Source organism: Lactuca sativa, chromosome 9 (genome assembly GCF_002870075.4).
Source record: "Lactuca sativa cultivar Salinas chromosome 9, Lsat_Salinas_v11, whole genome shotgun sequence".
Classification (NCBI taxonomy): Eukaryota; Viridiplantae; Streptophyta; class Magnoliopsida; order Asterales; family Asteraceae; genus Lactuca; species Lactuca sativa.
This window is the reverse complement of record NC_056631.2, coordinates 14335548-14396495: the sequence shown is the minus strand read 5'-3', so window position 1 is coordinate 14396495 and position 60948 is coordinate 14335548. Positions and strand designations below refer to the sequence as shown.

The following is a 60948-nucleotide window of genomic DNA, read 5'->3' as shown; positions in this document are numbered from 1 at the left end:
TTATTTGTGTTTATGTAGAAATTACACAAGCTTTAAACAATCTAGATTTGGATGACAATGATATCAGAAATAAGCCAATGAAAGATTAGATTATGAGTTTATGAAGTTTGTTAGTTTGATTGATTTTAAAATTTAAAATATGATTTTTGGTGCTACGGTAATATTTTTGTATGTTTGTCTTAAGATTGTTAACTTTTGTTTGTGAACTTGATTTATATGTTAGTTGCTTTTATTTGGAAAATTAATTATGCAAGTGATAATATTATAGATCAAAGTAGATTAGTTATGCACAAAACGAATCGTAATCATTTTTACAAGTTGTATCGTATCAAACCCAAAAACATATTCATTTTTACAACTTTGAACGTATCAAACCCAACAACATATTCATTTTAACGAGTTGTATCAAACCCAAAAACTTATTTTAACGACTTGTACTCTATGCAAGTAAAGTTGTACCGATCCAACCGTGTCCAAAAACCGGACCTGGACCCAGTAAGTCTCATCCAGTTCGGTCCACGGTCCACAATATTCTCCAAAACCGGTCCGGTCCAAATGCTCACCCCTACATACTCTAGTGAATGGAACTATACGTGTTGGGGTTTTTTGTGGCCGTTTGCTTGGAGCGCTTTGGACATGGTTCGTAGTCTATTTGTGATCTCGGTAAATGAAGGGCGAACGGTGGGGTCGGCTGACCAACACTGCTCCATCAACTTTTTCCACTCGGGATCACACCGTTCTGGTATTGTAGGCCGAAGTGTATCCTTCACTATCCCTCCTGTAATCAAGATTTCACATAAAGTTGTTACGCATAACATGAGCAAAAATATGTTGTACTGTATTTGATGTGCATTGAGTGGTAAAGGAACAAAAATGAAAATTTGTAATTTTTGGTCCCACCAAAATAAAAAAATAGATTACCGATGATTGCTCCACAATGCATGTTTGCATAAGGTTCTTCGGCAGTTAGAATCTCCCACATTGTAATGCCAAAGGAGAAGACATCAACCTGTAAGAATCCAAAATTATGTTATTTGAACAAATAAATTAATTGTGGGGGATATGATGATGGAAGGGATTTTAACCTTTTCAGAGACTCTGGTGGTGCTACCGTTTAACAATTCTGGTGCCATCCATGGTAGAGTTCCTCTCACGCCACCTGAAACTAGAGTGTTGCGTTTGATCCTTGACAGCCCGAAATCTCCAACCTGCAACAAAGGGTCAAAGCATGATTGCTGTATTACAAGTCATTGTTTTAACAAAATTCTTTATATTGTATAGGTATAATTATAGAATTAATTATTTACAAAAACAATAAATGTAACATAATAAAACCTCATCAAAACCCAAATAAGATTTTTGTAAATAAATGTATAAGTTAACTAAAATCATGAAATTTAAAAAATAATAATAATAATAGAATGAAAATAGCAAAATGGAAAGGAATCAGATTCCTTCATGAGTGATCCATTCTATTCCATCAGACAAAAGAAAGAGCTATTTATTTTTCATTCGAATAGAATGAACCATACCATTCCTTCGGTAATTCCCTCATACCAAACACTACCTAAATGTGGGTGTCAAAGTAGGAATGAAATAAAATTTTGTATTATATCATTTATTGGTACATACAATGTATAATGTTACTTCTACTTTATACATTAATTAGTTATAATTAATGATTTCTTTTTATTTACAACAACATAACATTAAACATATTTAAAGCTCATTAAAACCCATATGATATTATAATAAAAATATATTTTCTAGTAAACTTTTACAAGATAAACTTGTAATTTAACTATAATAGAGAAATTATTCTAAAAAGATTTGTGTCATCAAAATTTACAAAAGTCAAAATGGGTTAAGTATTGCAATTACTTCCCCTATTCCATCATACCAAACAATACCTCATACCGACTTCTACTTACCTTGCAAATAGGTCTTTGTGGATCCCGCATATTAACAAGCAAGTTGTCACATTTTAGATCAAAGTGAACAATGTTTTTCATATGCAGATATTCCATGCCAAAAGCAGCATCCATGGCTATTATAAGCTTTCTACGACGATCAAGTGATCTGGATAAATATTTAAATTTCAAAATAACAATTAAAAACCTAAACAAGGTAAAAAAGATTGCACGAGGGTAGAAAAGTAAATTCACCTGTCCTTTTTTATCAACACATTCCGAAGTGATCCGTGTGTCATGAATTCGGTAACAGTAGCTAACGTTCCTCCAGCTCCATCTGGTACAACCCCATAAAATGCAACCACATTTGGATGATGAAGATTTGAAAGAATCCGAGCTTCTCTCCAGAAATCATTAGTCTGCATAGTTGGAAGTTAATAAGAATATATAACAGTTACAACTTACAATAATCATTTTGAGAAAGAAAAAAAAAAATACAAAAAACGGTGATAAACGAAATTACAAAAGGGACCCACCAAGCGTTCTTGCTCGGATGATCTCCCAGAAAAGCAGCTTTTCTTTATTCTTTTAATGGCGACATCTGACCCTCGCCATCTTCCATGATAGACAGTTCCATATGTCCCAGACCCTAACTCTTTTAATTCTTCAAGTTCAGCATTCTTTATTATCTGCATATGGAAATACAAGAGTATACTAGGGAAACAATAAAACCAAGTGGGAGCCAAAGTGACCAAAATGCCCCTTACTAAAGCTTTTTTCTTTTGTCGCATCAACTTTCCAAAAAAAATAAAATAAATAAATAAACATTATATGTAGAAATAGTAATGTACCTGGAGACCATACATATCAGCTTCCATTTCTGCTATTAATGCATTATTAAATGGGCCATCACTACCTCCATTTTCTATTACAGCATCCTGCATAATAAGGAAATACCTAAATTTAAGTTTATAAAATTACTGATGTCTCAACATTTTGTTTCATTTTTTTTTCTTAAGTGTCATACCTCAATGTCAGATTCTAAGTGAATGTCTTCAGCTTCTATTTCACTTGAAGGGAGAGCCTCAGTGCTAACTGCACCTAATAACTGTGAATGACTAATAGCAACATTCACATCTCCCAAAGGGTCATTCAACTCCAGTTGGATTTCTTCCTTGACCTTGGATGATGGGATTTCCTTTTGTATCTTATTTTGACTTTCGTCATTACCCAATTCAGCAGGTTTAAGTTCAGTGTAATTAAAGTTGTCATCAATGAGATTCACTTCTTTTGTAAATTTAGCACCTGTTGTTGGAATCTGATTCAAGGAAGAATCATGCAGTGTTGACTCCAGTGCGTCAATTAGGTTAGGATTTTGGCCATTTGATTCTTTTTGGTGTGAACTTGATTGTTGCACTAAACCATGAGATAGGTGAGAGAGTAGATCATTCAAGGATTTGTCAGCATCAGATAAATTGTTGTAATTGGGAGCCATCGTTGTAGTTCTTATATTACTTTCTGTTGATGCAGAGACAATATTTGGGAGTTGCAGCCCAACATTCTGACTTAAATCTTGTTTCACATCTTGGTGTGTCTCATGGCTGTGCATTGCATCCTCATGATTCAAATTTGGCATCTCAAACAAGATTTGTGGAGGAAAGTTATCATGTTGTTCAACCGAGTTCCCCTGAAAGAAGGATGATGTCAGCTGTGAAGGTAGTGGTGGTGGTGGAAAGGTCAGTGTAGAAGGAAAATTTGATCCATCTTGTGAGCCAAAAGCAGAGGTTGATCCATGTTCCTTGAGTTGTGGGTCAGAAAAAGCATGTGGTATACCCAGTTGAGACCCATTGGATCCCACCACACACAGATTCACTGGATCAGAAGGGGGTAAAATACGATTTTCTGAATGAAAAGCTCTACCCTTGAGTATTGGGATCTCAATACTATCAGATAATGGGTCATTGTACACTTGTGCATGGCTATCAATCAGATCATTTTGTGGCATTAGAACAGGTGAAACAAAAAGAGATGGATCAGGTTGTGCAACCAATATTCGGGGTTCAGAAATGTGTGAAGTGAATGTCGAGTTATTCAGACCATCATCAGCTATTCCATTCACAGCAGCTACATATTGGTAATCTGGACTATTCTGCAGATTAGCATTGGATTCAATGGAAACTGTACTTTCCAATTCAGTCAGAGGAATCAAGAATATCCTGAGTCGTGATGAACCATCACAAATTCCAACCCCGTTGTATTCCTCTATCATATTCTGAAGATCCTCATTAGAAGACACGGATATAAGAGCATCAAGATCCTCTCCTGGAAGCTGGTACTTGATTGTGTGAGGCTGATTGCAAAATTGACCAGTTCGATTCACAAGTTCATCAAATGATATATTCTTATGTATTGAAAAAATATGTGTCTCACCTCCCACATATCTTAGTTTCCCATCACTAGGTCGAGGCAAGATTTTACCACCAGAACTGCAGAGAAACTTTATCTTGCCTCTTTGAGAATCATTGACAGCACCCGACCCTGAAGCTCGGTGGGGCAGAGACATGACTGGTGCACTTGCCATAGAAAGAGGCCCTTTTGCAGAAATGTTATCAGTTGGAACTACAGGTTCCCTCCTTTGCAACCCAAGCATACCACTAATCTCATTGAAACCAAGATTACCACTGACATCACTTTTTGATCCAACCATTTTCTCATTTGTATCGTGTCCATTAGGGATTCTTCTTGTACCACGATCCTGAAGGAACTCCATGGAAAACTCTTCACCGGTTCTTAATGATATGTTGTTATTCGAACTCTTGACCACCACTACCCCATCTTTTAATATAGTAGAACCAGAATCTTGCTGAAGCCATTGACCAGAAGAGCTTGCCTCACTAGCCATTGCTACAGCTATATTATGGGATCAATTTTAATTGCATCAGAAAATCCTTTTACCTTCAGCATCCGATCATCACCCATTTATTGAGCATATACATCGAAAAACTACTTCATCGAGTGCAACCAATCAATCCAAACGTCTTCTTCACTCTTAATAATTAAAATTAAGCACACTTCTCCGGCTACCAACAGATATACTGACAGAGATATCAAACTACTACTATTATTGCAGCAATTCTGTTCAAAAATCACCCGCAAGCTCCTTCAGGAATCTAATGCGGTAACGGTTTATCTGGCACTAGCTCTTCCTCTAAATCAAACTGCTAAATCTATACAAACACAAAAAAAAAAAAAAAAAAAAAAAAAAAAAAAAAAAAAAAACAATAGAATTGAGACAAGCTAATGATCTCGCAGATGCCTCATTAAATTACATTAAATAATATACAAAACTTCAATATAAGTCAAGTAAATCCCTCAATTTTACGAAAATCGCGTTCGTAACTAGCAATCAATACCGATCAACGACCAATTTAAGCAGAGTAAACCAGATCATAAAAGCTAATGATAGTTCGTAATCGTTAGTTACCCTACCACAAGAAAACTTATCAACCAATCGAAAACGAAAAACAATCGGAAACTAAAATCGATACATAACAACGATACCTACTTGTAGAGATCAGAAGATGACCTAGTTTCTTCGTTATCTCTGTGATTCAAGTGATTTGCTTCAGTAGTACTTCACACGTTGACTAAACGAAAAAGCGGAATCGATCGAGATAAAAGATTCGGTTGATGAATTGGAATAGAACTGTAGGTTTCAATACTTGAATCGAATGAAAGATGTTTGGACACATGGGAGAGCGTGTGAGGGAGGGTGGGTTAATTAAGATTTGAATCATACTGGTGAAAGGACAATTGGCTATGGCGCTGGCGGATACAATTGGACGCCATTGAATAAAAAAAATAATCACTTTTTTTTTAATTTGAATCTTAATATTTCTTTAAAACATCAATATACGTCTACTTTAGGGCAGTTTATAGAAATACTGGTGTATTTTGTTTTTGTATTTTACTTTTACTATTTAATGGGAATTTATTTATAATTTTATTATAGTAACAGCTAGAAGGAATCTTAGTCGCATAGGGGTTGAGTTGAGCTCTTGTTTTGCCCCTTATGCTCGACCAGAAGAATTTCATCATTTGTTTTGGTTTTGTAAGGTCTCGGCTGCTCTTTGGAGAAAGGAGTTCATGTGGATTAATGTCATTTCTCTTGAAAAATAAATTTTTTGACGTGTCTGAATGGATTGATTAGTTTAATTTGAGATTAGATAAAAAGTTTGTTATAGAGGCTATCGTTGGTGTCGTTATTTGGGTGATCCGGAGGTTTCCGAATGAGATGGTCTTTAGAGATAAGCCTACTTTGTATATCGTTTTGTTTGATAGTATCGTAGATTATTTTTTATGTGGTATGTTAATAGAATCAATAAAGTGAAAGCGTTATGGACAAACACAATCCAAAACCCTTAGTAATTCTTTGTAATGTTTTGTGTTTTCTAACCCTTTGCTAGTCTTTAATGAAATTCGGTTGTTCAAAAAAAATCTAAAGAACTGATAACCATTTGCAAGTTATTATTTTTTTTACATATTTTTATACTAGGTTAGAACTTTGATCTATTATATTTTTACACCTGTGATCTCTTGTATTTTATGTATATGATCTTAACAAGACCATCAATGCTTGTTTATATATTACTTTTTATTAAAATAATCAAGTTTAAAATCATGGAGATACTAGTAAGCGCAAACTCTAGCACTGAAATCGTAAATGGAAAATTTAAGTGACAATGAATGATTACAAAGTGTTTATATGAGTTAAGATTGTAGAGATTATTAGGCTCTTGATATTGTCGATATTGCTCTTACTTCACTGCAAATCAAAGTCAACAACATTCAACATACAAACGGAATTACAAACTAAAATGCACACGCATAATCTGTTGGAATTAAAGCAGAGATTTCATACTTGTTAGTTTTGCGATGACAACAATTTCTCATGTGAAAATTCTTGAAGACGGATCAAAGAGACAAATCTTTTATATATGGAGAGAGAGAGAGAGAGAGAGAGAGAGAGATGTGGGGGTGGGGTAAGGGAAGGGAGGATTATTTTATTTATTTATTTATTTTAATTAAAACGTTTTAGTTATATAAAAAAGTAACGGAGAGAAATTAAAAAGGCTTTGATGTTGCCGAATGCTCAAGGTCCAATCATGTCAATTTTAAAAACCACAAGGATCATGTGTGTCAAAAGAAACTTGGTAAATTTCAAAGACCATTTATGTATTACTTTCTAATTTGTCTCTTAACTGAGAGGGAAATTTTAAGATGTGTTTAGTTGTAGAAAAATAGATCGTTTTTCGGAAATAAAAAATTTAAGAAAAATAAGAATTTTAAAAATGCATTTTGTTCGTCTATTTTTCTAAATTTTTCACGTAAAATGAAAATTTTATGTTTTTTAAAAGGGATAATGTCATAAAAAGTCTTAAGTTTGACAGAAACGGTTTTACCATTTGGAAGATTTTTGGTTCTTTTATATCGCAAACTTGTCACTTTTTTTGTCGGTTTTGCCCCTTTTACCTGTAATAACAAGTTTCCATGTTACCATGAATTATTTTTTGCAAAAAAAATTCTTAAGTTTACAAATATTTTGCAAAAAAACCCTTAAGATTATAAACATATAAAATATAAATATATATTCACGATTTGATAAAACTAAATAGTTTTTTTTAAATTAAATGTCAAAAGTTTATATCAAACTAATATAAGTATTATTGAACTTATATTATGAAACCAAAACTGAAACATATTTATAGCTTTATGTATGGTAATTTTATATTGGTTCGATATAAACTTTTTATATTTAAAATTTTAAAAAGTTACCTAGCTTTATCAAAATTTGAATATATTTCTTAATTAATACTTAAACTTTTCAAAGCAAAATTAAAAAAACGTCTGTTACTTAATAATTAATTATGCTAAAGTAGTGTAACCCCCCAATTCTGGTATGCTATTTAAATGCTTATATTTTTCGAGTTTCAAGAGGGACTCAACGAGTCCGTAGCCCGACTCGTCGAGTAGGGACGTGTTTTCGAGCACGTGTAAGTAGGCGACTCGACGAGTCAATATTTGGGACTCGGCGAGTCCGCTAGTCTGGAAGAAACCCTAGATCCACGGGTTTTGCACCTTATTTAAACCATGTTATGAGCCCCAAACTCGCCTCCTTCACCCTCAGAACGTTATTTAGCAAACCCTAGCCATTATTTGAGCATTTTGAGCATATCTTGTGTATCTTTTGAAGTTTGGAGAAAAGAAAGAAGGAAAGACTAAAGGGGAAGGTGAAGAGCAACGATCTAGAGTCCAATCCAGAGTTTATTGAGGTATAATCTGAATCTCTTCTGTTTCTATGTTGATCTTCCATTAGAAATCCCATTTAGGCCATTTTTATCCACTTCCTAGCTTGATTGTAGTGGAGAGATCATATTGAGTTGAATAGCCATTGGATCTAGTTAGGTTTGAGCTTCAAAAGCTCAAATCTACACCTTTATGAGCCTAATTCGTGTATATACCCTAGATCTACTCTTTTAGTCCTTGCTAGGCCTTTTAATTCCTTTTTATGCATATGTACACGTAAAGTTGGAAACTTTACGTGATAACCAAGCCTTAAGAACCCAAATCTATAAGTTGTATGCATTGGTTTTGAGCAGAATCAACTATATAGAAGTTGCATGCAACCGACTCGGCGGGTCGTTCTTCGGACTCGGCGAGTCGAGTCGCGAGTCCCCGATTTTCCCATTTCAAGTATTATGCCGAGTGGAACCAGTGAGTTATAGGTGGACTCAGTGAGTCGGAGATCAGACTCATTCATGGAGGGACTCGGCGAGTCCAAGGCAATCTTCATATCTCAAGAACAGACTCGGCGAGTTGTTCATACAACTCGGCGAGTCACAGTCAGAGTGTTCATATGTTGAAGGAGAACTCGACGAGTTGTTCATACAACTCGGCGAGTCGGATGCAGATTGACTAAGTGTTGTATCGAAGAGGAACTCGTCGAGTCTACGCCAAACTCGACGAGTAGTAGCGAGCAGAAACGAGAAATGAGAGTAGGGACTCAACGAGTTGGCGGCCCAACTCGGCGAGTCAGGTCAACTGTATGTTGACTTTGACCAAGAGGTTGACTTTGACCAGGGGTAAAATAGTTATTTTACCTCAGTATAGTTATCAGTATTTGATTGAGTGTACTTATGGAAATTGTAGCCGGGGAGATACCGAAGCAGCAACAGACAGTTTCCCAAGCAGTTCATTCAGCAGCCAGATTACGAGGTGAGTTTCCTTCTAGTAGGAACGGGTCTACGGCCACAATGCCGGCCCGTTTAGTTAGCAGTAGTTTTCGGACTTCGGTCCGATGCAGTAGTTAGTATGTCTGATGCCTTCGTGGCTCATACAGGATTTATGTGTTATGTGTTGCAGGCTACGGCCCGATGCAGTATGTAGTATATGTGTTTATGCTTGTTGATATGTTTATGCTATGCCATGTTCAGTTAGTTCCGGACTTCGGTCCGATGCAGGGGGCAAGGCCCCAGATAGTTCCGGACTTCGGTCCGATGCAGTTAGTTCCGTACTTCAGTCTGATGCAGAGGGAAAGACCGTGGTTAGTTCCGGACTTCGGTCCGATGCAGTTTCTGGACTTCGTTCTGATGCAGTGGGCAAGGCCCAGTATGTGCTTATTATGTTACTGTATGGTATGTGGTAGTTTGGGGGAGCTCACTAAGCTTCGTGCTTACAGTTTTCAGTTTTGGTTTCAGGTACTTCCGCAAGTAAAGGGAAGAGCTCGGGATGATGGCATCGCACACACCATAGTTTCAGTTTTATTCCTGGGAGTCTTTCTTAGTTATGACTTGATACAGTTTGTGATACGACATTTTATTATGGTTTGAGATATTTGATGTATGGTTTTATATTATAACATTCAATACATGATTTTAGTATTATAAAACAAAAATTTTTGGGTCGTATTTTTGAAGACGTTACAAGTTGGTATCAAAGCCTTGGTTTAAGGAATTCAGATACACTTTCGGATGTGTCTGAACCCAAACTAAGGAAATGGTAAAAGATTTTCAAAAGAAAAACATTTTTGAAAAAGAACTTAGAAAGAAAAAGAGTTTTGATAAAGAGAAAATGGTGTGGTGCATGCGATCAGCCGAGCTCAAGTAAGTACTCCCAAATTACCCATACAAGTTTATATTATGATTATATGTTTCAGTTTCAGTAGAACAACATGCTAGAATAGGACTAAGGATCTAGGAAGATGCCTTATGTGCCTGCTATATGTGCTTCAGCTTTATGAGAATTGCATGCTAGTATTGAGTGGACAGTAGTAGGATAGCTTGTTTAGGTTATGCCTGATAGTATGAGCTTAGCATTTTATGCTAGTACAGTTTCTCATTATAAGGATAGAATTGCTTTAGTAGTTTCTTGTGTCCGAATGTTGCTTGCTTTGTGCTTTGTGGGACTCCAAGTAATGGGAGTTAGCCATTAGGTGAATACATCACATCACATGTGATAAGGGTTGAATAATCTCAGAGTGTTGGATTTAGCCCTACTGCGCAACTCTTGTTTGAGTCCAACCGTTGTAGGGACGAGTCTTTTACTCGAAGGATTATCTAAGCCTCATCACATGTGATGGTATTCAGATAATGGCTAATTGGCATTACAAGGAGGCCTTCAGCAGCTGAGGACTGGTTGGGTTGAGTCAGAGATTTCCCTAGGGCAAGCCTAGGATGAGAGTAGCAGAGATCAGAAGCAGTGTTAGTGGCATGGTGGAGTCAAGGCGGTCCTTGAGGAAGGTATGGATAGATGTGGAAGGTAGTAGGGGCCCATACTACTGGAAGCAGAGGATCCGTACTTGAATCGAGGAAGGTTGAGATGAGACCGGAAGGCCTGTAGTAGTAGTGATCCCTTGAGATATATCAGTGTTTATGACGTTTATCGTAATGTGTTTTCAGAATGGTGGTTTAGCGCCCTAGACCAGCAAGCGGCAGTTCAGGTGCCGGAGAGGGATCAGGATCAGGCTTGGGAGCCGAGCATCTAGATGAGCAGACCATGGAGTTTCTCTCTTCAGAGATTACTCGTATCATACTTGAGCAGACTCCTATGATTTTCGGTTCGATCAAGGAGGGTATCCTAGAGCTGATGGATGAGAGGTTGGACACTTTCCGTGCCGAGGTGGCGGCCATGATGGGGTCGCGCACGCTTACGTTCAGGGAGTTCCGGGCATGTAGAGCTCCAGATTATCACGGGGCGTGGGACCCCATAGCGAGTACTAGATGGTTGGCGGATGTGGCCAACGCTTTCTGCATGAGCAGGTGTCCTGAGGGGGACAAGGTCAGATTGGCGTCCTATCTTCTGAAGGACAGGGTACGGGATTGGTGGGAGGAGGTCGGACATGTCATTGGAGATGACGCAGCGTTGGATGCCATGACCTGGGCTGACTTTACTGCCAGGTTCAGAGCTGAGTTCGCACCGGTTATTGAGGTGCAGCAGTTAGCCAGGGAGTTTCAGGACCTCACCCAGACTACAGAGACATTGGCGGAGATTACCGCCAAGTTCAGGGAGAGGGCACTTCTCGTTCCTCAGTACGCAGCTGATGAGGAAATGAAGAAGGCCCGTTATCATGAGATGTTGCAGAGTGATATCCGCCAGTTTGTGAGTCGGTCCAGCTGTAAAATGTTGGCTGACATGATTGCTAAGGCGAGAGAGAGAGAGAGAGAGAGAGAGAGATATTGACCTTGAGATGGAGAAGAAGAGGAAGCCGGAGGCGGCTTCGGGTACAGGGAGTCCGGGCAAAAAGGCCAAGGTTTCATATCACATATCCAGAAGTCAACAGAGCCACGGTCGGTGTGGCAAGTGTGGGAGATTGCACGATGAGACGTGCAAGGCAGGGAGTTCCGGCTATTATAAGTGCGGTCGGACTCGGCATATGAGCAGAGATTATACAGCCACTACTACCGCCATTGTGGCATCAGATCTGATTTGCTTCCAGTGCAATCAGAGGGGACATAAAAAGTCCCAGTGTCCGAGTTTGGCTATTGTAGGGAAGGTGTCAGCACCTGCCCCTGCTACTCTGAGGATATGAGTAGAGATTATACAGCCACTACTACCGCCATTGTGGCATCAGATCTGATTTGCTTCCAGTGCAATCAGAGGGGACATAAAAAGTCCCAGTGTCGGAGTTTGGCTATTGTAAGGAAGGTGTCAGCACCTGCCCCTGCTACTCTGAGGATTACAGATGGCCGTCAGGGCCGAGTTAAGACGCCGGTGGCGAAGAGTAGGGCTTTTCAGCTGACAACAGAGGAGACGCGAACGACTCCTGACGTGGTGACGGGTATGTATTTTCCCTTATCTCTGCATTTATTATTGATTGTTTCTTATGGTTATATGTTTGGTATAGGGTCGTTTTCAATGAACGGCATTTCAGCCACAATATTGTTTGATTCGGGGGCTACCCGATCATTCGTCTCTCTTGCGCTTAACAAGAGGTTTAGCAGAGCTCCAGGGGAGCTAGATTGTCCACTTGAGGTTGAGATAGCAACTGACATGACCGTTAGGGTTGCAAGAGTACAAAGAGGATGTTCCCTTCAATTATTCGATGAGCAGTTTCCGGTGGACTTGGTCCCTATTCCCCTGCGAGGGAATAAGGTCATAGTAGGTATGGATTGGCTGAGCCCCAATGGGGTGGTGATAGATTGTGAGGTGCAGTTAGTGAGGGTTCGCACTCCCAGTGGGGGAGAGTTAGTGATTCAGGGAGAGAAGCCACAGTGCGGACCAGTTCTGTGTTCAGCAGCGAGAGCGAGGCTCTATTTCCAGTAGAGTTGCACCAGTTATATTGCCTATGTTTTGGATGCCCGGGAGAAGGGCAAGACGAAAGTTGATGATGTTCCGGTAGTGTGAGACTACCCGGATGTATTTCCAGAGGATTTGCCTAGAATACCTCCCGAGAGACAGGTCGAGTTCAGGATTGACCTAATCCCTGGTGTGGCTCCGATAGCCAAGACACCGTATCGGTTGGCTCCCCCAGAGATGCAGGAGTTGTCTATGTAGTTGCAAGAGCTGATAGACAAGGGTTTTATCAGGCCGAGCAGTTCACCCTGGGGAGCACCGATTTTGTTCGTGAAGAAGGACGGGTCGCAACGTATGTGTATAGATTACCGGGAGTTGAATAAGGTAACGGTGAAGAACCGTTACCCACTTCCGAGGATAGATGATTTGTTTGATCAGCTGCAGGGAGCGTCTTGGTTTTCCAATATCGATTTACGCTCTGGGTATCATCAGATGCGAGTCAAAGATGAGGATGTGTAGAAGACTGCTTTCAGGACCCGATATGGTCATTATGAGTTTGTGGTGATGTCGTTTGGGTCACCAACGCTCCAGCCGCGTTCATGGATCTCATGAACCGCGTGTGTAGGTCGTTGTTGGATCGGTCGGTGATAGTATTTATTGATGACATCTTGGTTTATTCCAAGACTCAGGAGCAGCACGAGAAGCACCTGAGAGAGGTGATAGAGATTTTGAGGAGGGAGAGACTTTTTGCAAAGTTCTCCAAGTGCGAGTTCTGGTTGCGCGAGGTGCAGTTCCTTGGACACCTCGTCAACCAGAAGGGTATTTTGGTAGATCTGGCCAAGATAGAGGTTGTGATGCAGTGGGAGGCCCCAAGATCTCCATCTGAGATTCGGAGCTTCCTAGGTTTGGCAGGGTACTATAGGAGGTTCATTCAGAATTTCTCCAAGATAGCAGTACCGCTCACCCGAATGACTAAGAAGTCAGTGGTGTTTCGCTGGGGCCTGAGCGGCAGGTAGCATTTGAGACCCTCAGGCAGAGATTGTGTGAAGCACCGATCCTTACCCTGCCAGAGGGAGTAGAGGATTTTGTAGTCTACTGTGATGCGTCGATCACAGGTATAGGAGCAGTGTTGATGCAGCGAGGCTGTGTGATAGCTTACGCCTCGAGACAGTTGAAGCCTCACGAGGCTAACTATCCTACGCATGATTTAGAGTTGGGGGCAGTGGTGTTTGTCCTCAAGATTTGGAGACATTACCTCTATGGGGTCCATTGTACCATTTACACGGATCACAAGAGTTTGAGGTACCTCATGGATCAGCCGAATCTGAACATAAGGCAGAGGCGATGGTTAGATGTGTTGAAGGATTATGATTGTGAGATCCTTTATCACCCAGGGAAGGCCAACGTAGTGGCCGACGCCCTGAGCCGCAACGCGGCAGCGGCCCCGATCAGGGACATATGTTTGAGGATGACAGTAAATACTCCATTATTGGAGCAGATCAGAGAGGCTCAGGTCGAGGGCCTCAAGGAGGAGAGACAGAAGTGTGAGAGGATTGTGGGCCGAGTAGCTTCCTTTGACTATGACAGTCGAGGATTGTTGACCCTTCATGGGAGAATTTGGGTACCGTACTAGGGCGGAGTACGGCAAGTGTTGATGGACGAGCCTCATAAGTCTCGATTTTCCATCCATCCAGGGGCAACAAAGATGTATAGAGATCTTCGACCCGACTATTGGTGGCCCTGCATGAAGCGGGATGTTGTCTGGTATGTGGAGAGGTGCCTGACCTGCAGGAAGGTTAAGGCGGAGCACTAGAGGCCTCACAACAAGATGCAGCAGTTAGACATTCCGGTGTGGAAATAGGAGGATATCACTATGGATTTTATCACTAAGTTTCCCAGGGCCGCACGTGGAGCAGATTCGATTTGGGTTATAGTGGATCGGTTGACGAAGAGTGCTCATTTTATACCGATCCAGGAGAGCATATCGGCTGAGAAGCTAGCCGATATTTATATGCGAGAGGTTGTGGCACGGCATGGAGTACCTGTTTCAGTGGTCTCAGACTGAGATGTCCGTTTTACTTCTAGATTCTAGAAGCGGTTCCATGACGAGATGGGTACTCGTCTCCATTTCAGCACCGCTTTCTATCCTCAGACGGACGGGCAGAGCGAGAGGACGATTCAGACTCTTGAGGACATGCTCCGGGCATGTGTCCTAGATTTCGAGGGCAGTTGGGATACGTATCTTCCGTTAGTGGAATTTTCGTATGACAACAGTTATCATGCGAGTATTGACCGCCCTCCCTTCGAGATGCTCTATGGGAGGAAGTGCAGGGCCCCGATTTGTTGGGGTGAGGTCGGTCAGCGTGTCATTGGGAGCACCGAAGTGGTGCTCAAGACGACAGAGTTGATCCAACAGGTTCGTAGTAAACTGCAGACTGCGCAGATTCGGCAGAAGAGTTACGCCGACATGAGGCGTTCGGACTTGGAGTTTCAGGTGGTAGATATGGTTCTCCTGAAGGTGTCACCCTGGAAGGGTGTTATCAGATTCCAAAAGAGGGGAAAGCTGGGCCCCAGGTTCATCGGTCCTTTTAGGGTTTTGGCCTGGGTGGGTCGGGTCGCTTATCGGTTGGATCTTCCGACAGAGCTTAGCCAGATCCACAACACTTTCCATGTTTCTCAGTTGTGGAAGTGTTTGGTGGACGAGTCAGCAGTTGTACCGTTAGAGGACATTCAGATTGATAGTAGCCTGAACTATATTGAGAGACCGGTTGCGATCTTGGATTGAAAGACGAAGACCTTGAGGAACAGGGTCGTTCAGTTGCTGAAGGTGCAGTGGCAGCACCGGAAAGGGTCTAAGTGGACGTGGGAGGAAGAGGGGGAGATGAGGGAGCACTACCCAGAGTTATTTCTGATGGGTTTTTTGGTCATAAGAACATCCTATGTGCTCATACAAACCCTAATGCTTGGATCTAGGTTTCTCTATTGTACATGCAAGTTATCCAAGACTATAAACCCTAATTCTAGCATACAAGTAATCATATTAACATAAAAATGGGTTTAAGATATTACCTTGATTGTTATATAGTAATAACAATCCCAAATCCTTCTTCTATTGACTTTAGAAAGCTTAGAGTCACAAATGTCACTCCTCTAATGGTTCACAAACACCAAGAGCAAGAGGATGAAGAGGAGAGAGGATGGAGGCTTCCCTAAAACGTGTGAAACCCTGGAAGGATGCTTAGCCACGTTTTTAGGTCATAAGGGATCTATATATATATATATATATATATATATATATATATATATATATATATATATATATATATATATATAGGAGGCTATCAGGGTTATCTAACAAGGAAACCCTAAATTGGATGCTTAAGCCCTAAGCAACCCATGGATCCCTTTCCTTAAGGCCTTGGACGATTTCTTCTTGGGTTTCCCCATAGAATTCGTCCACTCCTTAATATAAGGCAATCCATGGCCCAAATTGCAATTATCTTATAATTACAATTCCAGTCCCTTAAGTTTAATTAATCTCTTTTAGTCGCAAAACTAATTACCAATTAATTATTGACTAATATTAATTAAACAATATGATTTCTCCTTTAATATATTATTCTCATAATATATTAATAAATCATATTTAATCCTTTCTCTCCATAATTCATCCTATCAAGTCACTTTGGTGAAGGCAACCCAAAAGGACCATGCACCTTCGGGTCAAGTACATACCAAAACAGTTATGGACTTAGACACTAATCCAACAGTCTTCCACTTGGATAAGTCTAATAACTATTATGCGTATGACTTCAGATCCTGATCTGCAATCGTAGCTTTCCAAAGCCGCTGTCAACTCTGATCCTATCAGATACGCGTGTCCTTTAGATAAGGGATCATATATTCCTCCATTCTAGATATCGTAAGACATGATTTCTAATCATTCTCTTTGTACTATTTCTCGACTTCCGATTTATGATGACTGACTAATTGAACAAATCAAATTAGCCCTAGCCCGGCCGAGCATTTACGTTTGTCATCACTAAATCATCGAGGGGCCCAAAGATATCGCTTTTATCCTACTTTGGATAAAAGGAACGGATAAACTTTGATTCAATGCTTGCTTGCACTCACTCACCGAATCACACACAACAACATGTTTTATAACACCAAGTTACTGGTGCATTTACATATTATCAATGTGCAACCGATTTACAAGATACAACTCACACATCTCGGTTTCAAGAATATAAGATATTATCGTCTCACCAATCACTCGGGATACAATTCATGGAGTGATCCAAGTGAGCGTGGGCTTAATCCAATGCTCAAATTCATATTCATAAGCACTCATGAACATTGCAGCAAACATTTGCTTATGTCTAATACTCTTTTAGACATTCCACACACCAATTCACGATAGTCTTCTTTCATATCTACTTCCAACATTTGAACGACTGTGTCCCGTTTGAATAATTTGACTGTTCTTAACCAATTAAATTATTTTGGAAGTCAAAACATGCAAAGTGAAACACAAGAATAATATTAATCCCATATGGCCTCAACCCTTTGAGCATAAATAAAACACCTTTTTTATTTATCACCATATCGATTACTCATTATTTGTCGTTTCGGGTAATCAACTTCTTACTTGAATTACAACACTTGTCCCATGCTCCTAGCATGCACACAATGTTTACCTATGGTTCTTTCTTTGTAAAATAGATCACATTGAACACATTTCCAATCATACTCATTTCATAACTCCAAATCCTTTTTCATAAGTGAAAGAATATCAAATTCTTGCCACTTATAGAATATGTTAGATTCTAACATTTTATGCAATGATCCTTTCGTAATGCCACTGCACCAAGGTCACAAAGACTACTGCCAATGAAATTACAAAGTCCTCTATCGGAAATTGTTACAATACAATTCCTTAGATATGATGTCTCTCACTCAAAGTACATTCCTTTGAACATCCTTTTGCATAAAAGTTTCTAATCTAGACATAGATTTTCAATATTCAATTCCCAATATGGAAAACTTTCCATACTTACCATATGACAACTCATTCTCAATAGAATCTTATCTATTCATAATAATGTTGATATGGTCCATCCAATACTATACTTCCAACTACTCAAAAGCGACCAATCCTAGGCGAACTTTGGATTGTCCTTTGATAGCTGTTTAATTATTTTAGTCAAAACCGATTCTAGTCCCTTTTCCCTCTAAATGCGCTAGACATTTGGAAAATTTTAGAATGGTCAAATATTAAAGCATTTGCAATCGATCCTATACCCGAAGCGTATGAGACACAATGCATAATGTCTTACATAAAGATTTGATACTTTATCAATCTTCCGTCATAATATTTCATTTGCTATGTTCTCAAAATTTGAATTGTGAAGAGGAATGCCGTAATCATAATCGAAATTTTAAGAACACACTATGTTTCTTTGACTAAGTTATTAACATTCCACAACCTAAGCCTTTAGATTTGAAATAAGCATAATATTATCTCCCTTAATTATAGCAAAACAACTTTACAACCCTTACGACTTTGCAAATAATGACTCTTGTTTTCTATAATTAATATTGCCAACTTGCAATACTTTCCTTAATAATCATACAATCATAACATTTATGCTCCCACTATCATGATGATTATTATAAACATAACACTTATGCTCCCACTAGCTTTGACATGTATTCAGAAACAGCCTAACTTTCAGAAAAACAATACTTATTGAATTTCTTAAGTTCATGTTTCTAATACTTAGTGCTTTGATAACCTTTTATCAAGGCTTCTTGAACTTATACACCTTTACCTTAGATAGCTTATATGTGTGTCTAAACAATTAAGACTAATTGCCAAAACTCACAATTCAAATCATGGAAAGGGATACCGTAACCATAATCGAATTCGAGAATGCAATTTTACAACCACTATCTTCTTAAAATATTTTTTAGTGAAAGCATTTCCTCACACTCATTTTCATGAAGGAGGAAATCTTATGACACTTAGATTTAAACAGTGTATTTTTTTATATCCATGTGAATTTGTCAAAACCAAAGTTTACGATAAATTCAAACTCATATGGATCGAACTTTCTTAATCTCGATTTCTTGCCTTATGGTAGCACAGCTGCCCACCATGTCTTCCAAGTAGTTAAGCAGCTCACCTTTTCTTATCAATGTACTTTCCATTGATCAAGGTCCTTGCCTTTTATGCATTCAAATGAGAACTCATAGGACTCACATGTATAATTAACTCGATTGGATTGGCACAGAAACAAAATAATGTCAACACGATAGGTTGTAAACCTCAACTTGTGTGCTAGTGATGATCGATAAGGTTTATTTGATTTGTTCTTGAAACCTTTCAAGACCATTAAGACTCCCACTTACTCCTTGACATATAAGATTCTCTTGTCAATAACCATTTCTTGACAAACAAATATTCAAGAGTTAGCGTAGTTTTTATCAAAACATTTCATAAATTGGTCCTAGTTGGTCTTTGTCTTATCCAAGACATCACAACTTTTCCATATTTGATGAATGCTATAAACCTTCTTAATACTTATCACTCAATGTCGCAATCTTAACTCTAAGACTTGTTTTGGAACGAAGTATGATTGACCTCTTGATTTAACCATTTATTCAATTCTTGATTCCTCTTCTTAGACATACAGTTGTACTAAGACTCACTTAGAGGATCAATTGAGATATGGTTCTTAATCATTAAGACCTATCACAAATGTCACTCCTCTAATGGTTCACAAACACCAAGAGCAAGAGGATGAAGAGGAGAGAGGATGGAGGCTGCCCTAAAACGTGTGAAACCCTAGAAGGATGCTTAGCCACGTTTTTAGGTCATAAGGGATCTATATATATAGGAGGCTATCAGGGTTATCTAACAAGGAAACCCTAAATTGGATGCTTAAGCCCTAAGCAACCCATGGATCCCTTTCCTTAAGGCCTTGGACGATTTCTTCTTGGGTTTCCCCATAGAATTCGTCCACTCCTTAATATAAGGCAATCCATGGCCCAAATTGCAATTATCTTATAATTACAATTCCAGTCCCTTAAGTTTAATTAATCTCTTTTAGTCACAAAACTAATTACCAATTAATTATTGACTAATATTAATTAAACAATACGATTTCTCCTTTAATATATTATTCTCATAATATATTAATAAATCATATTTAATCCTTTCTCTCCATAATTCATCCTATCAAGTCGCTTTGGTGAAGGCAACCCAAAAGGACCATGCACCATCGGGTCAAGTACATACCAAAATAGTTATGGACTTAGACACTAATCCAACAATTTCCAGATGCAGCAGCAACAGACTTCGAGGACAAAGTCCGAGACAAGTGGGGGAGAGTTGTAACGCCCTAATTTTGGTATGCAATTTAAATGTTTATATTTTTCGAGTTTCAAGAGGGACTCGACGAGTCAGTAGCCCGAATCATCGAGTAGGGACGGGTTTTCGAGCACGTGTAAGTAGGCGACTCGACGAGTCCATATTTGGGACTCGGCGAGTCCGCCAGTCTGGAAGAAACCCTAGATCCATGGGTTTTGCACCTTATTTAAACCATGTTATGAGCCCCAAACTCGCCTCCTTCACCCTCAGAACGTTATTTAGCAAACCCTAGCCATTATTTGAGCATTTTGAGCATATCTTGTGTATCTTTTAAAGTTTGGAGAAAAGAAAGAAGGAAGGACCAAAGGGGAAGGTGAAGAGCAAGGATCTAGAGTCCAATCCAAAGTTTATTGAGGCATAATCCGAATCTCTTCTGTTTCTATGTTTATCTTCCATTAGAAATCCCAATTTTGGCCATTTTTATCCACTTCCTAGCTTGATTGTAGTGGAGAGATCATATTGAGTTGAATAGCCATTGGATCTAGCTAGGTTTGAGCTTCAAAAGCTCAGATCTACCACCTTTATGAGCCGAATTCGTGTATAATCCCTAGATGTACTCTTTTAGTCCTTGCTAAGCCTTTTAATTCCTTTTTATGCATATGTACATGTAAAGTTGGAAACTTTACATGATAACCAAGCCTTAAGAACCCAGATCTATAAGTTGTATGCATTGGTTTTGAGCAGAATCAACTATATAGAAGTTGCATGTAACCGACTCGGCGAGTCGTTCTTCGGACTCGGTGAGTCGAGTCGCGAGTCCCCGATTTTCCCCTTTCATGTATTATGCCGAGTGGAACCAGTGAGTTATAGGTGGACTTAGTGAGTCGGAGATCAGACTCATTCATGGAGGGACTCGGCGAGTCAGTGCCCTGAATCGGCGAGTCCAAGGCAATCTTCATATCTCAAGAACAGACTCGGCGAGTTGTTCATACAACTCGGCGAGTCACAGTCAGAGTGTTCGTATGTTGAAGGAGAACTCGACGAGTTGTTCATACAACTCGGCGAGTCGGATGCAGATTGACTAAGTGTTGTATCGAAGAGGAACTCGTCGAGTCTATGCCAAACTCGACGAGTAGTAGCGAGCAGAAACGAGAAATGAGAGTAGGAACTCGACGAGTTGGCGGCCCAACTCGGTGAGTTAGGTCAACTATATGTTGACTTTGACCAAGAGGTTGACTTTGACCAGGGGTAAAATAGTCATTTTACCCTCAATATAGTTATCAGTATTTGATTGAGTGTACTTATGGAAATTGTAGCCGGGGAGATACCGGAGCAGCAACAGACAGTTTCCCGAGCAGTTCATTCAGCAGCCAGATTACGAGGTGAGAACGGGTCTAAGGCCACAATGCCGGCACATTTAGTTAGAAGTAGTTTCCGGACTTTGGTCCGATGCAGTAGTTAGTATGTCTGATGCCTTCGTGGCTCAGACAAGATTTATGTGTTACGTGTTCCGGGTTACGGTCCGATGCAGTATGCAGTATATGTGTTTATGCTAGGTGATATGTTTATGCTATGCCATGTTCATTTAGTTCCGAACTTCGGTCCGATGCAGTTTCCGGACTTCGGTCCGATGCAGGGGGCAAGGCCCCAGATAGTTCCGGACTTTCGGTCTGATGCAGTTAGTTCCGGACTTTGATCCGATGCAGTTTCCGGACTTCGGTCTGATGCAGTGGGCAAGGCCATGATTAGTTCCGGACTTCGGTCCGATGCAGTTTCTGGACTTCGTTCTGATGCAATGGGTAAGGCCCAGTATGTGCTTATTATGTTATTGTATGGTATGTGGTAGTTTGGGGGAGCTCACTAAGCTTCGTGCTTACAGTTTTTAGTTTTGGTTTCAGGTACTTCCGCAAGTAAAAGGAAGAGTTCAGGATGATGGCATCGCACACACCACAGTTTCAGTTTTATTCCTGGGAGTCTTTCTTAGTTATGACTTGATACAGTTTGTGATACGACATTTTATTATGGTTTGAGATATTTGATGTATGGTTTTATATTATGACATTCAGTACATGATTTTAGTATTATAAAACAAAAATTTTTGGGTCGTATTTTTGAAGACGTTACAAGTAGTTAAACATATGAATAATATTACATTAATTACATTCAGTAAATTTTTTTAAAAGGAAAATAAAAATATTTTATATGTTTAAAATGTTTGTATTTCAGAAATAATAACGTATCATATATTTTTTTTTTTATGTTTAAATAAATAATAATATTATCATACTTTTTTTTATAATATATCATAAACATTTTAAACGTCAAAAATAAACATAAACATTTTAAATATATAAAATATAAATATATTTGTCTAATTTATTATATAAATATATTTATTTTTATAAAAAAATATGATAGTTTATTATTTTTGAAATAAAAACCTTTTAAACTTATAAAATATTTTTATTTTCCTTTTAAAAAAACTATTTGAAAATAACTAATGTCATATTATATTCATATGTTTAACTATTTTAGCATAGTTAATTATTAACTAACATACGTTTTTTTTTTTTTTTTTTTTTTTTTTTTTTTTTTTTTAATTTTGATTTGAAAAGTTTAAGTATTAATTAAGAAACATTCAAATTTTGATAAAATTAGGTAACTTTTGTAAAACTTAAATATAAAAAGTTTATATCGAATCAATATAAAATTTACCGTACGTAAAGCTAAAAATATGTTTCAGTTTTGGTTTCATAATATAAGTTCAATAAAACTTATACTGGTTTGATATAAACTTTTGATATTTAATTTTTAAAAAACTATCTAGTTTTATCAAGTTTTTAATATATATTTATATTTTATATGGTTATAATCTTAAAGGTTTTTTTGCAAAGTATTTGTAAACTTAAGGGTTTTTTCGTAAAAAAAAAATCATGGTAACCTGAATACCTGCTATTACAGGTAAAAAGGGCAAAACCAACAAAAAAATGACAAGTTTGCGGTGTAAACGAACCACAAATTTGTCAAAGGTTAAAACCGACATTTTCTGCCAAACTTAAGGCTTTTTATGACATTATCCATTTTTAAAATTACAAAGACGTTGAAAATTTCTGAAAAACCGATAATAATTGTTTTTCACATTTTCTAAAATATAAACACACACACGTGTTACCTCATCTACCTCTACATACCCTCATCTTAACACCCTAACCCACCACATCCCTGCCTACCCACACTCACTCACTCCTAAGCCCGTCCCCAATACACATACTCACCCCCACCCCCACCATATACACACACAAATACACTTTCATCCCCACCTTCACAAATACGCACATACATACACCTCCTACCCCCACCCCCACCCACACACACACACACCCAACCCCCCCCCCCCCCCCCCCCCCCTTAACACAAACACAAACACATACAGACTCACCTACCTACCCAACACCACTACCACAATTATCGACCTACCATCGCCATCATCACCACCACTACCCTATCACTAGTACAACCTCCGCCGCCGCCACCATAATTGTCGTCGTCGCCGCCATCACCACTACCACCGCCCCCACCCCTACCCTACCATCACTACTGTTTTCTAAAAATAAAAAACAATAGAAAAATACACATATGAATAAGTTTTCTAATTTTTCTAAAACTGAAAATGAAAAATAAATAAGTTTTAAATAAACACGTTTTTTAATTTTCTAATGAAAATTGAAAAGGAAAAAATAAAAACCGAAAAGTAAAAACGAAAACTAAACACAATATTAGCCTTTTAGGGGGTGTTTGGATTAGCTTTTTAGCTTATTGTTTATAGGTTATTTGTGATGGGAACAAACAATAAACAATAACATAAGAAAATATGTTTATTAAAATTAGCTTATTTAACCTAATAAACTGGAATTTATTTATCCAACCACTCAAATTATCTTACTAACCATTCACTAGCAAGCAGCAAACAATTTCCACCCACCGCCCTCGCCTCCTAACACCAGCCTCCGTCGCCACCCTATTCTTTCCTTCCCCGTCACCGGGGCCACCGTCCTCTTTCCCCGCAGCTATCGTTGCCGTCCTCTTATTTCCCCACAGCCACCGGTTCCGTCCTCTTCTTTCCCCACATCAGCGATCAAGGTAATCGGGAATGGCTTGTAAGTGATTCTCTTTCCATCTTGGCAAACTTACCATATAATTTGCCTTTTTTTTATTTTTTTTTTCTGGATCAAAGGATGCCCTAAAAGACCATCCATACCCCTACATTATCATTCTTCGTTTTCCCCTTATGCTTCGTGTCTTCCATTGAGACTAAATGTTCCTAAAGTTACCAGGAGAAGTAACAATAGTTTGATTTTTGCACTGTGAAATAGTTGTATGCATTATTCTTTTGTTTCTTGCTTCTAGCTTTTCGGTGCTTTCTGGAGTTGTAAATTTTGTTAATGAAATCATATTTTCTAACAAGTTCTGCTGAGCTTTGGGCTCTGTATTTGGGTTGAATGAAAGGTCAAAGAGGCCATGATTGTTAAGTTTGGTGACGTTTGGACCTTTTGTGGGGAAAAGAAGTGACATGGTTGCTTTTGCTTGCTGTATACACAGTTGTACACGTGCTAGATCATTATGTACTTGGCATCCTTTTCTAGTGTCCCTAAACTTGTGCTTGCAATTAACTTCTGCAGTGATGAATGTTGTGCTTTTTTTTTTTTTGGTTTTGAACATGTTCCTAAAGTCAACATTATATGTGTAGTAGAATGAGATTGCATTGTGTTCAAGTCAATAAAGAGATTGCATATTAACTTCTTCTGCAACTCATTATGAACAAAAAGTTGATCTCTTAATAAAACAGTGAGTTTCTTTGGTCATAATTCATAATTTATATAATTTAGATACCTCAAGAATGGACATACTTGTCAAATATAAACATGTCATCAATATTGCAATGTTGTTTTGTATTATCTGCGACCCTCGAAAAAGTTGGTACTTTATTTTTAAGTTTCAACAGTATTCCTTTTATATGAAGATTTATTTATTTATTTATTTTTTTGTAAAAGGTGAGTTCTAGTGGATGTTAAGGCATGGCTAAGATCAGAGACCTAACTGAAGACTTCAAAGATGCTGTCAACATGGGAGCTTTATCTTTGGGATTTAAGGAGGTTTGTTCTCATTAATTGCTGTATTGACCATGTTTGACCAATCTTTTTCCTATTTCACCATTATTTCCTCTAATGATTTTCTGATGTGTAAGTGTAATTACTATCAACAGGCCAAAAGGGCAGCTCTAATGGCATCTTTCATCATGCACAAACCTCGTGAAAGATCACATTTTACCAAAACTGCATTAAAAACAGTAAACAAATCTTTACTACCATATACAAACATATTGTTTCTTGTATAATTATCCTAAATATTAAAAAATTCTTATTTTCCTTCATTTTTCAGCTACAAGGCATTGGGATTCTAGAACAGTTCTTGATAAAGCATAGAAAGGATTATGTAGATTCTCATCTTACCACTGAAGAGGAAAGAGACAGCATTGAACACGAAGTAAGGCTCTAAAAAATATCTTTGATCCAAGGGCACAATGGTCATTCTTAAAAGGTTAACAGCTAGTTTGTTAACTTAGACACACACGAACCAAAATCTTTAGGAAACTTCAAAATAAGGACCACTTTTGCAAAAGTGAGCTTTTTGGGACCAAAATTGAAAATTTCAGCTAAACCCAGGGACCAAAATGTAATTTACTCAAGTTTTAAAACACATAACTCTTTTACAGGTTAGTGTTTTTGTAAAAGCTTGTAAAGAACAGATTGACATTCTCAAAACCAGCATAACTGATGAAGAAGCAAATGCAAAAGGTTGGGCTGGAACTAGGGGTGATGATGCTAATGCTGATACTATCGCACACAAACATGGAGTTGTACGTATAAATTTTCTTGATTATTATGATTATTTATCTATTTGAATTACAGGTTTTGATTTTAAGTGAAAATCTACATTCATTGACATCACAATTTGATCAACTGAGAGGTGTACGCTTTCAAGAAGCTATTAATCAAGCTATGCCTAGAAGAAAACCAAAACCAAAGCGGGCCCCACCTGAAAAAACTGAACCAACAATTTCATCAGAGATGAGGGGCCCAGGTGAAATTACAACTGAACCCCCCATGAAAGTTCAACAGCAAGTTTTAGATGATGAAACGCGTGCTCTTCAGGTATTTTTGTAAACTACATATTTAGTCCCCATGCTTATCAAAATTACGGATTTGGTCCCTAACCTCAACTTTTTACCTTTTGTGTAACCATATTTGTGCGTATTGTTAAACTATGCAAAATGACCATACTACCCCAATAGGTGGAGTTATCAAGTTTTCTTGATGCTGCACGTGACACTGAAACAAAGATGGTAGAGATGTCAGCATTGAATCATCTAATGTCAACACATGTCTTGCAACAGGCTCAACAAATTGAGTATTTGTATGATCAGGTCAGAAATAGCATTGTACTTTACTCTTTGTACCAATATAGGCAATATTTATTTACAATAATATCAATGCACTTGCAATTCCTTAACTATAATAATGCCAACATAAAGTAGAATGCTATATTGGTAGTATCTGATTTATTTATTTATTTATAGGCGGTTGAAGCAACAAAGAATGTTGAGATGGGTAACAAGGAACTAACTCAAGCCATACAGAGGAACAAAAGTTGCCAAGTTTTTCTCTTGCTTTTCATAGCTGCTTTAATTATTGCTTTTCTTTTTGTTGACTTGTATAATGATTAATACTTAAATCAACCCATCATTTAACTTAGGGATCATGTTTTTCTTCTTCTTTTTTTTTGAAAGAGAGGCAAAATGTTTTTCTTCTTTTATAAAGGGTTATTTGTTTTTGCAATTTCAAAAGAGAAAAATGAGTTGCTTGGTTTTAGTTATGGATGTTCTGTTGGCATTTTATTCTGTTACAAGTTATATATTTCAGTGGCATTAATGAATCATGTAAATTATGTTTTAATGGGGAAGGAGGGCAAAAAGGGAAAGTGTTGTTACTCGCAACTATAATGTCCTATTGGTTTTATTATAATTATGTGTCTTACAAAATGCATAGTGTTAAACTCAAATAATCAAAAAACATTGGAGGAAAATAACATATTAGATCTTCTAATTTGTTCACTAACATGTTAATTGAAATGAAATATGCATATGTTGTATTGAGAATTTGAATTCACAACTGCTAGTTAAGTCGAATACTGTTTTAATGAACTAATCATTAAAATGACCAAAAAATGTAAGGATATAAGATCAAATTATCACTTTCAACTTCAACCATCTATAAAATAAAATAATGTATAAAATTGCTTTTTCAGTAGTCATCGACATCATATTTCAGTATTCAAAAGACATACGTGGGTTTATTTATACAACTTTATGATTTATTTATACACTTTTTTAGTTTCTTTGCGAAAATACCAATTTTCGAGATCTTTTTCGTGAGACAAAATATAGTACAACTTTTGTCTCATGTTAACACTGATATAGTCTCAGTCCATGAACGTCAAACACAGATCAAACAATTGTCTTGTTTAACAATCGGGTCGTCTTTAGAAAGAACATATTTACCTTGGCATCACGATGGATACATATTCCATACACTAAAATACACAAGAAATATGGCTTTGTTACAAGAGAAAACCATTAAAAGGAACTTGTAAAGCAAGCAAGCAAGTAGAATCGCCTAATTAATAGAATATGGTACTGTTGGGGTGTAGCTAGGATGCTTCAAAACCTAATATGAATCGTATTCACACAGTTGACCAGTTAAATCGGCACGCACAAATATGTATGGATCTGATTCACGTTCACCACGTGTGCCATGTCCATAGGGCCTCATCAATTAGGTTCCGTTTACTTAAATTACTAGCTTATACAGATCAAATGCGATGCCAGTGTTATTATATGGAAACTCGTTGTCCTCGATATTAGTTAGGAGCTGTGTGGACGATTTTGGAGTTCGGTGGGCCTTTGTCCTTGTTCCGACAGTTTTCTCATAAGATTGAAGATGGTAGGAACAAACTTGGTGGAAATCGACAGAATTCCTGTAAGCTGGAAATCGACAAGATTAAACAAAAGTAAAACCCATAAAATATTAATTGCAACTTCTTTTCTTAATTACCATACATACGTTAACATCACATATATAACACATGCTAGTACGTTTAGTTTGGCATGCAATAATAAACTACGAGATTGATGTGACGTGGGACAAAAATTGCATCTTTTGTCTCGTCCAAAAAGATACAACAAAATGGACATGAAAGGTCATCGAGTCTCTGGTTTCCACCTTTTTCGGAGGGACCAAGATTGCAATTTTTATCCCATTGAAATCCATGGCACGCACTATACATGAACAACCTATTCTTTATTAATCTTGGCATTAACACTTACAAAGCCATGTCGGAATTCAGCACCTATGTCTAGTTGAACCCACAAAGCTTTCAGAAGCAAATAGCTGATGAAAATCATTACTAGATACAACGGGTTCCTGGAAAATAAAATAGGAGAAAGGTTGGTACTGAGGTAATCAAAATGAACAGATATTGAGACTTTATAAAAAAATACAATACAAAAAAAGAACCTCAAAAGAGTGATGAATTCATTGAATCCCAGGACGAACAAAGCGGCAATAGCCCATGGAGGTGGTAACCAGTTGCTGCTTCGCTTGTTAGCTTCCTGAAAAACGAAAATCATAAAGATGCAATTGCTAAATAATCCCAGAGATAATATTAACATTAGGAAGATAATAACATGCCTGTGAAGAAATAGCTTGAGTTACAGTATACTCTGTCTCTCTCTGAAATTGACACCACAAAGATTTGCACTGAACAGGAGTAATCAACGTCCTCGATGCTGGGATCTAGGTGTAACACCAGATAAATCACCAAATTAAAATATCTAACAAAATAATCATATTAATTAATAATAGAATAAAAATACATTACTTTTTCCCATGTGCTTGAGGCCAATGGATCGTTTGTTGTGGAGCTTTTAACAGCAACTTTTGTTGGATCCAATAGAGTAAGGACTAGTATATCTGCAATTTTATCAGCATCTCCATCCAAACGAATTACAGCCAACACAGATAGCAACCTTAAAGACTGAAATAAGAACTATCACATGTTAAAATCTACAGCCATCAATTATTATTTTTTTAATATTAATTAAGATTCTTACAGAAGCACGAGCTGTTTTAGTAATTGCGCGAATATCTTCCTTTCCAGTCCAAACTCGAGGCATTTGATCGCTATCATGATTAAATATGCTTACAAACCTGTATAAGATAATTAATTATACGAACAGTAAAAATATATAGTTTCAAATAAAAAGTAGAAATGCACAGTGTCAGTACCTCTCTTTCATGAGAGATAAAACTCTGCCAGCTTCTTCTTTGGCTTTCTTTTCAACTATATCTCTACCATGATTTTCCAATTTTGAAAGGAATTCTTTTTTGGAGTCTTCTTTCATTTCATAGCCAGAAAGTGCAGCAGAACACTCGGTGACAGCTGTTTGAGTCTCACGTTTATAAAGTTTTCTTATTGCAGGCCAAGTGTCATCATTAGTTGCTTGTAGAAGAGCCTCCACTGGTCCATATAATGCTTCCTTTAGTTTTGACTGTACAAAAAAATACATATAATTAACTTGAGTATCTAATAAAAGAAAAGTATATATCAAAACTTTATTACCTCATATAGTGTAGAAAGATCAGTTAACTTTGTATTACGAACATCAGCAATCTGTGCATCGATTTCGTTTGAACACTTTTCCCTTACTTTAGATGTGTCCCAGTCAGCTTGTTTGATGATAGCACCTATACATTCAAGACAATATTTTTTTTATGTGCATATTGATAATTATTATTTATTACTATCATAATAGTTATATTATATGAAGATGTTATTATTACCTTCAGACTGATGATCAAATAGTTTCATGGTTGATGTTTTGCAATCACGGGCAGCCACTGCAAACCCTTGTCCTTCACTCAAAGCGCTTTCAAATGCTTTATTGAATTTTTCAAGTGTTTCAGATTTTATATGTCCCAAGGTTGAGTGGTAGGATGGTTGAACAAGCTAAAAAAGAAACAAGTAATGACTAATGAGGGGAATTAAGTTATATAAAGTATATTTTACCACAATCCCAATTGAATATAGCATAACATTACTTGCAACAACTTCTCTTCCATTTGCTTTCTCTTACAAGTCCTAACTCCTTCTTCAAAAAATGTAGTCTCATCGTCATATCTGCAAAAGGAATTTATACTAAAAATAAAAACATGATGCCAACAAATTTGCTTGAATTTGTAATGCAATATACAGTTAGTTATATGCACATGAATAACAAGAATAAGTACATATGTGCATATGCATGGACATATGCTAATTATTTATGCGCATACCCTGAAAAACAAGTTTGAAGCATTGCACTAAGCCTCTTCCCTAAGTCCGGCACCAATTCAGACTTCACAGTATTCTCTAATTCGCACCAGTCCTGTATGTAACATTTTAAAAACAGTTAGTTTAAATATCTCAAGGAAAACATCAACTAATGAAACATGAAAACAATGAACCTTGTTCGCAACAAAGGCAGCATATTTCTCATTAGCAATTTCTTCACAACGCACAGTAGCCACCATCACCTACAGAAGCATCAAAAGACATCACACACACACACAGTAAAAACACAGAATATGGTTAAAAAATAATCAAAAAGAGTGAATTTTGAAAACTACATTTACCTTGTGAGCAGGAAGGTCAAGGTCTCGGTTCTCCTTGATAACTTTCCATATCTGTTCTGCACTAAAGGAAAAACCTGAAGCAGGAACTACTCCCTGCCTATCACCAGCAAGCCCTCCAGGTGCAATAGAATGGTAGAATCTTTGCCTCAAATTGGCAACCTTGCATAATATATAAAAAGTAAATAATAATAATAATAATAATAATAATAATAATAATAATAATAATAATAATATGTTATTTAAGGTGTCCATGTGTCATGTGTCCCATGTAAGATATCATACATAAAACTTTTTCTTCTACCTGCTCTTTGAATTGTTCTTCCTTCTCTTCAAAACTAGAAAGAGCAACAACTTGAATCTGGTCAAGTCATCAGTAAGAAATACAATAATTAATATAATTAGACACTTGTGAGAAATAGTTTTTGTTAAAAGTAAACTAAGAGTAATATGTTCTGTATCTTACATTGAAAAATGTACTCAGTGGTGTTTCTTTGTGAGCTTCTGGCTTGGGAACAGAATCCCATATCTATCATCAAGAACATTTTAGACTTTTATTCTTTGGTAAAAGAGTATCAGTACAAATAAAAATAAGTTTAACAAAGTTTACCTTCTGGATATCTTCTCTTAAGACAGGCTCTAAATTTTCCAGAGGCGTCTAATGAAAACAAAAAGGAAAAAAGATCAAATAAGCATCAACAGCAGTGTGTAAGATAGATAGATAGATGGATAAACCACACTTACTCTTGTTTTATCACGTATAACAAAAATTAAAGTTGTTTTTCGGGGACTAAATAACCGCATCATGACCTGAAAAGGAGAAATAGGAAGTTAAATTGTTGTGTGTTAACAATGATGAGAACAGCTAAAGAAAAATCTATAAATGGCATACCTGGAATACAGTTTTCAGCAGAGGCTTATTTGCAGCATGCTCACGACCAATATCATGGCACCACCTAACATATATTTTTAAAGAGGAAGGCAATATAGATTATAAAACTTGTTAAATCCTTGTGAAATTGTATGTCAGAGAGATTGCAACATTTACATGTTTATAAGCACTATGTCTGAAACAGCAAGAGCAAAAAGTGCACTTTGTTTTTCAAACGCAGTATCATCCTGAAACATGCAAAAATTTACTAAGCTGCAAGCAATGAAAAAGGTACACTTCACCAAAGTGGAATCATAAAACAGTAAACTGCATTCAAAAGCTTAAAACTGTGAACAACTAAAAGGAACAATAAACCTGGAATCATAAAAAACCAGGATTCAGAAATCAGAATACAACCTCTCCTCTTTCCCTTCCATCAGTGCCCTCAAGATCCATTACAATAGTGCAAGGTTCAATGCCAGCACAGTGAGCCATCCAAATACCTTTGGTGGTTTGAGACCTGATAGGAGGACAATGCAGTCATTTTGCTAAACTGGTGCCAGAAAAAAAGAGAAGTAATGAACAAAACAGATACTTGCCTTCCCTTGAATGCATCCATTTCCCTGAAGTTGGTATGAAATAGATGGTTTAGAAGTGTACTCTTCCCTGTCCCAAACACATAAGCATCACTGAAATCATCAGATGGAACTTGCATCAACTGAAATGGATTTTCTAATGTAACTTTTACACTTGAAAAAAGGTATCTATACCGCTACTTTGTGGGCCCATGATAGAGACAACCGCATAAGAAAGACCACATTCACCAAGTTTTACTTCCTTCATGAACTTGTCAAGTCCTGTTGCATTAAAACTACCATCTCCATCAATGAGATGGGTGGAGCAACATGCTGCAGCATCCACTGAGAAGAACAAAATGTACAAATATAGCATGATAAGCATTTCGCTACTTTGGAATATCAGAATTTTCATATCATCTAAGATACCAAATGTGATTACAAACAATTCAACCGTTACCAGAGTTCTATATAATCAATGACAACATAACTCGAAACCTATCATACTTGATCAATATTTAATCATAGCGTAAATAAGTTTTGGTATTAATTATCAGATTTATACCAACTTTTAGGGAAGAATGATCTTTATTTATTTTACATATTCCTTAAATTCCGACTCTTATTGCTTACGATTATTACAAAGGAACAAACGGAACAAAACCTCCCATGGGACATAAATTAAAAAATTACCTAGTCCTGAAATGTGATCATTCCAGTCGATCAAATATCTAAACAGAAGTAAGACGCTTCTGTATTTCATCATTCAACGTTACATGCATGTTATGGCTTAAGAAGAAGACTTAACACAAGATCAATTTGTAATTACACGATGAAAAGAACACAATTGACATCGCTATAAGCATTCGAATTTCAAAATTGTCGACAATTAACAACATTCCGTTTTCTAATCATTATAACGCGCATCAAATTTTGAATAGTATATTTAAATAAGCTGAAAATTGAACGACATTACCCATCGGAGAGTCTCTGGTATTGAATCAGGCAATTGTAGGAGGATCAGAAATCGTTTTCGTTGAAACCGTGATTCGATGATGAGTGAGATTGAAAAAATGGGTATGAATTAGACATTAAGACCTTTTGGATTGAATTGTGCTCGTAAAAGCTTGGAGCGGGGAATGGATTGTCCCGACCATCGACTAGAATGTTTATAAATCAAAGGAGAAAAACTTTTTTAAATTTCAAAGGTCGGTAAGTATCTGAATTAATTTAATATAACTACCCTAGTGCGTTTGCATTTACTCTTCCTTTTTTATTTTTATTTTTAAAATTGTAATTTTTCTGTATACACCTCAAAAATGTCATATGGAACACTTCAGCATACAACATGTTCGTATTAAAAGAAAAATATCCAAGTTCTATCATACCTGTCATATTTTATGGAGATCCCACAAGATATAGCAGGACAAAAAAAAAGGAATTGCATAAAATTTTTAAGAGTTGCATTACTAGGAAAATACTCATTTACGACGGTAGTTTCTATTACAAAATCCGTCAATAAATGGTTTTACCGATGAAGTTACACTGAATTTACATTTATCAGACTTTGTGACGAATTTAATTTTTTTTACACTTCTAGTGCAAAATCGAATAGATGTATGTAGTGTGTATGTTCCTCGCCATATATTATTACATAATACATCTAAAGGTACAAAATAGGTCTTCAAAGATACTTCTTTCCCCTTACTGCTTGTACCTACACATTATATCTATTGTACTAATAAACTTTATAAGTAAGCTAATATCATCTTGCATGGGAACACATGACAATATAAACCAACAATACTTGAATCATAAGATAGGAATTACATGTTATAAATAATAATGAAACTGTTATTAAAAAGTTTTTAGCCCAACGATATTAGATGTTGTCATTTCACCATGGTCAAAGGTTTCAAGTTTCGTCCGTTGGATTTAGTAGTATAGAATTTTATTAGACTTGTCATATAAAAAAAGTAAAATTGTTTGACATATATTTTATACTTTTGGTTGTTAATTTATATTCATTTGTATAGTATAGAGACTCAACTGTAATATATTATTCTACTAGTTGTGAGACTTGTATATTATACAGGTTGGTTAAAACAAAACATTAGATAGAAAGGATTAAACATGAAGTTTTTTAGTATATGAAATTTGAAATAAATGAAAATTATGAGAAAATAAATTTAAAAAACATGCAAAAAATAAATAAATTAAAATTACGTATTTATTTGTCAAACTTGTGTACTATAATGGTTAATTATAATAAAATGTAAAATATAATGGTTTAAACTGTAATATATTAAAAAATGAAATTGAAATTTGAAATTTGAAATTTGAAACTTATAATTAATAAAGTCATTATGATATATTTAATTTATGGAAACTAAATTAATTATATATTGGAAAATTAAAAATGAAGTAAATGACAAGTGGAAAATAAATATTTCTAAATTACCATAAATTGTATAACACCCAAAAATTCAAGCCAATTTAAAACTTTTTAAAACATTTAAAACCATTAAGTTATTACAGTTTACTTTCAAAATAATTTAAACATCAGAGTATCCCCAGAATAAATCATGAAAATGTAAGGAGGTGCACGATAATGCCTTCGCCTTCCCGCGATCATCAGAATACCTGAAACAATAATCAATAAATGTAAGCTCGAAGGCTTAGTGAGTTACCCCCAAAATACCAATGTCATACAAACATAACCATATCATATAACCAATACAGAACAACATGCATAATGAGCCTTCAGCCTGACTGGATCGCCTCGCAGGCCTTCAGTCTATCTGGACCGCTCTCCGAGCCTTCGACACGTCTGGACCGCTTCGCAGGGCCTACAGCCTATTCGGACCACTCGTCGGGCCTTCGGCCTGACTGAATCCCTTTGCAGGGCCTTCAGTTTATCCGGACCGCCCTGGGCATGTTGGCCTACAACACAAACCGGGACCGCCTCAACCCAACCCCCAACCAAACAAACATGTGCACATAAATATCATATGCTAGCTCATTTCATATAACAATCAAACCGATCTAACAGATCACCAATCATAGAAACATCCCAATAACCAGGATACAGACCTAACTGGTCACTAACATACCATCATCCTATAACCAGGACAATCATGTACACATAGATATTATATAACACTAGCATGTATATATATAACAGTGAAACCGATCTAACAGATCACAAGGCATAGCAACAATCCTATAACCAGGATATCGACCTAACAGGTCACTAACATAGCATCTCACCATCCTAACTACCAGGATGTAAATCAATAAGCATAACATGCCACAATCCAAATACAATCCATAAAGGATCGGCTTTGGTGCCTTAGACCCTGCTGATATAGTGAGGATAACTCACCTAACACTGTTGAAGTCTCGCGGATGAAACTCTAGTTGCTGGTTGACAGCTTCCCGAATTGTCAACATCAAACAATACCCGATTAGTAATTGGGTTCTAATACCCAACTCCAAAAGCCCAAAAGTCAAGTAATGGCCAAAGCCCAATATATAGCCCAATATCACATAATCATAAAGGCTCAATTATGGCCCATCAATGGCCTAATTTTCCAAATTGGGCCCAAGACTCTGACGTGGGCCTTATCCTAAAACCCATATAATTATTTAATCCATTTGCTTATTCTTGGAAGTCCATTAATAGTCCAATCACCAAACCCAATGGAAAGGCCCAACTCAAGGCCCAAGTGAAATTAGGATTTCCAAATGAAATGACGATTAGGGTTTAGTGTTTCTTACTTAACCCATTAAGCCTTAATCCATTAAGTCATAAATCATATAGTGTAGTTGGGCTTAATACACAATCCAATCCCCCATGGCCTAAAAGTGGGTCCAAATAAGTCTAAGGCCCAAATACTCACAATTAGGGTTTTCTAAACCCTAATTAGGGTTTTCTAAACCCTAATTAGGGTTTTCACCAAAACATGGCCCAATAAGCCCAAAACTAATCCTTAAACCCATTAGAGTTTCATTAAGTCAATTAGGGTTTCTTGGTGGGGCACCACCCACTACCACCTCGGGTAGTGGTGGTCAATGGCGGCTTACGGCGGCGGCCACCACCTTACGGTGGTGGTTATTATTATTTTTCCATTATTCAATGCTAATTACAGTTACAAGGCTTTTAATCCAAAAATAAACACACACACTAACTACTCTATCACACACACACAACCACCCTAGTGGTGGCCGGCGGTGGCTCGTGGTGGCAGTGGCCTTTCTTGATTTTCCAGCTACATCATACACACACAAGCCCTATAATCAACACACACGACACTGATTTGTGAGATGCACCCCAGCCACCCACCTGGTGGCTCACGGCGGCGGCAGAAGGAGGTTGGATGTCGGCAAGCGGTCGCGATGATAGCCACCCCCGATGGTGCACAGTGACGGCATCAGGAGCACCATCGACGACAGCAGCGACTCTCACGGCAGCAGCAACAGCGGACGGCGGGACAGCGGGAAGAGTTTCGAAGCGGGTGGAAGTCACAAGCCTTCTCTGGCGGCAACAGATGACGCTCATGACGACGAACACATCAAGGACAAAATTGTGAGTCAAGGTGGTCTAACCGAGAGGTCCTGGCCTTTCTCGACCAGCTCTTCTTCATTCACAGCTCACCCTTCGTTCTCGGGGTTTTCTCCGGCCATACACGACATGACAGGTGGCATCAGGTGGTGGAATGGTGGCATTCGTCGATGAGGCAGTAGGCGGATATGAGAGTTGTCTCACTCGGTGATGCCATCGGTAGTTAAGGGGCTTTTATGGTTATGGCGGAGATCGGAGGTGAAGAAGGAGGGTGGGGGAAATGGCGACCGATGCCTAGGGGTTAGCGGTTGCAACACATGCCTTAGGATTAGGGTTTCACTAGCTATATACCCGACGCCTCCAAAGCTCATTCCCCATAATAACACAACTAGCCCCTCTTCCATAAAACCTTTTCAAAACAGTCCACATATTTACCTATTACACCTTTAATCTTAGAATTCTTTTCATATTAAATCCAACAGTTACTAAACAACCCCTCCCTTATAATTTATTTTCAAAAGAAGTCCATATATTACCATTAAGCCCTTAGCTCCCAAAATCTCTTCAAATTAAGTCCTAATCTTACCAAACATGCCTTGACTTTTAAAAATCTTTACGAAATAAATCCTGAATTTACACTTTAACCTTCGAAAGTCCAAATTATATCATTTGGCTCCCCGAAACCACTCTCCGCTAAATATTATTGGTTTTAGGGCCATTATAAGTTAATATCAATTATAAATTTACCTTTTGGGGTTCCGGTTTTATTATTTAATTACTCTATTTCAAACAAGATGTTATAAATTAACATTTGTCAAATTGAATGAGAGAATGACATATGGTAATAAGATTCTTATTTATTAGGGAGGATATATTGATATCTACACATGTAACCCTAATTAAGAGGTTTTCTACATAATCTATCATGATATCAAGTCTTGGGTTTCACAGTGCCTAAAACTTTTTCCTGTAATCCTAAAAAAATGATCACTTGTTTGTTGCTTTTGATCCCGGTCTATGATCTCCACCAAACCATCTCACCACCACAATCGCAACCCTTGCTGTTATTTGACAATGTCCTAGCATCACCGACATCCATCGTTCCTGACGTATGTTGTTTTCGTTGATCATTGCCTCTTCAAGATTGTTGTTGTTGTTTCTTCTAGATCATACTACATACGTATTACCTTCCATCTTCTCACTATTAGCTTCTTATTTATTATTTTTTGTCATACTTGCATTTATTTTTCGATTTTCATCGGGTCCAAATGACAACTATGTCATCTTGCAGCACCCATCATGACATCTACTTCTACTTCTACTTATTGGTTTTTGTTCTCACTAATGTCTATCCACAATTTAGCTTTAAATTACATGTGTATGGCTTCAAATACAAACTATGACGTAGTATTTTTCTTGATATGTGCAAGGGTGCTAAATGTCAAGGTCAAATATCGGTAAATCCTAACCTCAAGGCGATGATGATGAGGATTGGACTGTCATTGATTCTCAGATAAAATCATGGTTTTATTCCAACTGTGATGCTAATCTTTTATAGATCATATTTGTAACATCCTGTTTTGAGATAATTCTTATTTGAATGTTTGGGCTGTTTAGACCTTAAGGAATAAGGTTCTTGGGCTATGTGATAAGACTTTGTGCTTAAAGTGAAGTTGGGCTTATATTGGATTTTGGGCTTGCTGGTCCAGGTCTGCCATGACATGACAAGCTAGTGACCACTACGTGGTTGCTGTTGCAGCCCAAGCCCAAGTTTATAGGGTTTCTCCTATATTTAAAGGCATTAACTCCAAGATTAGGTCATTATCTTCAGCCTCCGTCCTCCCCAATCAAAACCCTAGTCTCTATACTTGGTTGTGAGATTGTTTGCTTAGTTTTAAGTTTCCTCTCATGGTTTGGTGAAGCTTAAGGAAGAAAGCATTCCATATTGGTGTAAGGAAAGAAGGATCTAGCTTAGATCCATCATCTTATTCAGATATCTGAGTCATTTGAGGCATAAAGTTTATACTTTGACCTTTGTTCTTTTAAATATAAGTTTGTGCTCACTATGGTTGGTTTTGGTCCCTTTTATGGATGCTCTTGGAGTTTGAGGAACTCCAGAGTTTGATATAACACTCTTTTGGTTATTAGACTTCTGCTAAGTGGGAAAAAGGTCCATGATTGGGTTCTATTGAGTCCATGCACAAATACGTAGCCTTTAGAGAGCTTAAAGGACTTAGGGTTTAAGATCATGCATTGTGGTGATCCAACTTTATCCATTAAGTTAATGAGAAGAGCCAGATCTTTAACATCCGGATCATCGAGGTACGAAATTTAAAAAGTAAATTGTGAATTTTGGTTGACCACGACGTGGTGGAGGTATCACCACAAAATGTGACCATCACATCTTGTATCAAATTATTCTAACTCCTTAATAGCAGCTCCAAATTCTGACCATCGATACATGTGACCAAAGTCTATTTCCCATGATCAGATTTAGTTCACTTCTCTCAAGCTTCCTTCCTTCTTTTAGATCCTGAAATGCCATCGAAATGTATTAAGATTTTAAGAATAGGAACTTATGGGGTTAGATTTTGGATGTACCTAAAGTAGATTCACACAAATTGACTTCCCAATCTTTAAGATCCTTCAAGTATTTTAAGCAGCTTCGCAACTAGTGTCCCTTCAATTGACAGTAGATACTAATGGACTCTTTGGGTTTAACACATGGAATGATCCCAAAATTGAACTTTTTCTTTACCATACGATCAAACAGTTTGATTTGGTAGGCCCCTTTCCATAGGGAAGAGAAATATTTTTTGTATCACCAATGTTACCATTGTCAATGTCCATTGAACTCTTGGAATTAGACCCCTTAAGCAACTCTGCTTCATATGCTTTCTTAAACATTTCTACTTCAACAACTATCAACATCTTGGTCAAATCATGCAACATCGTAAATTTTCAAATAAAATTTTCATTTAAAATCGCATAATTCTCATAACACATTTCACAAAAATCTCATTTATTTAATTTAAAAATCGTAACTCCATAATTGTTTGATTAAAATCCAGGATCTTCAAACATAACTCTTTCACTGGTGTGTACAATCAAACTGGTGCCTTCCCACGATCCTGAGAAAACCTGAAACACATAAGACATAACACGGTAAGCACGAAGCTTAATGAGTTCCTCAAAATACAACACACATAACTCATTAGCCACTTGAGGCTTTATCACTGTAAGACCCTCCGGTCTATGTGTCTCAGTGGAACCCTCCAGTTCCAAGGTTCGTTGGACCCTCTGGTCTGGTTTGTAAAGCTCTGCATAGCATAAATCACAAAGACATAATGCACAACATAAAAAATAAGGCAGGATAACATAATACTCAATGTAAGCACATAAGACCCTCCGGTCACACATAAGTACCACTCTAGGTAAAGTATAGTGAGAAAACTCACCTTGCTAGCAGCAAGCAATTATCCTCGAACTCGAATCTCGAACTAGCTAATGCCTAACACATAAGGTACACATTTATAATTAATACTCGATTCTTGACTCTAAGTAACCAAATGTTATTCTTCTCTCTCAACTCTTGAATTGGGTAAAAGACCATTTTACCCCTCCATGGTCTCCATTACTCATGTTGACCAAAACCTAAAGTCAACATAAGTCAAACTCAAGTCAACAGTCCATGTTTGACCCGAATCGTCGAGTGCACTATTGCGACTCATCGAGTCCCCTCATTTACTCAAAAGTCTCAAGAAAGTCCAGCTCAACTCGTCAAGTTGACCCCAACTTGCCGAGTTATCGCACAATCAAATTCATCGGGACAAACCCTCACCGACTCGTCAAGTCAGGCCATGGACTCGGCGAGTCCCTTTGATCAGACTCCTTATTCAGACGAATTAAGGTAGATCTATCACTCCAAACACTAGATCTACCACCATAAGGGTCGGATGTTACGTAAAGCTGCAAGCTTTACGTTCAAACATGGCATAAAAGGCTCAAAATGCCAATACATGCTCCAAAAAGGCACCAAAACACCATAACTCTTTAAGTGGCTGAATAAAGCTTGAGCCTTTGGACCCTCTGGACCTCACAAGGTCCAGATCTGAAGTCTAGACTTAGAAAGGGACTCCATGTACTCATATCTCAACAAAAAGGTGATAGAAAGACCTAATCATCAAAACATGAGATCTAATCACCACAAGGAGAAAGGTAGGAACTTTTTACCTTCTCCAGAAGCTCTTGGACGAAATAACACCGATCCACTGACCTCCTTCTTGTTCCTTGATGAATCCTTTTCTCCTCTTCAAAAGAAATTGTACCAAAAGACCCCAAAATTAGCTCCTTTCACACTCTCTAGCAAAAAGGACGTTAGGGTTTATTCTCAGTGAAGGTGAGCTGCAAATGAGGCTATAAGTTCCCTTATATAGGCCCCAACCCCCGGGAAATTAGGGTTTCTTTGACCAACAATCTCTGAATCGTCGAGTCCACTCATTAATTCCACACTGGCAACTTGGCCCTACTCGGTGAGTCGGACTCATGACTCGTCGAGTCACTCTATAAGTCTCAAGGTTAAACACACATTAATGCATCCGAAAAATCCGGATGTTACAAATCAATTAGGGCCACATCAAGATTCCTCGTATGAAAGTTCTTAATGAACTGACCATATGACTCGGGAAGAGAAAGAAGAACCAAATCAATGACTTGCTCATTTGGGAATATGACCCCCATCCTTTCCAATTTGTCATTGTTTGACTTCATTTTCAGAACGTGCGCACACATAACATTTTCATCTTCATGTTTACATGCCAGTAGGGATTAAGTAGTTTCATATCTTTCAACTCAAATTAAACATGACGTTGGGAGAGCCACATGAGGATGAGGTGGAAGAATTAAAGAAGCATGATGTCCAGTTCCATCATTCCCCGAAGAAGAGAATCCTTTTCACCTTTATTAGAATGTGGAAGATTATCTTCAGAAGAACGAGGAAGACCATCATTGTCTTGATTTGACATCTAAAATTTGGGAGAAGAGAGAATTCAAATTAGTTTATTTTAATCCTTAATTATTAACCCATAATTTAAATTAAGGCTATGCTCCATATTTTCAATCTGACCTTTGAAGAGGGATGTCGTAATCAAATTCGAATCTATTTTAGGTAGGTAGAGTCATCTCACCAATTTCAATCACATGAAACTCATAGATCTTTGAGATTCATTGAATCTTATCAATAACATATTTAATCTCGATTATGATCTTACTAACTATGACTGGGATGTCGAGGATCACAATTAAGATGTGAATAACCATGCAAACCCGCTCAAACACCCTCGATCGATTTATAATCTCTCGGTTAACCACATATGCTCTATCAACAATCATAAACACGAGCTGTTTCATCATTTCACCTTTATAATCCCAAATTAGTGTGTCGGTTAACCACACATGTTCCACTAACAACCCATAAGGAAACAATGTGCATTTTCATGGATTAGCATACAATTTCACATTTTTTCCAAAGTAACTAGAGTGAGATTTATAAAAGGTTTAGTTACTTTGTGGTACCATACTTTTATAGGTTATGTCCTATCAAACTCGTTCTGCTAACAACCCTTCACCATACATGGGAGCGGTGGGTGAGAGTGGACACTCATTCAACGGCTATCTTATAGGCCATCATCTTTATACCCTTCTTGGAGTATGGCTTCGTAAATGAGGTCTACTAATGATTTGACTGACTTGTCTTATACATATAATATATTAAACAGTTAATCATATATAGTATAAGGTGTATTTTAAATCTTTTCAAAATATAAGATATAAATATTAATTATCTAAATTAATCAATTTAAACTTATCATGGATTTATAATTATCTTTTAATTAATCTTATAATTAAATTGACTATTAAATTCATAATTGGTAATTCAATTTTAATTAGTCAAATAATTAAATAATTATCAAGTAAATATATCTCATACTCCCTCCGTCCCAAATTAATTATCCATTTTTGACTTTTGAAATCTTTTTTTTTAACTTTGATTTTAAATATTTTTATTTGTGTTATATATTACTTGATAAAACTTATAACAATGAAAAGACATTTAAAATACAATCCATTCATATATTTTGCATCGAATATTATCTATTAAAAACAAAAATATTCATGTCAAAGCTGAAGAATAAAGACTTCAAAAGTCAAACGTGGACAATTAATTTGGGATGAAGGTAGTCATATTTAGGGATTTTATTTAATCATCCAAAACATGAAAAATAGGATTCTAACTTATTTCTAAGCAGATAATTACCAAATAACAAACACAAATCAGATTAGGCAAGAAATCCTGAAATTCTGGATTTATACTGAGTTCACGACGTAACAGATAACTGTCACATCGTAAGATTAGTCTGACATAATTTTTTTTTGTTTAATTCAACTAATATGCAATCAATGTTTGATAAGCCTAAACTATGATACCACTGATGAGTTTTATGTAATACAAAATCATGTACAATACGGAAAACACTTAAAAATTAAGAGGGTAAATACATCCTATAAAGGGTCTATGTCATAACACTTTGAAGGAAGTATACTATGAACAACAAAACTAACATAAGCCCTAATATTATCGAAATCATGGGATTAGGGTTACATACCTTTGATTTGTTGTAGTAAATAAATCACTTCAATCTCCTTGGGGGTCCTATTTATAGTTTAGGTAACTTAAGGACAAAACAAGATATGAAGGATTAAATAATGGATTTATTCCAAATTCAAATATTTTCCTTATTTACCACCAAAAGGCTTCTGAAAACCGTTGGAATCCTCCTAATTTCGTTCACAACCTATATAGGTTTTAGAATTTTCATTCCTTGCTCAATCATTAAAAGTTACAATTCAACGCTTGGACATTTAATTAATTCCAATTAATCCAAAATGAATTCCAAATTAATTTTGATTAATAATTAATTAATTCTAATTCGTTTCACATTAATTTATTAATCATATAAAGTAACAAGCCAATTTTCTATTTCTAATTAATATATTAATCATATAATATATTAATAAATTATTTCCTCGAAATATCCAATTAGTTTATTAATCATATAATAATCTAATAAATCATCCTCTCTCTATAAATGTCATTTTAACCAAGTTCTAGTTATGAGGGCAACCAAAAAACGACTTTGTTTCTAATTACAAAGAATATATACCAATTTAGTTACAGGCTTAGACACCTTAATCCAACAGATAGTTCACCCGTATCCTTGATGATGACTAATTACAAAACGAGAGAAGTCATGATGTAGGATGCTTTGTGCTAACTATATCATAGTCTTCATTGCTATCAAAATGAGAAAACGGTGAATGAGACAGTAAGAGGAACAAGGATGAATGTAGTTGCATAATGCATTGCATTCTTCCATTTATGTGCTATATGACTGTTATATTTTTTAAACATTTCAAGATGAAAAAAGTAATGAGCTGTAAAAAGAGTTTTGAGAAAACGTAGTGTTTTTAAAATGAATAGATGAAGAATTTTAGATTAAGAGTCAATAATTTGAACATTGATTAATAAACTATTTATATGATTTCTAAATAATGTTTCAGATGAGGAAAGAGTAATTGATTTTTTATACAAAAGAGTATTTCAAAAAGTTTCAAAAGTTTTTGGGGATACATCATATGTTAATAAACGATTCATTGACTATAAACGTGATAAAATCCAAATATTACTTACTAGGCATTTCCAACATATAACCTACTATTTTGACATGTATTTTGGTACAAATAGAGACTAAGGCTTAGAAGAAATTGGGCAATTAAGATGTTTTTAACAATATTTTTTTTAACGGAGATGGCTAAAATTAGGGATGAGCATATGGACTGGGGAACCGACCTGAACCGGTACCGGAACCGGAACCCGATGGAACCGGTCGGGCCGGGACCGGGACGTTATTTTTGTGGATTTTTAGAACCGGGAACCGGTAGGAACCGGAACCGATATAACCGGAACCGGAAGAACCGGCAAAAAACGGTAGAACCGGCAAAAACCGGAACCGTATGATGCTATTTTTTGAGGACCGGTTCCAACATTTGAAGAAACGACAAAAACCGGTAGGAACCGGGAACCGATAGAACCGAAACCGGTAGAACCGCCGGGCCGGTTCGGTTCTTGATTTTGGCCGAAGCCGGTTCCCGGTTCCGGTCCGGTTCGGGCCGGTTCGGTTCTTTTGCTCATCCCTAGCTAAAATGGCTACCGTGTTTACTTTTGAAACTATAAGGACCATTGATGCAACACTTTCAAAATTATCCTAAAAGTCTTATTTTTCAAAAAACCACAAGGACCAAAGGTGAAATTTTGTTTGCTTTTCATGTATTTTTATACTTTCACTAAATATCCGTTGGCTTTTCTAGAAAATATCGCACTAAATATTGCATTTGATTTTATTTTGACTATTGTCCGAATTTACATTACCAAAAAAAGTCGATAAAATATATTTCCAGGACAAAGAAGACTAAATGCAGAGCAACTATGCTATAGCAACTTGCACGTTTAAAGCTATTTTTCATCCCTTTACAAACGTAGTTGTACATCTTCTACCGTTATTCCGTATTCGCTCACCACTCACTTGGAACGTGTCCCTCTCTCCCTTTCTCTCTCTCTCCCACCCCGACCGCGTTGATGTTCCGGAGCTGCATCCTGCTTCTATAATACGCAGGAAAACCAGAAATCGCCGGCATATTCTATAGATCTGGATAAAAAACAACGGGAGAAGCAGGCGACTTCACCGCCGGAGATGGACGTGGCTCAACCGACCGTGGAGCCGTCTCCTGAACCGGTGCAGAATCAGGATAAACCAAGCTCTTCTTCATCTAGTGCAGGAGAAGTTTATGTTGAGTCCGAGAAAAAAGTTCATGGCGAAATCAGTGGAGCGGAAATAGATAACTGTCGAGACGATGCTGCTGCTGATGCCGGTGGCCCTGTTTCTAACGGCGCTGCTAATTCTTCAGGTTATTGGGTTTTAATTTTTTGTTCTGATTCTGTTAGTAAATGCCGGTAGCGCAGCGAATGATCGGAGGTCATTGATTGAAATATCGAAGTAGTTGATTTCCAATAATTTGTACAGAATTTTAGTAATCTATCTACAATATCGGAACCACTGGAAAAAAAGCCAATTATGCCATTTTCGTTCGTTTATGTAAGGTTATATATTTTTATACTCAAATTTTATTTTGCATAATGTCATAACGTTTGTCTGGTAATATCAACTAAAATCCTACGTATAATTTGAAAAAAAGGCCAGGCATTGATTTTATGATCAGACCTGAAAATTTTCATTTGTTAATGTGAAATTTACGATTTCTTAAAATGCAAAAATCATGATTTCGTGAATGCCAGAATTGAGTAAACCTTAAAGTAAATATATGAAGCTTTCAGCCGCTTTTAACAAATGACTATTTTTGATATTAATGTTTTACAAGACAATGTTGAAATATTGGAGAACAGTATATTCTCAAATTGTTTATATGCTAAATTGAAGATGTGAAAAAGAGTTTAGGATCAGATATAAACTCACACTGTGAGTTTAGTTATCAAAACAAATGCAAAGAGATAAATCATGTAAAATTTTGTCTGTTGATGGTCTAAGTATCACTAGTGATGATTTGGAATCAGAGTTCACCATTTATATATAGGCTTACAAGAGTTCAGTCTTGAATCATTTGAATTAGTTTGTTCTATTCTTTACCATAATCACAAGCTCGAGGAGACTTTGGCTTTATATTGCAACATTTTTCCTTGATCTCAGTTTTGTTATGACTTATCATGCAGGGTCTGATGGAAAGAGCTTACCTAGTTCACATAAATTACCATCAGAAATCATGAGTTCTCATAAGTTGGAGTTACCTTCCAGTCAACTTAGACTGCGTAAATTACAATCAGAACTATCGACTTCTGACAAGTTAGACTCACCTTCCAGTCAACATAAACTGGAAAAATCAAAAACCGAAAAGCCTACACGTAGCAACATACTTGTGGAAGAGGCATCTCAAATATTCGATGAAAAGATATCTGTTCAACAGAAGGTACACCACACACAGACAGATTTATAGATGTATATGTGTTTATTGGTTTGATATAGCTGCTTGATCTTCTACGCATGCATGTCTGGGATTTCTGTTAAAACATTTAAAACATTGCAGCTCAAATTGTTGAACAGAATTGCTACTGTAAAAGACGATGGAACGGTAGAATTTGAGATACCTGCAGATGTTGAGCCCAGTGATTATGGTCCTGGAGATGGGAGAGTTCATGATGCATGCAATGAAGACCCTCTTGACTCAACTGAACCTCGGTATTTTCCACCATTGCAGATAGTCATGCTTATTGTTGGAACTCGTGGTGATGTGCAACCATTTGTTGCAATTGGAAAGCGTTTGCAGGTGTCATTTTTGTTATGAAATGAGGATTTTAATAGATTTATGAATGTGAATGGTTTTTTCACAAATGATTATGTTCTTTCAGGAATATGGCCATCGTGTTAGACTAGCAACCCATTCAAATTTCAAGGAGTTTGTCTTGACTGCTGGATTGGAGTTTTATCCCCTTGGTGGAGACCCTAAAGTTCTTGCTGAATGTATGTCCTTAATTACTGCTCCTTCTTCAACACAAAACAATTTGATATTATGAGCTAGACTTGAAGTTGAAGTGCCATTACCTGTTGTCATGCGTTGCAGACATGGTTAAGAACAAAGGGTTCTTGCCTTCAGGTCCTTCTGAGATTCCTGTTCAGAGAAGTCAGATGAAGGATATAATCTTTTCTTTACTCCCAGCATGTAAAGAGCCTGATCTTGATACTCGAATCCCGTTTAAAGCCGAGGCAATTATAGCCAATCCCCCAGCATACGGTATTGTTTTTCTGCAGACTACTTTCAGTAACTTTTTTCTTTTTTTTTTCTTCCATTTTTTTTTGAGAAAAAAAATGTTTGCAGGACATACGCATGTTGCGGAGGCACTGAAAATACCCATTCATATATTTTTTACAATGCCTTGGACGTAAGTCTTTTTCTGAATTAGGAGATATATATTTTTGCAAGTTTTGTCTAATCAATCATGAAAAAATCATGTTAGATTATCAGTTTTCCAGCTTAAATGTTGTTTTTGTCTCCCATCTAACCATCTTTTTTTTTTACAAAATGAGTTGCAATTTGTTGAAAACAGGCCAACTAGTGAATTTCCTCATCCCTTATCCCGTGTGAAGCAATCAGCTGGATATCGGGTAAGTTCATTGCTTGACTTACCATAATAGTGATTTAGCTTTTCTGATTCTATTGGTGGTTTTGTGTGAGGTAATGCAGTTGTCATATCAAATTGTTGATTCTTTGATTTGGCTTGGAATCCGGGACATGATAAATGATGTTAGGAAGAAAAAGCTAAAGCTGCGGCCAGTCACATATTTAAGTGGCTCACATGGCTCAGAGTCTGATATTCCACATGGATATATATGGAGCCCTCACCTTGTTCCTAAACCGAAAGGTACCTTGCATTATGTTGTTTGCAATGCTAGTGTTTGGTTGGAGTTGTATTATTTTTTACTTAATGTGGTTAAAGGGGACATGGCGTATTCCGGTAAGCTATATCTGGGTGTGTTTCATTTTGAAATTCAGGGAAAGGACGTTTGCCCTAACTTATCTTTTCCTTCCAATTCTCAAGACTCAAGTGTGCCTTTTGTTTTGTTAAATATATTTTTTTTAACATTGTTTTTGCAGACTGGGGACCTAAGATTGACGTGGTTGGATTTTGTTTTCTTGACCTTGCTTCAAATTATGAACCTCCTCAAGAACTTGTAACCTGGCTTAAAGCTGGTCCCAAGCCTATCTACATTGGGTTTGGTAGTCTTGTGAGTCTTTTTTCTTTTTTGTTTCCTGGCTTAAAGTTGGTCCCAAGATATGCATATCTTTTATCCAAAAAAATAAGTATTCAGATTGAAAATTGTATATCATTGGGTTTGAAAATGCAACCTCATATAAGCGTTCCTATTCATGGCCCTGTTTGTAAAAGCAATAAACTCAACTCTACAGTTCTTCTTTTCATTTCCAAAGTAGTGTTTTTTTTTTCTTTTAAAATTTGAAATTTCACTGTCAGCCTGTTCAAGAGCCTGAGAAAATGACACAAATAATTGTTAAAGCTCTAGAAGATACTGGGCAGCGGGGAATCATCAACAAAGGCTGGGGTGGTCTTGGCAACTGTAAGTTTTTTTTTTTTTTATTTCCTTATATGTTTTTACTCTTACTATTACCATTAGTTTTTGTAATTTTGATTTCTGTTTATGGGATTGTCTATTTATTCATGGAATCAGGCTAACTTGGCTAAATTTATCCTCCAGTAACAGAACCTAAGGATTTTATATACTCCTTGGACAACATCCCTCATGACTGGCTTTTCTTACAATGTGCATCTGTGGTAAGATCTCATTTTCCAGTTTGTTTAATTTTACAAATAATTAATTTATTAAATATGATTACAAAAACAATGTTAAAATGTTAATGAATCTTTTGCTTCCAGGTTCACCATGGGGGTGCTGGAACAACAGCTGCTGGTCTTAAAGCTGCGGTAATAGCTTCTTTCCACTTTTTTTTTGTTTGTTTATTTGATTATTTATTTCTGAATTCTTTTTTTTTCCAGTGTCCAACCACAATCGTACCTTTCTTTGGTGATCAACCATTTTGGGGAGAAAGAGTTCATGCAAGAGGCGTGGGTCCTCCACCCATACCAGTTGATCAATTTACACTTCCCAAATTGATAGACGCAATTAAATTCATGCTAGATCCTAAGGTAATGGTAATCAACCAACTATATATTATTTCAAGTTTCAACATGCCATGATTTGGGAGATATTATTGCAGGTGAAGGAACGAGCGGTTGAACTTTCAAAGGCCATGGAGAAGGAGGACGGAGTGGATGGTGCTGTAAAAGCATTTTTAAAACATCTTCCCGCAAACAAGAACAAGAACAAGCCTGATACGGATATGGACCCACCACCTGCACCATCACATTTATGCTCAATAAGTAGGTGTTTTGGTTGTTCCTAGCCTCCCTCCTTTTCACTTTCACTATCTAGTAGTATGGTGTTTTGTTTTAGTTATGAAACGATGCATGCAATCTGTGTGCCAAAATTTTCTTATAATATAATGCGGAAATTTCTTTTAGTTTGTCACCACCTTATGTATTTTGTAACGTTTTTGGTTTTGGTTTTGGTATTGTTTTGATTTACTTTATTTTTTGTTATCAAGGTGTATTTGTTTTGAATTGGCAAATAGATAATCGTATGTAAGTAGTATCTATGTGAAAATATAAATTTTCTTTTCTTGATTTAACATTTGTGATACAAGTATATATTGATATGGTTCTAGTGGAGTGCCTACCCTCCATCCATACATTTCAAGTTTTTAATCGTGCATGTATTCCTTGTACCTACAGACCAAACTCCGCTTTTTGATTGATTTTTGATTTTCTAGGGGCAAAAGAAATTTACCATCTCCAACATATTATATCATTTTTTTATACCAAAATGATAAAGATGGTTTAATATTTGGTGCAAACAATATAGAAAAATTTGCAAAATAGTCATTTTGGGCTAATTTTGTTGCGGATTTGGTCTCTTAGTAAACTGAAATGATTGCAATACCTCAGGGTATTTATTTTCTATTTTTCTTTTATTTTTTAAATCTCATTTATTTTATTCATTTTAATAATTAAAAATAAAAAGGACACACCCTCTTTCTCTCTCTCACACACACAAATCATCACTCAAGAAACAATACAAGAAAATGGTTGTTCTTCACCCCGATAAGAACAGGTCAATGAGAGCAGATGAAATTTTTAAATTTGTTTCAGAATAAAAAAGTGTTCTTTCAGATAACACAAAAAGAAACTTGTACGATCTCCAAAGAAGAAGAACTAGAATGTACCGGTGGCTTCCATTAATGTCAAACATAAGAAATCAAACTACGGTTGATCCAACCTCACATGCACATCGTACACTTGAATCAATATCATCGAGCTCAACGACTTCAGGTGTGATTATCTTCTCAATAATCATCTTCCAAATTCTATCACCCGATTTCACTTCAAAATCAACATCAGAATGGTTGAATGAAACCAGATCTCGAAGCTACAAACAAATGAGTTGTAATTTGTAAGAACACAACCCTAATATATTATATAAAAATCAATCAAATAAGAAATAAATGTACTTTTTGAAACTAAAGGATCTCGAGTACCTAAATTACTAGAACTTTACATAAGCATATATTCAACTAGCTCTTAAAGTATTTAAATCAGATTAAAGAAGAAAAATACCTCAATTTACTAGAACTTCCCCGATGGTTTTGGTGAAGTCAATATCTCCTGATATTCAACAGCCAAAAAGAGGTAATGGTTGCAACCGATCCAAAATTGTGTGGTGCAAAAAACAATCTCTTTACCTGGTTACTTGTGCTAGTCAAAATCTTTACTATCATGTTGAGCCAAGAAATGAATCGAACTCTGATCAAACAGAATACACTTTAGGCAGAAGTTGGAGAGGCGAAATGTGGCTATGAGAAGAACGTATACTGAATTTGGGGCACCAACAAGTAGATCATATATTACCAGATTCTGAAAATTTGTTGGGTCATCTATTTCACCTCCTACTTCCCGACACCATTCTTCATATTTAAACATGTGTACATCCAAGGAAAATTGTCGAAGTAGAGGTTTAGGTTCTATGGAAAACAAAAAACCCTAAAAATCATTAAAATGCATAAAAGAAATACTTAGAGATCACAGAACTTTTTTTGAATTTTTTTATCAAAAAATCGCAACTTTTAAGTCAAAATCGCTGAAAAAAAAATTTGAAAACAAAAATTTTACAAAAAAAAAGATTTTTTAATTTTTTTTCAGCGAAATTGTAAAAAATGCTGCGACTTTTTGATAAAAAAATTCAAAAAAAAGTTTTGTGATGTATTGGTATTTTTTATGCATTTTTATGATTTTTAGGGTTTTTTTGTTTTCTAAAATTGCAAAAATGGTCATTGTGGTATGCATTTTTTTGGGGTTTTAATCCAAACCACGATTTTTTTGGACTGGTGGTCATTCTAAGGTAGTTTACATGCAGTTTTGGTCCCTGTACAAACTAAAATGACTATTATACCCTCATGAATTTAGTTTTCATTTTTCTTTCACTTTTTAAAATTATTATTATTATTAAATATAAATTTATTATTATTATTAAATATAAAATTATTATTATTAAATATAAAAAGGAAATATGAGACCCACTTCGTTGGTCTTTATTGATCTCAAATGGTACGAACGGAGGAGACCAAAATCGAAACGAAGGTGGAGATGGTTGTTGTTACTGCAACAGGAGGGTGGCGGTAGTTAGAACTTCCAAAACAGCAGTGGGAGGTGGCGATATAGCGGTGGCAGCCGATGGTGATTGGACTCACGACGATAACATCGATTGGCGGCAGCTCTGCCGCTTCCTTCCTCTCCTCTGGCTGTGAACTACGAGTGGAGAGAGTGTGGGGTGACACTGGTGATGGAGGGGATGTGGTGGTGCAAGATAGGGAGGAAATGGGTGGAATGGCGGTGTTTCTTGGTGGTATGTGACTGAACAATAGAATAAGGTGGTGGTTCGACGGAGATGGTCGGCGACATCAACAACGTAGAACGACGGTGGTGGTCGACTCCTCAACAGTAGCGATGAGGGGTGGCAAGTGGTAGCAGCACAGCGGTGGTGACTATCTCTAACAACAGTGGCGACGACAACTTGTTGCCTTCGTTCTCTTCGTTTTCCGGCAATGAATGAGAGGGGGAGAGAGCCGGTGGAAGGCAACAGATGGTCGGAGAGGAGTAGTTCCGAAAGCAGCAACAAAGATGGGTGGTGGTGGCTTATGTCGACGATGGATGGCAGCTACGTTGCCCGGTTTTCTTCTTCCGTATACATTCGTTGTTGTAGTGTCATCGAGAGGAGGTTAGTGGCGAGTTGCAGGTGACGAGAAGGAGGTTGTGGAGGGTGGTGAACGACAACGAAGGTCGCAAACGGTGGTGGGTTGTTTCAGCCGACAGCTCGCCGGTGTCATTGTCTTCGTCGGTGGAGTACGAATGAGTGGGAGAGGTCACAAAGATGACTGATGAGGTGGTGACATGGGTTTCACCCATGAATGGGAAAGAAATAGAAGTTGGAGAGAGAGAGAGAGAGATGTGGGCCAAATTAATCAATTATTTTCTTTTTCCTTTAAATTAAATAGAAAAAAAATATATCAGAAGGGTATTATAGTCATTTTAGTTTATCAAGGGACCAAAAATGCAACGAAATTATCTCAAAAGGACCACCAATCTAATATATATATATATATATATATATATATATATATATATATATATATATATCCATATGATTATTTATATGCATATGTCTTATTCTTATGCATATTAATAGACACATTTGCATATAAATGTATACATATGCATATCATTCATATGTATATGTATAAGTAGATTTGTCTATGCATATGATGTATATATATGCATATCATGCATATGTATATGTATATGTGTGTTAATATGCATATGCATATTAATATACTTCTTCATATGCATATAGATCCATGGATAATCAGATTGAGAGAGTAAACCAATGAACTTTTTATCTACATTTAATTTTGCCATCAAACTTTATATTTGCAATGGGTATGACATATTTAAGAGAATTGATAAAGAGACTGTGTGCATATGCATGTGCACATATACTTTTTTAAATGTGCATATGAACAAAAAAAATATGAAAATGTATTAAAAATTCATTTTTTTTTGAAATATTGTTTTTTCAAATTTCGTTCAATTTCAAATTATATAGAAAATATAAATAGAAAAAGAAAAAAAAATTATTTTTTCTGGTTTTTTTAGTTTTGCCAACATATAGTAGGGATTTCGAAAATAATATTTAAAAAATGAAGTTTAAAAAAACGGATACATATTTATACTTTTTTAATCCCAAAGCATCTGTTTCAGCAACAACATATATTTTCCAAATTTTGTCCCCTTATGTCCAAGCTTGTATTTCAGACATACTTAAGGTCTTTCTTCGGTCTATATACAATATTAGAGAATCGGATGGCTCACTTCGCAATGAGGGCAAGGTATGTTGTTACACATCTTGTAATGATATGGGCAAGTACGAAAATTTGAAAATTATGCTTTTCAAAAAATGCAAATTTTGCATGTCTTCTCGATTCAACATAATATAGAAAGAAAAAGTAGCATCAAGATCAGGACGATGAACATGGAAGGAAGAAAAATTAACATTAACGAACAATGAGGCTACTACTACACATACCTAAACTATTTGAGCTTTACCACCAAAATCTGAAAAGAAGTTACAACATCTTCTAGACTCTATTATTGTAAATTAACCCCAATTCCAGTCAATAACAATATATCACAAACAAATATTAAACACTAAATACTAGCAATTCTAGTAAACTAATTAACATATAGAGTTGTAGATTTAAGTATAATAATCTAGGATGCTAATTAAATAGGTGATTCTAATTTTGCTTTAACTACATATCTTATGCTCAAGCCTCAAGAATGTCTCATTCTAGACAACATTTATGAATCAGTGTTGCATATTAGTTGCTATGCCAGTAGGGTAGATCTGTAGGACTACCTGTAGTATTGTGTATGATCATCTATATGTGCATTAGTTGTGTTATATGTCGGCATATTATGTGGGATGGGTTAAGGTGATACTGCTCCGTGCGATAACTAACAAACCCAGGAGCATTCCAGATACGAGTTGAGGGAGACTCGTACTGTGGGCTCAATGGCAATCTAGATGTGAGTTGTGGGCTGCTCGGAAGGTAATCCAGACTCACACTGTGGGCCCAGGGGTAAACCAGTATGTAAAGTTGTGGACCCAGTATATGTTGTTATTTGTATATGTGTTATATGCAGGGTATCAGTATTTTGGGGGAAGTCACTAAGCCTCGGGCTTATAGTTTCAGGTACATCATGGGATCGCAACAAGGTGAAAACGTTATCGTACAACTCCTCATGCTTTGTTTATGTTTCTGGGAGGACTCTGATATAGACTATTTTGAAAACAAATTTGTAATAACTGTTGATTTTAAATGTTTTGAAAAGTTTTAAATTGGCTTGAATTTTATGGGTGTTACAAGATTACGCAGTCTATTGCGCTTTCTGAGTTGAGACTATGTTTTGGGAGGAGTTTGTGACCCGGTTTGGGGCAGAGGATTTTGCAGTTGTTGCAGTTCAGAAGTTGGCATGTGAGCTAGTGAGTGTGGCAGGGTGTCAGACTTTGAAGGATATGACTGCCAGAGTCCAAGGAGGCAAGACCGATTTAGATCACCTTGGGAAGAGAGAGTCATGCCAGGTGCATATAGTAGAGAGTTCCGGGAAGAGACCCAAGACTTCTGATCATCGGGTGAAAGGCCAGCAGGGCCGGAGTCAGTGCAACAGATGCAGGAAAGTACAAAGGGGAGTTTGTCGTTTCATGGGTTCAGGCCGCTACAAGTGTGGCGGGGTTGGTCATGTCAGCAGGGATTGTTCTTAGGGGGCAAGCCCATTTTCTTTTCACTGCGAGAAAATGGGCCACAAGAAGGTCGACTGTCCAAGGATGAGGGGAGGAACAGTGAAGGCGTCTGCTCTGGCTATTTTGCAAATCAATGACGGGCGAGAAGGTAGAGCGGGAGCCCCAACAAATAGGATTCAAACTTTACAGTGACATGCAGGTGAAATCACGAATACAGTAGGCGACGTTGCAGGTATGTACATGTTGCTCTTATCAGTTCTATCCATATTTTGTGGTTGTTTTCTAGCATCGGATTTGAGTAAGTGTATCATACTTGTGTTTGGATTATATTTTCAAGAAATGTCACATGCCAATTGCATACCGTGAATTATTAGTGGTTAGTGAAAGGTCGTTTCCCTTTTGCTGGTTCGGAGTATTCAGCGATCTCTTAGCTCGTAGTAGAGATCGGTCAGGGGTATTATGTAGAAGGTCTGGAATTGGCTTCATCAGGGCTAGTCCCCTTGTATCGATGGGGCATAGTGGTTTCATCATCTGTTCTAGTATGAGTTGTGGAGGCTTATGAGGGACCCTCTAGGTTCTAGAGCTACCGTCGCTAGGAGAGGAGTGGTAGCAGAAGGATACAAGTGTAGTCACATGGGTTGTTTGACCATTGGTTGTTCCAAGGGAATGTTATTTTCGCATGGGTTGTGTCTGATTAGAGTTTAGTACTTCTGCAAGGGTTCGTCAGCCAGAGTAAAGGTCAAGGATTCTAGTTGCCAGCATGGGAATCCAAGGGGTTGGTATACTATCATGGAAGGAGGATTGATGTATCGGATTGGATCAGATTTATAGAGTACTCTTCAAGATTTCAGAGGATGAGTGATCTTAGGGAAGACTGGTAACCGATCGTTAGCACGGGTAAGCGTTGGTCGTCAGCAATTGGATTTCATAAGGTAAGAAGGATTGGGAATCCTTCAATGCTCACATGCCGTGAAGACTTAGTCGAATCTAAGTGGGGGAGAATCGATCAGGTATTTAGGAGTAGAAATGGGTATGGAACTAGGATGGGTTTCGCATCCATGTCAGAGAGGGAGGAGGTCGAGTGGCCATCTAGGTTGAGGATTTGGTGAGTTGGGAGTTCAGAACACGTTCCAACATGTGGTCCATGCTTTCCCTTAGCATCGAATAGCAGGCCTTGGGAAACTGGTTAGGGGTCCATTTAGGACTCGAGTTCAGTTGAGTGTTAGGTCGAGTACATGTTCAACTTAGGATGAGTATAGATGGATTGGTGGTAGAATCAAGGTTGGCAGATAGTGCTAGAGTGTTGTAAGTCTGCGGGTGTAGCCGTAGCATTCACATGGTTGGTAGATAGTGCTAGAGTGCTGTAAGTCTGAGGGTGTAGCTGTAGCATTCACAAGGTTTTCAGATAGCGTTGGAAGTGTTGTAAGCTTGCGTATGTAGCTGTAGCATTCACAAGGTTGACAGATAGTGTTAGAGTGTTGTAAGTCTGCGGGTGCAGCCGTAGCATTTACAAGGTTGTCAGATAGTGTTGGAAGTGTTGTAAGACTGTGGGTGTAGTCGTAGCATTCACAAGGTTGTCAGATAGTGTTTGAAGTGTTGTAAGTCTGTGGGGGTAGTTGTAGCTTTCACTAGGTTGGTAGATAGTATGGGAGTGATGTTAGATCACGGGAAGAACCATAGCACCCAGTAGTTGTGGTACATCTGTGAGGGAGTGACAACTCCATGGATCGGTTTACAGATTTCCCCAGATGAATTAGACCTGGATGAGCCAGTGATAAGACCATGGGAATACCACATCAGTCATGGGATCAAGCAAGCGATGGACCGTATAAGGTCGTTTGTGATATAAGGCTATAGTTGGTCTTGTAGCATTCACTTTTAGCCTTGGGTTTGGTGACGTTAGGATTCAGCGTATGGAGTTGATCAATTAGATCAAAAGGTTGTTAGAGCCACAGTGGCAATATGACTAGTCGCAACTATAGACAGATGAGGATTTCGTTCGGAAGTCGTGAGGGGCGATTGTATGGGAACCTTTGGCTTAGTAACCAGGTAAGAACTTCGTATTTCAGATGTCTAGCAAACAGATTGAGACCAGGAAGGTCTCAGTGGATTTTGGAAAGTAGCCAGGAAGTAGCATACTGTGTCATGCAGTTCAGTGTTTCAGGCAGTTTAGTGTTTCTGGGAGTTCAATGTTTCAGGCAGATCAGCGTTTCGTGCAGTTCTACTGTTTCGTGCAATATTGGTGTTTTAGGATTTCATGAACAGACGGTGTAACTGATTGATTTGGGAAGTGATAAGTCACTCACAATGGGATTAAATAATCTCAGAGTAGTTGGTTTGACTCTATTGCGCAGCTCTCGTATGAGTCTAACCGTTGCAAGGATGAATCTTCTACTCGAAGGATTATCTGAGTCTTCTGTCAGGTATAAGTGTTTTGTAGTCGTGTATGGACAGTAACTTGTTTCCCTTTTCAGCAGCAGCATGATGGGTGAAAGTTCGGTCTGAGGGGCCCGACAGGTAGTCAGACCATTGAGACCTTAGGGTTTGGATTCCAGGGAAAGTAGGATTGGTTTTACTTGAGAGATCAAGGAGTTAATCTTCACCAAGTTTGAAGAATTACTCGAAGTATGGTTCTAGTAGATCGGGGTAGGCCGATAAAAGAACAGAGTTGGAAGGGTTGTGATTGTTTTGCTAGCAGTTGAGGGATTGATGGATAGTTGTTTCAGCACAGCAAGCTGTTAGGAAGCCAGGTTATGATTGGTTTCAGGTCTCAGAAGGTAGAACTAGCTTGCAAGGGTTGAAGGTTCGAATGATATCTCCAGGATAGAGGTTTTGGTTTCCTTGGGAAGGCCATTGATCGCGTGGGATGATGGTTGTACCCTCAGGACGGCAGGTGTCAGTTCTCGTAAGAAACATCAACTGGTTCATGGCAATTGTTGGGAGCCGCGAGCTTATAGTGTGAGCCATTTTCGGAATAGGTGATTGCATTAGACTTCGTGGACGAAGTCTAGTTTAAGTAGGGGAGAGTTGTAACACCCAGAATCTAGAAGACTTATAAAAGAAAAATAAACTTCATTAGAAAGGGCAACTCGTCGAGTTCGAGGAGGAAAACTCGACGACTAGGAATCATTTGGGACGCGGGATTACAAACCAACTCGTCGAGTTGGGGAGGACCAACTCGACGAGTTGGATTGGGTTTGGGAAACCCTAAATCCGGGATTGTGCACCTTATTTATACAACTTAACTCTAGGGTTTTGGCCTCATTTTCAGCCTCCAAGCCCCAAATCCAAAATCTCAAAACCCTAATGCATTATGAGAGCGTGTGAGCCATTTTTGAGTGAGTTTGTGTGCATTGAAGCTTGTGGAAGAAGGAGAAGCTTGGGGATTCAAGAAGAGACTATTAGATCCAGAAACATCTTCCCACTTTCCAGCAATATTTGGCCCTTAGAATCATAAAAAGGGTCTCCAACCCATTTTTTTTCCAAGAAAAGGCCATGTTCATGGAAGTAGATTGCTATATCTTGAGTTTGGGTCCATTTGAGGCGTGCAAAGCTATCAAGTTGTCAACTTTACAGAAATAGGTTATGGAAACAATATGGGTCTGTATTCTAGAACCTTAGATCCGAGGAAAAAGCTGTATAGTCTAGGAATGCAAGGGACTCAGCGAGTTCATAGAGGAACTCGACGAGTTTGGTCGAATATTCCTTATTCTTTTCATGAAACTCGAAGAGTCTACAAGGGAGCTCGGCGAGTTGAGTCGTTATGTCCCGATTCAGTTTAAGGTGGAACTCGACAAGTTTGTGAAGGGACTTGATGAGTTAACTTGCTTTATCGTGACCATGAGTAACTAGGGAACTCGACGAGTTGGATCGCGATTTAGGGATTCTGATTCATGGAACTCGACGAGTTGATGGACCAACTCGGTGAGTTGAGTCAACCATGATGTTGACTTTGAATAGAATGTTGACTTTGACGTTGACTATGACCAAGGTTGACCCTTGGAGGGTTATCAAGTACGGAATGGATTCTAGAGGGTAGTCCCATGTAAGGTTTGGGCCCAATTTCAAAAATTGGGCCATAAGTGGGCTTTCATGGACTATATAGATGGACCTCGATGGGTCAGGGATGAAACGGACATTTCACCCAAGTAAGGGTTTTGGATCATGGTTTGAGACCCAACTACTAATTGGGAGATATTTTGATATCTGTAGGTTGAGGTGTTGTCAGGGCAGTAGCTAAGGAACTCTTGTAGTGGACTTCAATAGTATGAGGTGAGTTAGCTTCCAGTAAAAATGGGTCGAAGGCACCAATGCCGACCCATTAGTGATTGATTATAGTAGAGATGATTGTCTTTGTGATAATTGTCTAATATGCCACTATCTGTTATGCTATTTGTGCTAGTATGCTATGATATTATGTGATAGTGGTAGGAAGGGGACTAGTCCCCGGATCTGGTTGAGATAAACCGGAAGGATAGGTCGGACACCCAGATATGCCTGACAATATTTTATGCGATGTTTTTATGTGGTAGTGGTAGGGGTGAAATAGTCCTCGTAGCAGGTTGAAATAAACCAGAGGGTAGGTCTGGCACCCAGATATGCCTGGCAGGGTCATCGAGCACCCAAATATGCTTGACAAGGGGTAGGTCGGGCACCCCGATATGCCTGACAAAGGGTAGGCTGATCACCCAGATATGCTCAGCAGGGTAGGCCGGGCACCCACATTTGCCTGGCAATATGTTTATTGTGTGGTATGTGGTATGATGGGGGAAATCACTAAGCTTCGTGCTTACAATTTACAGTTTTGGTTTTGGGTACTTCGTTTTAAAAAGGAACGGAGCCGGTGGGATCGCAACACATCACACTATGATTTCCGCATTATGAGATCTTTGGGAGTTGTACTCTGATAATACTTTTCTATGACATGTTTTAGTTATTTGAAATACTACTTTTTCTATTATGAAACAAGTTAATACTATGGGTGTTTCAGACTACTAGTTTTATACTTACTTACATAAAAATGAAAATTTTGACATTGAATTTTGGGATGTTACAAATTTGTAGAAAACCAATTTATAATAAGACTCATTTATTCTCATATACCTACAATCCACATCATAATTACACCAAACTACCATTACAAGACAAAAGATTATCATAGGGGTAAAATCGTCCACATGACACATGACCCAACAAAAAGTGATATTACAACCAACTAAATTTATCCTGAGATTATCCAAATGATTACCAATCGATATCATAACATGCCCATAATAATACATCTTATTAACAAGTTACCAGAGTAAGTATGATGTATTCATTCAAAGCTTTTAAGTTCAATGTATAAACTAAAAGATTTGAAAGAGAAAATGGTGTTTTAATGTAAATGAAGTAACTCTTATCGACTTGATTATACAATCAAATTCGAGATTACATATGTTGATGTTGGAACCTGAAAGTG

General features: G+C 37.3%; 4 protein-coding genes across 9 annotated transcripts; 2 read left to right on the top strand and 2 right to left on the bottom strand.

Annotated features, from left to right (window-relative positions):
* Positions 1-260: 260 nt before the first annotated feature.
* Positions 261-5734, bottom strand: LOC111880233 (uncharacterized). Of its 3 annotated transcripts, none has more exons than XM_023876643.3 (9): positions 5472-5734; positions 2938-5137; positions 2762-2848; positions 2447-2599; positions 2166-2329; positions 1932-2079; positions 1086-1208; positions 922-1009; positions 261-778 (listed from the first exon to the last, which is right to left on the bottom strand). In XM_023876643.3, the coding sequence occupies exons 2-9, from the start codon at positions 4810-4812 to the stop codon at positions 588-590; spliced, it is 2829 nt and encodes a 942-aa protein (XP_023732411.1). In that variant the 5' UTR covers positions 4813-5137; positions 5472-5734; the 3' UTR covers positions 261-587. The 3 variants fall into 3 exon arrangements, with proteins under 3 accessions (XP_023732411.1, XP_023732410.1, XP_023732412.1); XM_023876642.3 differs by having other exon boundaries at positions 5476-5734; XM_023876644.3 differs by having other exon boundaries at positions 5497-5734.
* Positions 5735-24014: 18280 nt separating this feature from the next.
* Positions 24015-26888, top strand: LOC111880242 (syntaxin-81). Of its 2 annotated transcripts, none has more exons than XM_023876654.3 (8): positions 24015-24216; positions 25128-25229; positions 25340-25423; positions 25516-25620; positions 25850-25993; positions 26046-26288; positions 26429-26560; positions 26714-26888. In XM_023876654.3, the coding sequence occupies exons 2-8, from the start codon at positions 25152-25154 to the stop codon at positions 26858-26860; spliced, it is 933 nt and encodes a 310-aa protein (XP_023732422.1). In that variant the 5' UTR covers positions 24015-24216; positions 25128-25151; the 3' UTR covers positions 26861-26888. The 2 variants fall into 2 exon arrangements, with proteins under 2 accessions (XP_023732422.1, XP_023732421.1); XM_023876653.3 differs by having other exon boundaries at positions 24015-24233.
* Positions 26889-27623: 735 nt separating this feature from the next.
* On the bottom strand, positions 27624-33492 carry LOC111880243 (protein ROOT HAIR DEFECTIVE 3). 2 transcript variants are annotated; one of them, XM_052767312.1, is made up of 23 exons: positions 33286-33492; positions 32505-32654; positions 32334-32400; positions 32152-32254; positions 31912-31982; positions 31756-31819; positions 31608-31673; positions 31474-31521; positions 31330-31392; positions 31168-31224; positions 30867-31025; positions 30699-30767; positions 30528-30619; positions 30294-30372; positions 30036-30201; positions 29815-29939; positions 29481-29743; positions 29306-29402; positions 29074-29229; positions 28880-28988; positions 28710-28800; positions 28520-28616; positions 27624-28170 (listed from the first exon to the last, which is right to left on the bottom strand). In XM_052767312.1, the coding sequence occupies exons 1-23, from the start codon at positions 33287-33289 to the stop codon at positions 28120-28122; spliced, it is 2247 nt and encodes a 748-aa protein (XP_052623272.1). In that variant the 5' UTR covers positions 33290-33492; the 3' UTR covers positions 27624-28119. The 2 variants fall into 2 exon arrangements, with proteins under 2 accessions (XP_052623272.1, XP_052623271.1); XM_052767311.1 differs by having other exon boundaries at positions 27624-28177; positions 33286-33489.
* A 12011-nt stretch (positions 33493-45503) lies between these two features.
* Positions 45504-50094, top strand: LOC111880234 (sterol 3-beta-glucosyltransferase UGT80A2). 2 transcript variants are annotated; one of them, XM_023876645.3, is made up of 14 exons: positions 45504-45897; positions 46718-46971; positions 47089-47328; positions 47411-47522; positions 47623-47793; positions 47878-47941; positions 48107-48164; positions 48244-48421; positions 48655-48785; positions 49031-49133; positions 49272-49348; positions 49451-49498; positions 49571-49720; positions 49792-50094. In XM_023876645.3, exons 1-14 carry the CDS (start codon positions 45684-45686, stop codon positions 49975-49977), a joined length of 1986 nt encoding a protein of 661 aa, XP_023732413.1. In that variant the 5' UTR covers positions 45504-45683; the 3' UTR covers positions 49978-50094. The 2 variants fall into 2 exon arrangements, with proteins under 2 accessions (XP_023732413.1, XP_023732414.1); XM_023876646.3 differs by lacking the exon at positions 45504-45897 and having other exon boundaries at positions 46801-46971; positions 47106-47328.
* Positions 50095-60948: the final 10854 nt, after the last annotated feature.

Bases quoted from the DNA above. Each gene is read 5' to 3' on its own strand.
- LOC111880234 (XM_023876645.3), top strand. From the start codon at position 45,684: ATGGACGTGGCTCAACCGACCGTGGAGCCGTCTCCTGAACCGGTGCAG. The intron at 47,794-47,877 runs GTATTGTTTTTC...AAATGTTTGCAG, and splicing joins AGCCAATCCCCCAGCATACG to GACATACGCATGTTGCGGAG. The intron at 47,942-48,106 runs GTAAGTCTTTTT...TGTTGAAAACAG, and splicing joins TTTTTTACAATGCCTTGGAC to GCCAACTAGTGAATTTCCTC.
- LOC111880243 (XM_052767311.1), bottom strand. The intron at 30,202-30,293 runs GTAATGTTATGC...TTTCTTTTTTAG, and splicing joins TGGAAGAGAAGTTGTTGCAA to CTTGTTCAACCATCCTACCA. The intron at 29,744-29,814 runs GTAATAAAGTTT...TTTTTTGTACAG, and splicing joins ATCTTTCTACACTATATGAG to TCAAAACTAAAGGAAGCATT.
- LOC111880242 (XM_023876654.3), top strand. From the start codon at position 25,152: ATGGCTAAGATCAGAGACCTAACTGAAGACTTCAAAGATGCTGTCAAC. The intron at 25,994-26,045 runs GTACGTATAAAT...TTTGAATTACAG, and splicing joins TCGCACACAAACATGGAGTT to GTTTTGATTTTAAGTGAAAA. The intron at 26,289-26,428 runs GTATTTTTGTAA...CTACCCCAATAG, and splicing joins ATGAAACGCGTGCTCTTCAG to GTGGAGTTATCAAGTTTTCT.
- LOC111880233 (XM_023876643.3), bottom strand. From the start codon at position 4,812: ATGGCTAGTGAGGCAAGCTCTTCTGGTCAATGGCTTCAGCAAGATTCT. The intron at 1,209-1,931 runs GTAAGTAGAAGT...CCTTTGTTGCAG, and splicing joins CACAAAGACCTATTTGCAAG to GTTGGAGATTTCGGGCTGTC. The intron at 779-921 runs GTAATCTATTTT...TCTTGATTACAG, and splicing joins GCATTGTGGAGCAATCATCG to GAGGGATAGTGAAGGATACA.